This window comes from Amphibalanus amphitrite, unplaced genomic scaffold (genome assembly GCF_019059575.1).
Source record: "Amphibalanus amphitrite isolate SeventyFive unplaced genomic scaffold, NRLGWU_Aamphi_draft 002037F_arrow, whole genome shotgun sequence".
Taxonomy (NCBI): domain Eukaryota; kingdom Metazoa; phylum Arthropoda; class Thecostraca; order Balanomorpha; family Balanidae; genus Amphibalanus; species Amphibalanus amphitrite.
The window spans coordinates 14,147-79,360 of NW_024883530.1; the positions used below are offsets into that span (position 1 = coordinate 14,147).

Genomic DNA, 65,214 nt, shown 5'->3' on the forward strand with positions numbered 1-65,214 from the left:
CACCTACGATACCTATGTGATCAGAGTAAGTATAACTTACTACTTCCTTCGCCTATTTGAAAGCAATCTGACCGCAAAGTTGACAAAATTATTAACCCTCGCCCATGTAGGGGGGGGGGGGGTTGGTGCAACGGTTTTTCTTAGCTACACGCCGAACCGTTTCAGATAGCCTGCTCAAATTTTCAGTACCCGATAAGGCATCCTTTGCGCAACTTTTGGTGTTTTTTTGTCAAGGTCATGTCAGGTCACGGAGTTATGACGTCATAAAGGGAACAGGCCAGATTTACGCTAAATTGGAGATTGCTTCACATTGGTATAAATGCCGACTGACCTGACACACTGATGGATTGTTTTAGAATCATAACTGGCTGATTTGACATTGACACAATGTCCGTTGACCTTTTCAAGGTTACTAAAGGTCAAGGTCAGGTCAGTGACCTCGGTTGACCTGTAATGACTTCTTGCACTTGTATGCCTTTTCGGGGTATTTTGATGCCCTGAATTTGAATTTGCTATCCATTTCAGGCATCGTCGGTTGTTTCTTGTAGTTTATTTTGGGTCAGGGTCAGGTCAGTGACGTCACACGCCTGACGTGACCCAATGTACAAATGACCTTGCAGACTTCCGATGCTCCCAACGCATCATGTTTAGAGTTATGACATCGAAATACACACCAAACGATAGAGAATTGATCAAGGATCACGATAGTGAAGGTTTCAAGTCGATATCTCTTACCGTTTTGCCGCAATCGGCGCGGAAATCTAAAAAAAGTTAGATTTTCCCGAAAATTTGACCTTTGACCGGTCATAAGTAGGTCTAATGTTGACCTAGGACCAAAAAATATACCACCAATCGCGAGGTCTCGTTGAGAGCAATCCGTTGGTCTTTTCCGCTAAGCTCTACGACGCTCCGTTTTCAAACGCCAGGGGGGGTCGCACCAACCCCCCCCCCCATGCATGGGCGAAGGTGGCAAAACACCGTTTACGGGCGAGGGTTAATCCGCGCCCCGCTGGGGGGGGGGGGCAAAATCTCCCCCTCCCGGTTTTCGTCAGTAACTTCTAAACGCGTTACGCCAGCGACGTCAAACTTTCAGTACCTTATCATACATCAATTTGACACGTTCCCTGAAAATTTGAGCGAAGTCCGTCGGATTTTGTTGTTGAGAAAATGACTAAGTGACGTCATGTCAGCCATTTTCGCCTGAAAAACGGCAAAATTTCAAACGCCGCTAACATCTGCATTTTTATGGGAATCAAGACGTAACAAAAAAGGTTATACGTGATTCTACTTTGTCTATCATATAGCCATATCATTTTTTGAAAATTTTGGATTTTCGCCCATTTTTTTTAAACTGACTTTTTTGGAAACATCATTACAAGATTCAAAATTTTAACCCGCGCCCTGGTAGGGTCTGTTTATAACGCGACCTGGTGGGGGGGGCTATTTTTTGCCCCCCCCCCCTCGTATCTCCGAAACTACTGGACGGATCCGAAAAATTCAAACGGCGTTAGAAAGGCCTGTCAAATTTGTTGAGGGAAACCAAATTTTATTGACCTCGGGGTCACCGATGACGTCACAGGTCAGGTCAAAGATGAAATGTTTCACCGTTCACGGTTCTTCTAGGGAATGCGCTATAACACCGAGGAAAACGCATTTTGTCGGGAATCAGCGATAGGGCGTCAGTTGCCTAGTAGATATGTTGCTGTTAGAGGTCACTGGTCATACCAGGTCAGGTCACAGGTCAGGTCACCAAAGGTCACCAAGGGTCACCACATGAACCCAACTTTACTAAGGTTATGCGATGCATGTTTTATGGCCAGTTTTTCATTTCCAACTCAATGGTGTTGGTTATAAGACCATCAGGTACGGTTTAGGTCACTTTCTGGTGGAGGTCAGGTCAAGGTCAGGTCAAAAAAGGTCAAATTTCAAAGTTGATATGTTTGCATAAAATGGGTATTGATTCGATGCAGCTCGTCACGGGGAGTCTAATGGTGGTCTTTGTTTTGCGCTACGAGGTCTAGAATTGCTGAAAATTGAGTTTGAAAATTTGACGTCATCAATTTTGAACAGTTTTTTCGCTATAACTTGGCCAAAAAAAGAGGTATCGATCTCAAATTTGGTATGTAGATAGAAGGCGGTAAGGACTATCACATATATTCCGGTTTTTTTCGAAATTCAAAAAATTTTTTGGATTTTTTGGCTATTATATTCAAAAAATCTATTTTTTGATTTTTGGGGGTCAAAATCCAAAAATTTCAAAAATCCAAGATAACAGTTTTGTAGCCCTGTCCATTCTACAGCTTTTATGTCTTATTCATTTTTCTGTATTTGCAAAGCTATAGGCCTGACAGCTCTTCCCGCGAAACCCTTTTTTGGGTCGAAAACGGCAGAACATGACGTCACTCTGACGTCATTCCCGGCCAACCTATCATAGCCTTTGGAAAAATTTTTGGTCACAATGTGTAAAATTGATGTCCGGGAGGGTACTGAAAGTTTGGTGACGATCGGCGCAGTGGTTCTGGAGATATATCGAAAAGTCTGGAGGGGGGGGGGGCAAAAAATAGCCCCCCCACCAGGTCGCGGGTTAAGTGTATCGAAGAAAACGGAATATATGTCAGAGGAGTGGTCTATGTGCACTAGTGATGTCAGTTACAGAAAATCGAGATACCGATACCAAACCAAATACCAAATATAACCATAGGAAAATACCAAAACCAAACCAACTTCAGAAACTGAGGGAAATACCAACTTTTTAACAAATTCACAACCTCTTTTACATTAGCGACGATTCACAATACCAACAAAATACCAAATGCATTAGCCTTGAAATACCAAATACCAAGTTGGTATCGGTTTGGTATCGGTATACCAAAAAGTTGGTATCCGATTGACATCTCTAATGTGCACCTACATACCAATTTTTAGATAAATCGGTTCAAAAATGTGGGATTTATTCAAACTTTTATGACGTCACGACACACAAAATTTTTGATTTTTTTTTTGAAGTTCTAGAATTCGTTCGGAAACAAAATAGCACCAGTTCATTCGCCGTGAAAACTATCAGGTAGACGCCTTTTAATGTCTTAAAGGAAAAGGGCCACCTTCGTGAAATATGAAGATATCGTTGTTTTTCATTTTGACATTATTATTTTTCATTTTCTTTTTAAAACTGGTGCCAGAAGTGCACAATTCGCGAAAAAGTATTTAAAACTATTTAACATATTGGTACTATGTTGATACTCTCTACGGCACCTACTGTATGATGGCATAGCGATGACGTCACACTCAAGCCAATCAGCGTTCAGAAGACAGACTCGTCGGATTGTGTCAGATAAGCTGATTGGTTAAAGCTGAGCTGGTTGGAGCTGATTGGTAAAAAACCAAAGCCTCGCCGCGGGTGGCTGTATTGTCGGATAAGAACGCATTCCTGGGATAAGAACGCATTCCTGGCGTATTTTCTTTTAAAATTGCCGATAACTACGAATGGAGGCCGAAATCGGCCGTAAGGAGGTAGACAGATAGGTTTTCGGACACGGGCTACAAGATGGCTATCTCAGTTTCAATCCCCATGTTAAAGGTGGCCCTTTTCCTTTAACAACCAACTTCAAAATATGACCTCACTTGACCTGACCTTGAACTGGCAGCCTCGCCCTGAGATTCATCCAGATGGTGTCCATATCACTTATTGATTGTGCCTATGGAATTCTATGAATAAAATGACCCATAAAACATGCGTCGCACATGCCCTTTTCTATATATCGTTTTTGGTGACCTGAACTGACGTTGATCTTGACCTTTGCATGACATTGTATGCAACGATTATTGTCATCGTAGCCTAATAACCAGACTTGTGCCTCGACCAAAAATCAAGATCCAAGATCCGCAAGATCCCACACAATTTCCAAATTTCAGGATCCAAGATCCCCAAGATCCCACACAAAATCAAATTGCAAGATCCAAGATCCCCAGGATCCCACACAAAGTCAAATTTTCAAGGTCCAAGATCCACAAGATCCCACGCAAGATCAGACTACCAGGATCCAAGATTCCCAAGATCCCACACAATATCAAAGTTGTAGGATCCAAGATCCCCAAGATCCAACGCACAATCATAATTTTAGGATGATTTATCTGTTATTTGCAACTGCAGACTGCAACTGACTCAGTTCTAGCCCTAGAGAAGCACTAAATGGACATGTGCTTGCTAGTCATGAAAATTTCAGAAATTTTTTCCTGTACATATTTGTGATGTAAATTTAAGAAATTTTCAAAACCAATGCCAAACTGATACCGACCAAACTTATATCTAGCATTGATATATAACAAGCTCTGCTAGCGCCACCATGCGACGCCAGCTGGCAAATAATCCAGTTAATAGTAAGGCCCACAAAGTCTAGGTTGTGTTTATGCTGATATATACCTACTTTGAAACCTCAAGCACCTTAGTTAGTAGAGTATCCTTTCAGTATAAAGTGAGTTGAACAGTTGAACATGCTAATGTTTTGCACATTGGTTTCCTGGCTAGATATTCATCCTCAGACCTCAGGAGATTTTAATTTGCTAGCAATAGGTGGGTTTGGTAGGTATTTAATCATGGTAGACTGATGTGTAAGATATTCCTGTTAAAAACCAGGATCCAAGATCCCCAGGATCCCTCGGCAAAACCTAAAGTGCTGGATCCAAAAACCCTCAAGATCCCGGATCTTGAATCTTGCAGATCCTGGATCTCGGATCTTTTTGGGATCTTGGCACAAGTCTGCTATTAACACGTTTTGGGCAATCAGTCTCAGTACTTTCTTTGGCAACTACGGTGCAAGGCCGATACTTTAGAAACTTGCATTTTGTACCCTTGACCTGACCTTGACCTGACCTCTGATCCGCCTCGTTGAGAGCTCTCGATTGCCGTTTTCCCCGTCTTTCTATGACCATCGGTTCGGAAGTTAGACAGGGGGAGGAATCTTGCCCCCCCCCCCCCAGCAGGGCGCGTGTGGCTAAATAGCCCAGCGGGGCGCGGGTTATCTCGTCCAGCAGTTCACTGTACGCCTACCAGGACATAAAAATTTCCGAGGTTCGACATATTTTCGCTAGCAATCGTATCGTATCGTCATATCTTATTCGATCTTACCAAACTGTCACAATTTGGCTTGCTACGACCGAATAGGGGTTGTGAGGGACGGCTTGGCGAGGCAGAAATCGGATTGCTATTGAGCGCTTTTGCAACAAGCATTAATTCATATAAATAGAAAATTCAGCATTCATATCAACATTATGCCTACATATCTAAGGTCCGGACAGGCAGTGGAAAATATACGTTGGACGGGTCATTCGCTGAGGCATCCCATGAAGACATTAGTCGCACCGTGCCCGAGAAGTAGCGAGCCCAGGTGGGCAGCTCGGTAAACTCTTAGTTCGAGCTCTTACCACCAGGCAGCAGCACTTTCCGCACTGCTTGTCTACCTATGGTTTGCGATTAACCTGGCCGGGCCAGGGAAGGAATCCCATCCAAGATTCCTTTACTACTCACTCATCCCAAACACCACAGCCCGGGAGGGGGCGTTTTTGCAACCCTCCCTCCTCGTCCAGCTCCGTTGAAATAACAAAAGTGTTAACAAAAGTTTCGTAAACAAAAGTGGTACCAAACGACAGGTCTTTAACCCGCGCCCCGCTGGGCTATTCAGCCATACGCGCCCTGCTGGGGGGGGGGGGGGGCAGATTCTGCCCCCTGTCTAACTTCCGAACCGATGGTCGTAGAAAGACGGGGAAAACGGCAATCGAAAGCTCTCAACAAGGCGGATCTTAAGAGCCCAAATTTTTTTGCTTAACCCATTAACGCCCGTAATTCCCCAGCGAACGCACACGGGTGCCCATTTGCTGAATTGGAGTAAATGGACCCCTAAGAGTACCATGTGAGTTTGGTAAATGTGCGAAATCTAGAAATATCCTTTTTTGATGTGGTACCTTTTGGTACCACTGGGCGTTGGTGACATCATTTTTTCGCAAAAACATGCATTTTAGCAGCATACAAGATATGTTTGCCAAGAAGACTTTGCAACTCATTCGTGAAAATTAGAATATTAGACGACATACTCATCGGCATCATTATGGCAAACACTCGCCTCTGATGTTTTCCAAGTTGTCAGATTATGACGTCATTACTGACATGCTATGCCTAACTGCCATAAAGATCGATGCTATTATTCATGGTGGTGGGTCGGTCTAGTGAACTGTACTGTTTCAAGCAAGGATGCGGAGTCGATGGATTTTCGGTGACTCTGACTCTGACTCCAATTCCGACTTTCACTTATCACCTCCGACTCCGACTCCGACTCCAGGTATGGCTGTCGAGTGTCGACTCTGACCGACTCTAACCCCGACTCCATGTTCGCAGCCCTGGCATTTGCGCGGAGTCGCGGGATTTTCGGTGACTCGAACTCCGGCTCCGGCTTCCACAATCGACTCCGACTTTGACTCCGACCTCGGCTAGAGATATCGACTCCGACTGACTCCGACTCCGACTCCGCAGCCCAGGTTTCAAGGCTTGCAGGGTCGTTTATTTTCCTAAAATGCACAAATATTTCTATACAAATGACAAAACTAACAGTTTTCTGAATGTTCTGAACCAGCAACTACTCTATAATATCTTTCAAAACTATGAAAACAAACTTGAAACCCATAGATCAAGAGCCAGCAGAGTTTGTGGTTACGGTTCATGCACAGCAAGACCCTTCCAAATCTAATTCAGCAACCAAACGAGACAGATCTCCAAAATGGACTTCAACCGGATCGTGCAGTGCTGCTTGCGCCGAGGCACACGCTGCAGCAGTCAACACGCATACCCTGGTCAATATAGGTCTTACTTTTAGCCGTGATGCTTCTCTCCATGTAAGTACGTCTCCGAGCAGAGCGCCACTCGCCACTTGCCACAGATGACTTTAGTGCCAACCACGTACTTTGCAGACGCTTTGCCTTCGTGGTAGGGCCAGCTCTAATCCAGTGTCCGAATCCGTCGCGGTGTAGGTATGCATCCCATTCTCAGGTGTACGTACCACTGACCAAGCAGCAGGTCTGCAGGAACTCGTCTGTCAATACCATCCGCATCAATATTTCCTCCGTAGGTGTATTACCGCACAAACTGCACTGGGATATGACGCCGTTACCCATTTCTTCCTGAACAACAGCAACAGCCTTCCTAAACAACAGGACGATCTCAAAACCGTGCCCCTTCCCCTCCCCCAAGCAAAATTCATTTGGGGCCTTAACCACATGGTTGCTCCACAGGGGTACCCGCAATAATACCAGCGATTATAGGGCAAAGCATCCTATCCAACATCCATGCGTCACGTTAGCAGTGAATGACCAATCAGCAATGAATGTTCCAGCTTCTTTGGTGGCGACGAAGGCGCTCCCCTCTCCGACCTCTTGCCGCAAAGGGCGCATCACCCCTGAGAAACGTTACACAAACGACCTTCAACCTACATAGGCACCCCTTTTTCGCATGAAGACGCCCCATAACTTTCATAGGCGCCCCTCTTTCGCATGTAGGCGCCCCTATGGGCATCAAAAGCGACTCTGTAGACCTTACAGGCGCCCCTCGTTCCCAGTGAGGCGCCCACAGGCGCCTATGGGCTTCACAGGCGCTCCTTCCTCTTTCCATAGGCCTCAGAGGCGTGGCCATCTTTGGGATGCAGGGACCGATCTTTCGTATGGAAGCTCCATTATGGCGTTCAAGGGCGCCCCTTTTGCATGTGGGCGCCTCTACTATGGGCGTCATGGGCCTCAGAGGCATTCCTATAGGCTTCACAGGTGCCCCTCTTTCGCATGCAGGTGCCCTTATGGGCATCCGCATTTGCATTGAGGCGCCCCTAAAAACTTCATAGGTGCCCTTCTTTCGCATATAGGCGCCCTTATGGCCTCAAAGGCGCCCCTCTTACGCACCCAATTCCCTCGGGCGATGGCGTCCCCTTGAGGGATGGCGCCCCAAATAACAATTTGTCCGCATCACTCCGTTGAGCGTTGTTTCCCCTCTGCAAAGACCACACACGCATGTAATTGCGAAAAAAACGCTTAGCCTACCGCCCAGTGGTACCAAAAGGTACCAACAAAAATTCTGCCCCTAGGAACGCCAGGATTCATGACGAAACATCTGATTTTCTGCTTAACTGCAGCTGCGAGTTCTTCATCTTTATTGTAAACACACTTTGGTTAAAAAAATATTTACAGACAAGCAACCACAAACGTTTTTATCTCCCAACGTCAGCCCATGACTGCGGCGCCTCGAAACACTCCGAGCTTTTCTGCACCTCACACGAAGCTCTTCGTATCAGCACGTTATTTATACCCAACAGCATATCCGGAAAGGAGGTCATTATCCGATGACAAAATCTATCCGGCGAAAGAACGTGTGGTCTCAACGCAGCAAACCAAAATGTGCGTTGGTACCTTTTGGTACCGCTGGGCGTTAATGGGTTAAGTAGGACAGAGGTCAGGTCAAGGTCAGGTCAAGGGTACCTACAAAATGCAAGTTTCTACAGTATCGGCCTTGCACCGTAGTTGCCGAAGAATGGACTGAGACTGATTGCCCAAAACGTGTTCTTAGGCTACCAAGACAATATTCGTTGCATACAATGTCATTCAAAGGTCAAGGTCAAGGTCAGGTCAGGTCAGGTCAGTTCACCAAAAACAAAATATAGAAAAGGGCATGTGGGACACATGTTTTATGGGTCATTTTAACCGAAGGTTTGTTGTCAATAGTTAAAACACTATTCTTTAGACTTGTGTTTTTCTGTTGAAAAACAAATCTGAGTTCCCTGACAATTTGGCAAAAGCTGCCTGAGATCATATTCATAGAATTCAATCGGCACACTCCATAAGCAATAAGTGATATGGACCACCTCTGGATGAATTTCAGGTCGAGGTCAGGTCAAGGTCAGGTCAAGTGAGGTCAATTTTTTAAGTTGGTTTTTAAGGCCTAAAAAGGTGTCTATCTGGTGCATTTTTACACGGCGAATCGAATAGTGCTATTTTTGTTTCCGTACGAGGTCTACAACTTTCAACAAATTCATTTGTTTCAAAATTTTTGCGTGTCAAGACGTTATGAAATTTTTAATAACTCCCACATTTTTGAACCGATTCTTCTAAAAATTGGTATGTAGGTGCACATAAACCACATCTCTGACATATATTCCGTTTTTTTTTTTCGAAACACTCAAAATTTTGGATTTTATAATTGTTTTCCCAAAAAAGTCAGTTTTTTGAAGAAAAAAATGGCCAAAATCCAACATTTTCAAAAAACTGAGATAGCCATTTGATAGACAAAGTAGAATTACGTATAGCCTTTTTATTACGTCTTGATTCCTTTAAAATTGAAGATGTTATCGGCGTTTGAAATTTTGCCGTTTTTGAGGCGAAAATGGTGAACATGACGTCGCTAAAACGTCAATTTCTCAAAAATTTCCCAACGGATCTCGCTCAAATTTTCAGGGTACGTGTCAAATTGATGTAAAAAAAGGTACTGAAAGTTTGGCGGCGCTGGGCGCCACCGTTTTTTAGTAATTGCAAAAATTCGCGAGGGTGGGTAAAATTTACCCCCCAGCCACGCGCGGGTTAACCCTCGCCCGCATATGCCATTTTCCCATCCTAGAACGCACATGGGGGGGGGGTTGCCACCCCCGCGCCATTTTGTTCCTGTTGGAGATAGAGCTTAGCGGTAAAGACCAAAAAGATTCTTTGGGAAGAGACGAATCCAATGATACCCAGTTTTACCTTCTCAGGTCAGTCATTGACCTTCCAGGTCAGGTCAAACTAAAAAATGTTGCTGCTTTTGGTCACCGTTGGATATCAAGTGCGATGCTTTTCATATACCGATGACGATGCCGTTTTCTGGTGCCAAGCCAGCTAGAACCTCTTAGTCACACTACCCAACCAGGTTTTTGCTGCTGAGGTCATTTCAGGTCAAGTTAGGTCAAGGTCAATTATATGTGTTTGTATGTCTGTGTGTGTCTGTGTGTATACTGATGTGTGCACCGATTGTTTATGTGTCCATATTACATGAAATCATGATCTGAGAAGCTTTTACCAAAAATGCAGTAAAAAAAAAAATCACGAAAAGTAAATTCCGCTTGCCTAAAACGCAATCATCTTAGATGACCTAGGTTGACCTTGACCCTGACCTTGACCTCTGTACATCTCCGAACAACATGTTCCAAGATAGGTGGGAGGTAAGACTGGCAAAAAAGGCCGAAATCAAGGTGTCAAAAGCTCACAAGGCCCATAGCCAAAGCAAAATGTTGAGAATTGGCCATTTGGGTCATGACATGACCTGAAAAACAAGGCCATATCTCCGAAACCAAAACCACAGAAACTTGAAATTTTTAGTGGACATCAAGAAAGGATAGAGGAGCAGCTATACGAAAAATCAGCCTTCTAGCTCTAAAAATGTTGAGTGCAGAGCAGAAAGACTAGGTACCTGTGGGGGGGGGGGGGGATGGCAACCACCCCCATGTGCGGGCGAGGGTTAATGGGTTTTGCTGTCCTAATCACAGGAAATATGGCCATATAGTCTCGTGCCTGTCAAAATAATAAGGCCCTAAATTATCCTAGGTAGCAGGTATTTAGTCACACTTTTAATGTATAAATTTTCACCCCATCCCCAGGAGATCTGGCTCCAGCCTCCACTCCAACTGTGGAAATTACTAACCCATCCACGGGGGCCTGACCCCACTCCAACTGTGCAAATAACAGTCCAAACAGTTGCTTCGGCTGCCATCCTGCACATCAGTGACCAGCTGATCACCTGGGCCCTGTTTCACCGCCCGACGCTGCGCGCGCGCTGCAGCGCGCTGGGAACTGAGGCACACCCCTGATGTCACTCGAATGACGTTGCGTGCGATCCGTTAGCTTATGATGAATCGCGTTTGGAACAGAGGTCCTTGGGAACCAAGCACAGAGAGAACAGAGGTTTGAGTGCGAATGCTGCTAGCGTGCTGATGGTGCTGGCGCCGGGGTGCTAGCGTTTTACGTTGACGTCATAGCGTAGCGTCAGAGTGGAGTTTGTTGATATTGCCATGTAAACCCAACGCACCGACGCGCGCAGCGCTCTGCCGTGAACACCGCCCTGGTGACTATCACTACGGTCAGTGGGGGGGGGGGGAGGTCGATAGCAACACGGCTCTGAACAGGGAGCCCTGAACATCGCCGGCCCGGGAAGAGTGCTACTGTCCGATAGATAGCGTTAGCTATACCACTCTCAACTCTGAACTATCGTCGCCGGGCCACTGCCGACAGACGGCTAAACCACTCTGTCTGAACTGAGAGCTAGCTCCGTCGCCGGGCCGGGAAGGGTGCCGCGGCCGTGTGATGCTGCGACCGCGGCCGTATGGTGCTGCGATTGCCGGCGCGGTGGCCGCTGATAGCGTCCCGCTGATATCAGCGGCGATAGCACCCTCGCAGCCCTCTCTGATAGACGCTCTGAATCCGTTCGTCAGCGGAGTATCTTATCAGCGGCGCCGTCCCGGCCACAGTCTCCCCTCAGTAGCGCCGTCCCGGCCACAGTCTCCCCTCAGCGGCGGTGTGCGCGGGCTCCTTGTCGCGTGCCGAAGGGGGCAGCGCTGGAAATCCTGACAGTTTAGAGTGGCGGGTTTCTGCGTGTGATAGAGCTGCTGACATTGAACTCGGTGACCGGCCGGCTGGCAGTCCAGGCGCCGTGAGGCTGCCGACTTGTGAAACAGCCCGTACCGATTTTCTCCTGTTTTGAATGTTAGGGCTGAGAAACTGAAGGTGGTCTTTTCGAGTCAGCGGGGGCTGCTCGTGCACCAGAAGAATCACCAGCACCAATTAGGCACACCACAGTGAGGGCGATCAGTGTTAACTAGGAGCAGTTGGTGCGACAGGTCACCAGTCCGGAGGCCCGTCGAAACCAGCGGCAGCGCAGCAGTGCAGCGAATCTGAACACCAGATCACCACCAGGGCGTCTCCGGAGCTCTGAATTCACCGACCCGTGACGTCACTGGGGACGGCTCGCCGGGAGGGAGATGACGTCACTGGGGACGGCTCGTCTTCTGCTGGCGCTGTTGGCGCTGGTCGGCGGCCGATCAGACACAGGTACATATCCACCAACCCATGCAGCCGCGGACTCGGCGGGGTGACGGTGACGCTTTTTACGACGGCTGAAACGGTACCGCTCAATAACTACCACTCAACTTTGCATCAACAACCCACGCCCCGCTGACGGTCCTGGGCCCAATCTTACCAATCTGGGGTATTTTCCATAACGCGAGTGACTGGGGGGGGGGGGGGCTCTGTAGAGCCTCCCACTCCGAAACTGCCCCCCCCCCCCCAGTCCGGAGAAAGGAGGGGGAGCCCCCACCCTCCTTTCTCCGAAACTGCTGGGCTGATCGTTAAAATTCAAACGGTGTCTGATAGCCCTAGAAAAACTGCCACAGGAAACCTATTTTCATTGACCTCGAAGTCACCACTGACGTCACAGGTCAGGTCAAAGTAAAAATTATCAGCATGATTGCTCGCTCACAATTTAGGCTCTAACCGCCGGCTGACAAGTCCCATCAGGCTCATTTTTGGTTTACGCTTTCCTTGATTTATGCCTTAGATACTATGATGGTACATAACTTTTATTTCGATTTTTTTTCAGGTCAAGGCCAGGTCATCCTAGGTCACGAAAATTGTATATTATTTATCTGTCACGTGACTCATGTTTTGTGGCCAATTTTACTAATAGATTTCGGGGGAAACATGTCGTCTGTGCCATTTGAGGTCATTTTCAGCTGAGTTTACCGGAGGTCAGGTCACTTTCAGGTCAGAAAAGGTCAAATTTTGAAAATGAAATTTTCAAGAAAAAGATGCCTGTCAGATGCCGTTTGAGCTGAGGAACACGATGGTGTCACTTATATTGCTGTGCGATTTCAAAAACGCACCGAAGAAATAATTTTGAAGAATATTTAATTAAAAGTTTTGACGACCTCTGACCTGGAGGGCAAGGGATGAAGCAGTGTGCATACCAGGCCAGCGCCAAACAGTGCAACACCAAGAGGTGCAAGTGCCGTAAGGCTGGAATGATGTGTACGAGTCGGTGCCACGCGGCGCTCCCATGTGTCAACAAATAATAAAACAGTTCTGGAACCTTTTGTTTGAAAATGCGGTCTCTATAGGAGAGTTTCCAGACGATATTTTGTTTTTTACTGCCTATGGACCAACACAGCAGACCCCACACTTCAGAGAAACCCGATAACTGCAGTGTAATATTTGTGTACTAGCCAACAATAAAGTAGGTACGCTGCAGACCAGACGATCCGTGAAATATCTCGTAGTGTTAGCCCATTTTATACATATATATATATATATATATATATATATATATATATATATATATATATATATATATATATATATATATATATATATATATATATATATATATATATATATATATTATATATCTCATATATCCATGAGAATCCATGAGAAACGTTATCCATGAGAAACGTTGGGTGGTTTTGGTGTTTTTATCTTACATCATACGAGTATACGAATTAATATGTGACTCTGACCTGACTCCCGACTGCCTGACTCTGACTCCCGACTGCCTGACTCTGACTCCCCGGCGTCTCTCAGCACATGTGGTGTGTCTCTGAGTCACCGCTCGTGTTTTCCAGCGGCGATATGTGACTCTGACCTGACTCGCCGTCTGTGTGACTCTGACTCCCGACTGCCTGACTCTGACTCCCCGGCGTCTCTCAGCACATGTGGTGTGTCTCTGAGTCACCGCTCGTGTTTTCCATCGGCGATATGTGACTCTGACCTGACTCCCCGTCTGTGTGACTCTGACTCCCGACTGCCTGACTCTGACTCCCCGGCGTCTCTCAGCACATGTGGTGTGTCTCTGAGTCGCCGCTCGTGTTTTCCAGCGGCGATATGTGACTCTGACTCTGACTCCCGACTGCCTGACTCTGACTCCCCGGCGTCTCTCAGCACATGTGGTGAGTCTCTGAGTCGCCGCTCGTGTTTTTCAGCGGCGTCGGCGTGCGTGGACGACTGGGATGGACGGTGGAACAACCTCTTCGAAAACACCAACGACTCGCATAACATCGGCTCAGCGTCGTCCGCCACCAGTCAGTACCAGTCAGTACCCGTCAGTACCCGTCAGTACCAGTCAGTCAGTACCAGTCAGTACCAGTCAGTACCCGTCAGTACCAGTCAGTCAGTACCAGTCAGTCAGTACCAGTCAGTACCAGTCAGTACCAGTCAGTACCAGTCAGTCAGTACCAGCCAGTCAGTACCAGTCAGTCAGTACCCGTCAGTACCAGTCAGTCAGTACCAGTCAGTCAGTACCAGTCAGTCAGTACCAGTCAGTCAGTACCAGTACCAGTCAGTACCAGTCAGTCAGTACCAGTCAGTACCAGTCAGTACCAGTCAGTACCAGTCAGTCAGTACCAGACTACCAGTCAGTCAGTACCTACCAGTCAGTCAGTACCAGTCAGTCAGAACCAGTCAGTCAGTATCAGTCAGTCAGTACCAGTACCAGTCAGTACCAGTCAGTCAGTACCAGTCAGTACCAGTCAGTACCAGTCAGTCAGTACCAGTCAGTCAGTACCAGTACCAGTCAGTACCAGTCAGTCAGTACCAGTCAGTACCAGTCAGTCAGTACCAGTCAGTACCAGTCAGTACCCGTCAGTACCAGTCAGTCAGTACCAGTCAGTACCAGTCAGTCAGTACCCGTCAGTACCAGTCAGTCAGTACCAGTCAGTCAGTACCAGTCAGTCAGTACCAGTCAGTCAGTACCAGTCAGTACCAGTCAGTCAGTACCAGTCAGTCAGTATCAGTCAGTCAGTACCAGTACCAGTCAGTACCAGTCAGTCAGTACCAGTCAGTACCAGTCAGTACCAGTCAGTACCAGTCAGTCAGTACCAGACTACCAGTCAGTCAGTACCTACCAGTCAGTCAGTACCAGTCAGTCAGAACCAGTCAGTCAGTATCAGTCAGTCAGTACCAGTACCAGTCAGTACCAGTCAGTCAGTACCAGTCAGTACCAGTCAGTACCAGTCAGTCAGTACCAGTCAGTCAGTACCAGTACCAGTCAGTACCAGTCAGTCAGTACCAGTCAGTACCAGTCAGTCAGTACCAGTCAGTCAGTACCAGTCAGTCAGTACCAGTCAGTCAGTACCAGTCAGTCAGTACCAGTCAGTCAGTACCAGTCAGTCAGTCAGTACCGGTCAGTACCAGTCAGTCAGTCAGTCAGTACCAGTCAGTACCAGTCAGTACCAGTCAGTCAGTACCAGTCAGTACCAGTCAGTCAGTACCAGTCAGTCAGTCAGTACCAGTCAGTCAGTACCAGTCAGTCAGTCAGTACCAGTCAGTCAGTACCAGTCAGTCAGTATACCAGTCAGTCAGTATACCAGTCAGTACTGAGGTTTTTTGCAAATAGTGAGAAAACCGCGGCGCGTAGCGCCGCAAAATTGTGTACCTACCACTATTCTCTCATCAATTTTTCACATGGTGTGCAAGTTTGAACCTCCTAACTTTTAAGGTCAGGTCACCAGGTTACTTTGAATAACCCAACCTCAAGTCCCTTTTTTGCAACTTTGTCACCGTGCCAGAGCTACAGTACTTAGATGTCGGAGGCCTATGAAAGTCGCAGGATGTTATTGGGTCATTAGTAGGTACAACTTTTTTGTCTCGGAATTTTGATATCGGTGACCTAAGGTCAGGTCAATTTCTCGACCACCCCATTATAAGTCAATGGGGGAAAAATCAACTCCCTGTTTTTACCACTAAAACGGGTCGGAATGGCCCCATATACCATACATGACTTCATATACGATCAACCTTCACTACCTTGAGGTCTGTTTTGCTGTTGGGCAGCTGTAAGGTCATGTGGCGTCATCAAAGGTCACCAGCGGTTTTTTGCCAATAACTCCGTACAGGAACAAGTTACAGCCGCGCGGATGGTCTCATTGTATTCAGCTCGTCAAGACGCATCGAATGATATACATGATGACCTCGAGGTCACGTGACCTGAGGTCAACCTTTGACCTTGAGCTTTCGAGGTCAAACTGAGGTCATGTTCGAGTAAAAATGAGCAAAAAACATGACATCTTGAAACGCTCACCAATTCTACAGATAACAAGCAATTTTAACCCTAGAACGCCTGGGGGGGGGGTTGTATCAACCCCCCCCTGAGGTTTTTTCGAAGTGCACGCTAAACGGCTTGTCGTAGCGGGCTGATATTTCCAATACCCTCTGGGGCAGCCTTTGCGCATCTTTTGCCGAAAAAAATTGATCGGGTCATGTCAGGTCACGGAGTTATGACGTCATAAGAGGTACAGCCTCCGGCCGACAGTTACCAAACGTGTGCGCCGAATCCCTAGGTTTTCTGCCGATGATACCCACATTGTTTGATGGATCATGATGAAACTTCCCATGCATGTTGGGGCAAGCATTGGCTATCGTGTGGTGCAAGAAAATTGACCGGGTCAGGTCAGGTCACGGAGTTATGACGTCACGTCATAAGAGGAACAGCGTCCGGTACTATTTTTGAAAAGCGCCCGAACCACTATTTTGCTAATTCTTGTTACCTCAATGGGAATATGCAGCAATATTAGCTTCTATAAGGAGCAAATGGACCTTCCAAAACCAAAAATACAATCTGAGGCCTGTTTCACTAAAAACTTGTATTTACAAGTGTTTGTAGTTTACAATTCATAAGTATTTTTACCAACTACGTAAAAACCGATTTCACTAAGCTTCATCGCCAGTGGCACCTCCGATAAGAAAATGTTTGCAAATAAACTTGTAAACAGTAAAAATGTTTTTAATCAAGAACTATAGCATGCTAAAGATATTGCTTCTTTTTATCAAATTTTGTCTAGTATTCATGTCAAAAGCTGTCTAATTAAATTATAAATAATGATGCTGTTGGAAAAAGATATAAATGATAGTTCACATTGTCCTATTATTGAAAGAAAATAACACGCAAAACATTTGACAGCAGAAGACTGTTGAATGCAATTATGGCGCGCGAATGACAAAACATGACGATATTTTAATACCGATTATTTTGCTTCTTAGGGTGTGTGCTAAGTAAAAATTGAGCATGAAACGACTCAACAAAGCATAGTTGTTCTAAATATATGACTGTTTTGCATTATTGCACAAAAAGTATCAAAATTCCGAACGTCAGGACCACTGGAATTTCAGGTTTGTAATTTCGATGTTTTCTTTCAAGTTTCTGGTCTTCGTGAAACAGAAAGTTTGCGATTCCCATGTTTTCTAGCAAACTTTTTCTTGTAAAAAAGTTTGCAAATTTTAATCTCAAAATTCATGTTCAAAGGTTTCGTGAAATCCAAATCTCAAATGTTGGTAATTATTTCTTGTAAACTCCAGCTTTTTCTTTGTAAATACAAGTTTTATTTGTTAGTGAAACAGGCCTCAGATTTCAAAAATTTAAATTCTGATTTTTCGAATTTCTGCCGCCGACTGTGACCTTGCCGACTTCCGGCGCTCCCAGCGCGCCATTTTTAGAGCTAGGGAAACGAAATACATACCAAACGATAGAGAATTGATCAAGGAAAACGATAGTGAAGGTTTCAAGTCGATATCTCCCACCGTTTTGCCGCAATCGCCGCGGAAAGTTGAAAAAGTCTATTTTTCCGAAAATTTGACCTTTGACCGGTCAAAAGTAGGTCAAATGTTGACCTAGGACCAAAAAATATACCACCAATCGCGAGATCTCATTGAGAGCAATCCGTTGGTTTTTTCCGCTAAGCTCTACGACCTTCCGTTTCGAAACGCCAGGGGGGGTCGTAACAACCCCCCCCCCCCCTGGTCGTTCGTGTTATGAGAAATGGCCTGGTCGTGCGAGGGTTAAAGTTCTTTATTTGGTTGTATAGAGAAAAGACGGCGCTACAAAACTGCTATCTCGGATTTTCGAAATTTTGGGATTTTGACCCCCAAAAATAAAAAAAATCATTTTTTATAAAAACTCAAAACATTTCCAAAATTTTCGAATTTGGAAAAAAATCGGAATATATGTGATAATCCCTGCGCTCTTCGATATACATACCAAATTTTAGATCGATACCTCGTTTTTTGGCCAAGTTATAGCGAAAAAACTGTTAAAAAATGATGACGTCAAATGTTTGAACTCAATTTTAAGCAATTCTAGACATTGTAGCGCAAAACGGAGACCACCATTGAACTCCTCGTAACGAGTTGCATCGAATCAATACCCATTTTATGGAAAAATATCAACTTTGAAATTTGACCTAATTTGACCTGACCTTGACCTGACCTTGACCAAAACGTGACCTAAGCTGGCCCTAAAGTCTGTCTGACCCACATAATCGCATTTGTCATGTAAAATGGACCAAGGTCAAATTTAGTCCATTTAAACAATTTTGGGAACTGCCAACGGATAAATCGGGAACCAATAGAGCTACACCTGAGCTACACTGGTGATCTGACCTTGAACGACCCGGGTCTGAAATTTTCTCAAATTGTGTGGAAAAGATGTATAAACATGTGTACCAAAAACGATGGCGCTTGGCGACGCCGTTTTTTGAGATATTCGCGAAAACCCTAAGGAGAAGGGCGTAAAAACGCACCCCCCCCAGCACGGCGCAGTTTAATGGGAGAAAATTGAAATGCTCTCCTTCTGAACGAAAACACCCTCAGACATCGGGATACAGGTACATATGACACATTTCATCGGGAAGAAAATTTCACTCGTGATGTGACCACTTTATGTTACTGAGGTCATCTCAGGTCATGAAAGGTCTCCAGTAGGTTTTGGACGGTAACTTTTGATAGAGATAATGTTAGAGCAATGAAACGCCTTATATAATTATTTTCCTTCTCGACAATACGGATCGACTAATATGTAATATGACCTTTCCCGGCTAGGTGATGACCTTCACCTTCGGTCAAATTCTCAAAATGCCCTTTAATGTCAAATTCAAGTTCATTTGACTAGTCTCGAAAAATGAAACACGATGCCGGTTAAAGGTACTGTGCCACCTTTGAATGATTTCCCATTTTATTTTTCCTAGGATAAGAAGCTTCTGTTTTTACCTAATATCGCCAAAAAAAATCGAAAATGGGCCTAAAATAGTGCTTTTTTCGCCTAAAAGTTTATCGGTTTTTCGATATGTACCAGTATAACGCCTTATGGGGCGACTAACGGAGCGAGCGAGAGGGTGGGCCTTGCACGTGCGAAATTTCGAGGGGGTACCTCCAACTGACTTGTGCACGGCACCCTACTAACCGGTCTCTAGCGATGTGCCAAATTTGAGCACAATCGGCCCAGCCGTTCTTGAGATCTGGAAGCGGCACCCTGCACGTGCGCACGTGCAAAATGGGTCCCAACTGACTTGTGCACGGCACCCTACTAACTGGTCCCTAACCGTGTACCAAATTTGAGCGCCATCGGTCCAGCCGTTCTCGAGATCTGGAAACGACCCCTGCACGTGCGCACGTGCAGCAGCACCCCAACCTTAACACATGCAGATGAATTATCTGATGGAGACCTAACTGTGTACCAAGTTTCAATTCAATCGGCCCAGCCGTTGTGCCGTTATTGAGGTTGCAATTTTGGGGGTTCTTAAAAAATGTCCAACTTTACCACGCGCCACGTGCGGTGGTTGGCAAGAACGCATGGTGGCCATCACACCACAGAACTTTTACGTCCAAGTGACGTTCAGTAAAGAAGACCGCTTGTCAATCGGATGTCCCGTTCCTAAGATATTAGCTTTTGAAGAGCGTCCCCACGGCCGGCCGGCCGCTCATACTCAGACATTTCCGTTAATCTAAGGAAAGACTCCGCTCGCTTCGCTCGCTCCGTAATAACAACTGGAGTGGGCTGACCTGCAAACAGGCGTCGGCAACAATCACGAATGCGGCGCACATGTGACAATAAGCAAAGGTCATTATAGAGTTACGACGTGGGGGAATGAGTTATCAGCTGTCTAATAGTAGACAATACAATGTCGAATTTAAACTGTAAGCCTGTATTGGTATTGTTTCTTTAATTTGGCTGTCGAACATTAATTTATGGTTTGAAATATTATTTTATGTAAAATAATTGATATGAAACAGCCGTCTCTAAAGTTATGACCCCATCTCACGACATGAAAGTGGCAGAAATGACAATGATCAGCTGACGCATTTTTTCTTGGCCGAAGTCAGAGTGCGCGGCCCGACGCACCACCACCGCGCCCAAAGCCAGGGCCCCGGTAACGTGAGGTAGCCGAGTCAGCGCACGCCGCCCCGACTCGGCTACCTCACGTTACCGGGGCCCTGGCTTTGGGCGCGGTCTACCGCACCACCTAACCGGGCTAACAGGCGTGTTCGAAACCGCAGGAGATGATGATGAACGGGTTTATCGAAACTTGATTGGATGAGCCTATCGGTAATAGCGATTTCAGTGTGTGCATTTATTGTTCATAGTGGTGTGAAATGTGGTTGGGGTACGACCGACAACCCGTCGGGGCGAATTTCGCACTGGGGTACTCAAAATTTGAAGAATTTAAGACGTTTCCATGAGTTTTGAAGGTATGGATAAGTTCTAAAAATCCGGTTCTCCTTATCTGGGCCATTAACTCCATACGGTCCAGGAAAGCTGGCACACTACCTTTAAAGGTAGTGTGCCACCTTTGAAAGATTTCCCATTTTATTTTTCCTAGGATAAGAAGCTTCTGTTTTTACCTAATATCGCAAAAAAAATCAAAAATGGGCCTGGAATAGTGCCTTTTTCGCCTAAAAGTTTTTCGGTTTTTAGATATGTATAACAACTGTAGTGGGCTCACCTGCAAACAGGCGTCGGGCAACAATCGCGAATGCGGCGCACTTGTGACAATAAGCAAAGGTCATTATAGTGTTACGACCATACGACGTACGGGAATGAGTTATCAGCTGTCTAATCGTAGACAACACAATGTCGAGCCTTAAACTGTAAGCCCGTATTGGTGTTGTTTCTTTTATTTGGCTGTCGAACATTATTTATGGTTTGAAATATGATTTTATGTAAAATAATTGATATGAAAAAGCCGTCTTATAAGTTATGACCCCATTTCACCACACGCAAGTGGCAGAAATGACAATGATCAGCTGACGCATTTTTCTTGGCCGAAGTCAGAGCGCGCGGCCCGACGCACCACGCGTATTTGGAAATTCCGACCTCGACGAGCATCAGAAGCCACCTAACAGGCGTGTTCGAAACCGCAGGAGATGATGATGAACGGGTTTATCGAAACTTGATTGGATGAGCATATCGGTAATAGCGATTTCAGTGTGTGCATTTATTGTTCATAGTGGTGTGAAATGTGGTTGGGGTACGACCGACAACCCGTCGGGGCGAATTTCGCACTGGGGTACTCAAAATTTGAAGAATTTAAGACGTTTCCATGAGTTTTGAAGGTATGGATAAGTTCTAAAAATCCGGTTCTCCTTATCTGGGCCATTAACTCCATACGGTCCAAGAAAGCTGGCACACTACCTTTAAACTAATCTCGTGCAGGTCTGAGTCAAAAGGTATTACAGATAAACGTCTTTCGCGAAAACGTATATTTTGAGGCTAAAACGTTTACCTTAGGTCAAATCTGAGATAATTAATAAGAAAGATCTATCGAATGCGCTTTGCTGCGGGGCTGTAGCTCAATCTCTTTCTGAATCCTGACTTATGCGCCGCGTTGTCGAAAAAATGCCAAGATCGGTGAAATTTGATTTTTGGTTTTCTCTGGTGACCTGACCTTCGACCAGTTCGACCTAACCTTAACAATGACCTAAGTAGTTTTATAATAGTTTTTGACGCTCTTTCGAACGCCGCCTACTGCGTGTCTCGACGTGGCCCACAAGCTGAGTTAGAAGTGGGTGTTCAAACACCCCCAGCAGGTTCAATTAAAAAACGCATACGCTGGGGGCGGTACCGCACTGCTAGGTGGGGGTGGCATCGCAATAATGGGCGGCACTGCGCCTGAGGGGTACCACTTGCATTGAGGAGTGGCATTGTACGGTGAAGGGGCGGCGTCGCAAATTGAGGGGCGGTATCGCAACGAGGGGTGGCACCAACGAGGCTGCCTTATAAAAAACGCTTGGCACATCCTAGCCCAGCTCGGCGCCGCCTGCCTGCTGCATTTTGAAAAAAGGCCCTTGGTGTCGATGAGAAAGCCCCATTGTCAAACAATTACCTAGCGTCAGTGGTTTCAGGAGAGAGGGGGGAGGCGCTATCGATCTTGAATGGGACGGGGCGCCATTGATCTCGGATGGTCCGACTGGGATTTTCAAAGAGGCGCTAGTGGTTTCATAGGGTCGCCATTGATCTATGATGGGCTGACTGAAGTCCCGGTTCAGGTGGGCGCCAGTGGCTCTTGAGGGGCGCCAGCGATCTCTGATTGATGGGGCGACTGTGATCTTTAGACTGTGTTGAATGCAACATTGGGCATAGATGGGGTCACTGTTGCCTTCAGCAGGGCGCCGCACGCTCTGGAGGGGCGCTTTGAGCTTGGGTGGGGCGACTGTAGTGTCAAGGGGCGTTGTCTCGGATGGGGCAAATGTGATTGTCAGAGGGGCGCCGGGTACTCTAAGAAGGGTGCCATTGGTTTCAGAGGGTTGCCATCGATCGATGAGGCAGCTGTAATCTCCGTTTAGATGGACGCCAGTGACTTTTGAGGGGCGCCAGCGACCTCGGATGAGGACGACTGTGATCTTCAGAAGCGCGCCGGACGCTCTGGAGAGGCGTCATTGGGCTTGAATGGCGACTTTAGTCTCAATCGGAACAACTTCAGCCTCAAGGGGGGAGGGGGCGCTAGTGGCTCTTGAGGGCGCTATTGATCTCGGATAGGGCGACTGTGATCTTGAGAAGAATGCGGGTGCCTTAGAGGGGCGCCAGTGGTTTCAGGGGGCGCCATCGATCTTGAATGGGGCCGATTGGGGCAGCTGTGAACTTCAGAGGGGCGCCGGGTGCTCTAAAGGGGCGCCATCAACCTTTAAAGGGGCGACTGTTCCGTTCAGCTGGGTGCCAGCGGCTCTTCAGGGGCGCCATCGACCCTGGGGGTTCGGAGTATTCTGGTTTCCGGAGGGGCGCCCTTCATTATTGGGGGCTCAGGTCCTAGTTGGGGGCGTCCTGGAGAACATTCGTGTGTCCAGGCACACCCAAAGAGATATTGAGTTCGATCCCTGCCTTTACATCACTCTTTAATTCATGTTCCCTCTGTAAAACGGCATCAGCCTAGTCGGCGCTAATTGGGGCGCCATCTGGGCGGCTGGGCGGAAAGGGGGGGGGCGTGGCCCCATGCCCCCCCCCCTAAATACGCCACTGAACAAAGACCACCATTAGACTCCCCGTGACGAGCTTCATCGAATCGATACCCATTTTATGCAAAACTATCAACATTAAAATTTGACCTTTTTTGGCCTGACCTTGACCTGACCTTGACCTGAACTTCACCAGAAAGTGACCTAAGCCGTACCTGATAGTCTTATAACCAACACCATTGAGTTGGAAATGAAAAATTGGCCATAAAACATGGATCACACAACCTTAGTAAAGTTGGGCTCATGTGACCTGACCTGTGACCCTTGGTGACCTGACCTGTGACCTGATCTGGTATTGTCAGTGACCTCTAATAGCAACATATCTACTAGGCAACTGACGCCCTACCGCTGATTCTCGAGAAAATGCGTTTTCCTCGGTGTTATAGCGCATTCCCTAGAAGACCCGTGAACGGTGAAACATTTCATCTTTGACCTGACCTGTGACGTCATCGGTGACCCCGAGGTCAATGAAATTTGGTTTCCTTCGACATTTTTGACAGGCCCTTCGAACGCCGTTTGAATTTTGCGGATCCGACCAGTAGTTTCGGAGATACGAGGGGGGGTGCAAAAAATAGCCCCCCCCCCACTAGGTTGCGTTATAAACAGACCCCACCAGGGCGCGGGTTAAAAGAAGAGTGCAAGAGCTATCGATTGCTTCCTCGTGCGTTTTTCTAGCTACCATAGTTCCTGAGATAACGGCATGTTTTCTGAAAAATATAATGTCAATTGGCAAATTTTGACCTTTGATGACCTCTGGTGACCCCAATATTGCCTCTAAGATGAAAATGACCGAAAGGCTTTCAAACGTACGCATCTAGAGCTATCGACTGCTTTTTACCGCGTCTTTCTAGCCCTTTTAGTTTTTGTGTTAGAGGTGGGTGGTAACATATGCCCCCCCCCCCCCACACACGCACACTAGGCCGAAGTTGGCGGAGACCGCCACTGGGGCGCGGTTCATTATATAAAGCTATTTGTTATCAAAGGGACTAGGTGCAGATTTGGTGAGAATTAGGTGCATTCTTTGGATAGACCGTCGTGAAAACGGCTGTTTCCACAGTCCGAGTACCGCGAGCAGTGCGCGATATGAATACAGTGCACTATTTTCAGGTGTTTCCCTGTCTGGTGAGGAGTGTTTCCCTGTCCGCGAGCAGTGCGCGATATGAATACAGTGCACTATTTTCAGGTGTTTCCCTGTCTGGTGAGGAGTGTTTCCCTGTCCGCGAGCAGTGCGCGATATGAATACAGTGCACTATTTTCAGGTGTTTCCCTGTCTGGTGAGGAGTGTTTCCCTGTCCGCGAGCAGTGCGCGATATGAATACAGTGCACTATTTTCAGGTGTTTCCCTGTCGGGTGAGGAGTGTTTCCCTGTCCGCGAGCAGTGCGCGATATGAATACAGTGCTGTTTTCAGGTGTTTCCCTGTCGGGTGAGGAGTGTTTCCCTGTCCGCGAGCAGTGCGCGATATGAATACAGTGCACTATTTTCAGGTGTTTCCCTGTCTGGTGAGGAGTGTTTCCCTGTCCGCGAGCAGTGCGCGATATGAATACAGTGCACTATTTTCAGGTGTTTCCCTGTCTGGTGAGGAGTGTTTCCCTGTCCGCGAGCAGTGCGCGATATGAATACAGTGCACTATTTTCAGGTGTTTCCCTGTCTGGTGAGGAGTGTTTCCCTGTCCGCGAGCAGTGCGCGATATGAATACAGTGCACTATTTTCAGGTGTTTCCCTGTCTGGTGAGGAGTGTTTCCCTGTCCGCGAGCAGTGCGCGATATGAATACAGTGCACTATTTTCAGGTGTTTCCCTGTCGGGTGAGGAGTGTTTCCCTGTCCGCGAGCAGTGCGCGATATGAATACAGTGCTGTTTTCAGGTGTTTCCCTGTCGGGTGAGGAGTGTTTCCCTGTCCGCGAGCAGTGCGCGATATGAATACAGTGCACTATTTTCAGGTGTTTCCCTGTCTGGTGAGGAGTGTTTCCCTGTCCGCGAGCAGTGCGCGATATGAATACAGTGCACTATTTTCAGGTGTTTCCCTGTCTGGTGAGGAGTGTTTCCCTGTCCGCGAGCAGTGCGCGATATGAATACAGTGCACTATTTTCAGGTGTTTCCCTGTCGGGTGAGGAGTGTTTCCCTGTCCGCGAGCAGTGCGCGATATGAATACAGTGCACTATTTTCAGGTGTTTCCCTGTCTGGTGAGGAGTGTTTCCCTGTCCGCGAGCAGTGCGCGATATGAATACAGTGCTGTTTTCAGGTGTTTCCCTGTCTGGTGAGGAGTGTTTCCCTGTCCGCGAGCAGTGCACGATATGAATACAGTGCATATTTTCAGGTGTTTCCCTGTCGGGTGAGGAGTGTTTCCCTGTCCGCGAGCAGTGCACGATATGAATACAGTGCACTATTTTCAGGTGTTTCCCTGTCGGGTGAGGAGTGTTTCCCTGTCCGCGAGCAGTGCGCGATATGAATACAGTGCACTATTTTCAGGTGTTTCCCTGTCTGGTGAGGAGTGTTTCCCTGTCCGCGAGCAGTGCGCGATATGAATACAGTGCACTATTTTCAGGTGTTTCCCTGTCTGGTGAGGAGTGTTTCCCTGTCCGCGAGCAGTGCGCGATATGAATACAGTGCACTATTTTCAGGTGTTTCCCTGTCGGGTGAGGAGACGACCGATCTGCTCGACATATCCGAGTACTTTACCGTGTCCCTGAACAGCAGCGGCGGCATCAACCTCACCCCGAAACCGAGCCTGGTCGGCGTCAAGGACTACCCGGTAAGGTGGTAAGGACTAAGGTCTTAGGACTACCCGGTGTGATGGGACCGACTACCCGGTAGGGTGGGAATGGCTACCCGGTATATGGTAATAAGGACTACCCGATAAGGAGGGAGCGACTACCCGGCGAGGTGGCCGATGGCGCGGGTGGTTTTCATCACCGCGATTTAACCGAGGCAGTGCTCATCACAGTTTTGGGTCACATTTTTTATGCGAGTGACGAAGGTATCTATCTAATGTGTGCTCAATTTAGCCAAGGGCTTCGACGGTTATAGATCATCCCGACACACGCTCTAACGATATTGGCTCAGAAGGCATTTCACAATATGAAAACGCATCGCATGTGTGAACTTGTGACAAGCGCATCACAACGTGTTGAGACGTGTCTGGTTTTGTTTTTGCGACAGACAAACATGAGGGAGATTGGCCCAGGAACGGTGACGGTCAACTGCACCGGAACAGTGAGTATGTAGTCACCAGCAGTTGCTACCCATCACCCCCGGACGGCGGGGGAGCAGGCTACCACCGCCCCTGCGAGACTAGCGCCGCCATGCGCCAAGAAGTGGAAACACCACGTGACTGAGGCCACGTGAGGGAAGGGTCACGTGATGGAGGGGCGGAGGCGGAGCATAGTAGCTTTTGCGCCCGACACTAACTGAAATGCGGCGCTGTGATTGGGCGCCTTAGCATGAATGAAGCCCCGGCGCCAGAATCAGCCGTTCGCCTTACATGGAAAGTGAGCCTTTGCGTTCACTGTTCTGTATTGGTTTGAGAGCCACGGCACCATACGAATTGTGAACCCTTTTGAACGGGTCACCGCCCGATGCACTGAGGCGACGGCTGTGCCGGGCAAATTCTAGCCTGGTGGGAGAGGTGGGCCAGGGAAAGTGCGATCGAGCAGCCACTGGGACGTGGGTTGGTATTATCCAACCGCGACAAACGATGTCAGCAGCCTCTTCTCGTGTCATAGACAGTGTCTATGACATGAAAAGCTAGACAAACAACGTGGGCAGTGCCCAATCAAAAGCTACTAAACGATCCAGTTAAGAAGTTGGCGAGGTAGCCAGACCAAATAACAAGTTTTTTTATTCGATTTTGGTTGACAAATGACATACAAGCCCGCTGTGATGGACCAAAAAAGAAGCTGAACAGTTCATACATTTTCTAAAAAGCTCAACGGTTAAAAAATTCAAAAGTTAAATGTTAAAATTCAGCCTGCATGTTTAAACTCTGGTCCGGCACTGGCAGGAAGCTTATATTGCCACTTGCAATTCCACTACGTTGTAGGTAATATAATCAAGAGTTCTGTGAGAGCAGCAACTGAAAGCCCCGTTGAGGGGGGGAGGGGTGCGCAAAACGGCCCCATCTCTCCCTTTCAGTCGATATCTCCTAAAGTATAGCAAATGTCGCCACCAAACTTTCAAGACCCCTCCGAGCATCATTTTTACACCTTTTGACCACATTTTTCCGAGCTCTTAGTGTCCCAAATTTTTTAGATGTGGGTGGGAAACGACATCCAAATGAAAATCGTTTTCCACTCTCGCCTCCAGTTTTCAAGCCCAATTTTGCACTGCCAATTCCACCGAGAAGGAGTAATGGCGTGAATGGTTGTTTTGCATCTGTCACAATTGTAGATAGATTAATGTTTTTGATCATTTTTCCACTCTTTTTGGGCCTTACCTGACCGACAACTTTTCACTCTCATCCTTTTTTTGGTCAGCAATTTTCCCCTCTGACACCCAAGCAAAAATGCAATTTTAGGACACTGAGCTCTTATGAAAGGTTAGTCACAAATGACGTCAGAGGGATGTCATGTTCTGTCATTTTCGACCCAATAAAAGGTTTAGCGGGAAGAGCTGTCATGCTCACAGTTTTGAACATAACGAAAAATATTCAAGATTAAAAAGATGTAAAATAAACGGCGCTACCAAACTGCTACCTTTTATTTCCAAACAAAAATTGATTTTCTTCATAAAAACTATAAAAGTATAACACCCCGAAAATACCAACAACATTCAAAATTAAAACTGAAATATATGTTATAGAACTATCTGCACTAGATATGCCAAATTTAACCCTCGCCCGCACACGGCACATGCCATTTTCCCATCCTAGAACGCACATGGGGGGGGGGGGGGGTTGCCACCCCCGCGCCATTTCGTTCCTGTTGGAGATAGAGCTTCGCGGTAAAGACCAAAAAGATTCTTTGGGAAGAGACGAATCCAATGACACCCAGTTTTACCTTCTCAGGTCAGTCATTGACCTTCCAAGTTCCAGGTCAGGTCAAACTAAAAAATGTTGCTGTTTTGGGTCACCGTTGGATATCAAGTGCGCTGCTTTGCATATACCGATGACGATGCCGTTTTCTGGTGCCAAGCCAGCTAGAAGCTCTTTGTCACACTACCCGACCAGATTTTTCCTGATGAGGTCATTTCAGGTCAAGTTAGGTCAAGGTCAATGATATGTGTTTGTATGTCTGTGTGTCTGTGTGTATACTGACGTGTGCACCGAGTGTTTATGTGTCCATATAGCTTTTACCAAAAATGCAGTCAAAAAACTTCACGAAAAGTAAAATACGTTTGCCTAAAACGCAATTATTTTAGAAGACCTAGGTTTACCTTGACCCTGACCTTGACATCTGTACATCATCAAACAACATGTTCCATGATAGGCGGGAGGTAAGACTGGCAAAAAAGGCCGAAATCAAGGTGTCAAAAGCTCACAAGGCCCATAGCCAACGTAAGATGTTGAGAATTGGTCATATGGGTCATGACATGGCCTGAAAAATAAGGTCGTATCTCCGAAACCAAAAATCACAGAAACTTGAAAATTGAAATTTTCAGTGGACATCAAGAAAGGATAGGGGAGCAGCTATACGAAAAAACAGCCCTCTAGCTCTAAAAATGTTGAGTGCAGAGCAGAAAGACTACCTGGGGGGGGGGGCAACCACCCCCCCCATGTGCGGGTGAGGGTTAAACTCGATAGCTCCATTTTTAGCAAAGTTATGGCAAGACAAACTACTCAAAATTTATTACGTAAAATTTTCCAATTCAATTTTTAGCCGTCACAGAACACACAGAGCAAGCCAAAGACCACCATTGGATTTCCTGTGATGAGCTGCATCGAAAAGATACCCCGTTTATACAAAATATCAACTTTGAAATTTGACCTTCTTTGACCTAAGAATGTAAACTTAACCCTCGCCCGTAAACGGCGATCTGCCACCTTCGCCCATGCAGGGGGGGGGGGTTGGTGCGACCCCCCCTTGGCGTTTGAAAACGGAGCGTCGTAGAGCTTAGCGGAAAAGACCAACGGATTGCTCTCGCCGAGATCTCGCGATTGGTGGTATATTTTTTGGTCCTAGGTCAACATTTGACCTACTTTTGACCGGTCAAAGGTCAAATTTTCGGAAAAATAGACTTTTTTCAACTTTCCGCGGCGATTGCGGAAAAACGGTGGAAGATATCGACTTGAAACCTTCACTATCGTGTTCCTTGATCAATTCTCTATCGTTTGGTATGTATTTCGTTTCCCTAGCTCTAAAAATGGCGCGTTGGGAGCGCCGGAAGTCGGCAAGGTCACAGTCGGCGGCAGAAATTCGAAAAATCAAAATTTAAATTTTTGAAATCTGATTGTATTTTTGGATTTGGAAGGTCCATTTGCTCCCTATAGAAGCTAATATTGCTGCATATTCCCATTGAGGTGACAAGAATTAGCAAAATAGTGGTTCGGGCGCTTTTCAAAAATAGTACCGGACGCTGTTCCTCTTGTGACGTCATAGCTCCGTGACCTGACCTGACCCGGTCAAGTTTCTTATACCATATGATAGCCAACACTTGCCCCAACATGCATGGGAAGTTTCATCACGATCCATCAACCGATGTCCGTACCACCGGCAGGAAACCTCGGGCGTTGGCACTCAGTTTGTGAAAATCCGACCGGAGGCTGTTCCCTTTGTGACGTCATAACTCCGTGACCTGACATGACCCGGTCAATTTTTTTTTTTATCAAAAAATGCGCAATGTTTGCCCCATAAGGTACCCAAAATTTGGCGGCGCTGCGCGCCGCCGTTTTTGCACTATTTCCGAAAAACCTCAGGGGGGGGGGGGGGGTTGCACCAACCCCCCCCCTACATGGGCGAGGGTTAACTGGCCCCAATGGTCGTCTAGCCGACACCATTGAATTTTAAATGTAAAATTGGCCATAAAACATGTATCACACGTCCCTAGCATAGTTGGTTCATATTGTGACACTTAGTGACCTGTCCTCTGTGAACTGACCTGGCATCCATGACCTCTTTAGGCAACATATGTGTTAGACAACCAACGCTCCATCGATGTTTTTCGATAACATGCCTTTTATTTGATGTGTTAACTGACTGCAACGCATTCCTTAGACTAAACCGGTGAAAAAATGTCACCTTTGACCTGACTTGTGACGTCATGGGTTGCATCTAGGTCAACGAAACCTGGTAACAAGGTCGTTCCCTGGTGGGGCTATCGAACGCTCTTTGCATGTTCAAAATCGGTCGGTAGCTTTCCGAGATCTCAGGTGGAAGGCGAAACACGGTTGCACCACCGAATCAGGTGGTAAGGTCCGCCAATAGCCCAGGGGGGCGCGGATTATTTATTCACTCATACAGTGTCATTTATTTTGAAAACATCTTTCTCACGCCATGACATGGTCCTCTCGTAATAGAACGAGATGAGGAGTGTTTTCACGCCCCTTTATGCACGGCTCGAAGTGTCATTGAGCTATCAACTGTCAGCGGTTTTCGGACAATGAAGTTCTTAGTTCTTACTGAATCCAATTTTGTTTCAAACATTTGTCACTGTGCTAGTTTTCTTCTTATACGTTTTTGAAAAAGCGCTGAAGTCTTTGATAGACGAAACCGGTCCACTTATTCTTTTTCTAATTGATTTTTGAATATATTCGTAGACTACTGGCCAGGAATGCGGAGCCGGAGCCGGCATATTTTGCCCGAAGCCGGAGCCGGAGCCGGAGTCGTAAAATAACCCGCGCCCGGCTGGGGGTCCTGGATTTCCACGCCCTGCTGGGGGGGGGTGTTTGAACACCCCCCCCCCCCTTCTAACTCGGCTCCTGGGCCACGTAGCGATCCGCGGAAGGCGGCGTTCGAAAGAGCGTAAAAAATAATGACGAAATCACTTCGTTCAATTTTTTGGTCAGGTCAAAGGTCAGGTCACCAGAGGTCATTGAAGGCAAAATTTCGCCGATTTCCAGGTCGAATGTCGAAAATTTCCAAGAAGCTAACGCATAACTCGGGAACCAATAGAGCTACAGCGCCGCGGAAAAGCGCTTTCGATAGCCCTATTAACGCCCTTTCTGAGTAATACTCTCAGATTTGACCTAACGTCAACGGTTTTGCCTGCAGGGGGCAAAAACTGCAAAAATAGCTGATTTTTTCGGAAACAGTTTTTCTGCAATAACTTTAGACCCAAGCCTTGTACATACGAGCTTACTTTTACCGTCATCGTGTTCCTCTCGTCAAGACGCATCGAATGAACTATAACTTGACCTGGAAAGGTCAACTTGAAAATTTGACCTCAGGTCAAGGCCATGACCTGACTGGAAGGGGTCATGTTGCATATCAGTGGATCCGTATTGTCGAGCTGAACACATCTAAGGCGTTTTCATCGCGTTAGCATACCTCTATCAAAAGTTATTTGCGAAAAACTGTTAGATGCCATTCGTGACCTAAGATGACCTCAGGGCATAAACAAGGGTCACGGACACCATTTTTATGTTCTCTGTGTCTAGACCACTTGTAATTCGGTGTTTGGGAGTGTTTATAATGTCTTTCGTCCAAAAGAGGCGCATTTCAATTTTCTCTCATTGACTTATAATGGGGAGGCCGCAAAATTGACCTGACCTTAGGTCATCGGTATCAAAATTCTGAGATATACATTTTGTACATGCTATTTCTCTTAGCAATCGCTGAAAGTTTCAAAGCGATCGGTCACTCGGTGTAGATATGACAGACATTGAAACTTTTTATGAGGTGAGGTCACTTCAAGTGACCTGGTGACCTGACCTTGAATGACCTTGGTCTGAAATTTTAACAACATGTGTAGAATTGATGTATGATAAGGTGTAGCAAAAACGGCGGCGCGGAGCGCCGCCGTTTTTGAGATATTGGCGAAAAACCACAAGGGGGTGTTCAAACACCCCCCAGCAGGGCGCGGGATAATATAGCCCGGAGCCGGAGCCGGAGCCAGAGCCGTCAAGAAAGGGGGCGACTCCGGTTCGTTTTCTTAATGGGTCGAATTCGAATGCTGTAAGGGTGTCATAATTAACCTTCGCCCCAGTGGGGGGGGGGGGGGGGACATATGTTACCACCCTGTCGCGTTTTTTGCGTGTGAATAAAAAACCGCGGCGAGTACCGCCGCGCCGCTTGGAGAGACTTTTTGTACATCAATTTTGGACAATGTGTGAAATGTTTGACACCAGGTCATGTCAGGTCAGGTCACCAGGTCAAATTAACTGACCAAGCCTAAAAAAGTTTGCAATCATGTCCAGCCTGAAGTGTTTGTCACTCAGAAAGATTTTAACACGCGCACCGACGGGGGGGCGGATATCCGCCTCCCCCCTGAGGTTTTTCGCGGATGGCGGGAAAACCGCGGCGCGTAGCGCTAAATTTCGTACCAAATTTCGCGGCGCGTAGCGCCGCGAAATTTGGTACGACTATTTTCTCATCAATATTACTCATGGTGTGTAAGTTTGAAACTCCTAACTTCGAGGGTCAGGTCACCAGGTCACTTTGAATGACCCAACCTCAAGTCACTTTTTTGCAACTTTGTCTCCGTGCCAGAGCTACAGTAGATGTCGGAGGCTTTTAAAGTCCCAGGATGTTATTAGGTCATTAGTAGCTACAATTTGTATATCTCGGAATTTTGATATCGGTGACCTAAGGTCAGGTCAATTTCTCGACCTTCCTAATTATAAGTCAATGGGGAAAAAATCAACTCCCTGTTTTTACCACTAAAACGGGTCGGAATGGCCCCATATGCCATGCATGTCTTCATTTACGATCAACCTTCACTACATTGAGGTCTGTTTTGCTATCGGGCAGCTGTAAGGTCATGTGACGTCATTAAAGGTCACCAAAGGTTTTTTTGCCAATAACTCCGTACAGGAACAAGGTACAGCCGCGCGGATGGTCTCATTGTGTTCAGCTCGTCAAGGGCACATCGAATAATATACATGATGACCTCGAGGTCACGTGACCTGAGGTCAACCTTTGACCTTGACCTTTCGAGGTCAACAAATATATCATTCGATGCGGATTGACGAGAGGATCACGATGATGCCCTTAGTTTGTTCCTATCTTGACTAATTCGAAAGTTATTCGAGAAAAACTCTCTCCATATCTAGCGCCGCCATTTTGACTTTTTCGACACCTGTGACGTCATCTTTGACGTGACCTGAAAATGACCTTAGTAAAAATTGTAGACCTTGTCCGTGCGTATCCGATGCCGTTTACCGCTTGTCGCTATCTTGCTTCATTCTCGAGATCTCAGGGGGGGGCGGTCATCCGCCCCCCCCCCCCCGTCGGTACGAAGTTGGCGCAGACCCCCGTCGGTGCGAGTGTTAAACTTGGTGGATTGCATGATGTTATGGGCGCCTACAATTTTTATATCTCGGATTTTTATATCCGTGACCTAAGGTCAGGTCAGTGGCGTGACCTTACCATTATACGTCAATGGAGAAAAATGAAAATGCCTCTAGATCCGTGTGTACGCATAGGAGCAGTCCAAATATTTCAGAATCACAATGATTTGGACCACCCGTGATGACCAAGGTGTCTTTTTTGCTGATAGCCTCTAGGAAGGTCATCCGAGGTCATTTGAGGCTACAAACATATTTTTGCCAATAACTCTCGGTTGGAAAGAGATACGACGCTGGGGATGGTCTCATTGTGTATAATGTCTTGTTTTGTTGGGACGCATCGAATGATATGCAACATGACCTTTTCCGGTCAGGTCATGACCTTGACCTGAGGTCAAATTTTCAAGTTGACCTTTCAAGGTCGAATTATAGTTCATTCGACGCGTCTCGGCGAGAGGAACACGATTCTGGCAATAGAAATTTGTTTTTTTTTAGTCAAAAGTTATTGTCGAAAAACACATTTCGTAAAAACAGCTATTTTTGGAAATTTTGCCTTCTGGAAGCTAAACTGTTGACCCAAGGTCAATTTTGATAATGACCTGATCAAAAGAAGAGTTCAAAAGCTATCGATTGCTTTTCCCAGCTTTTTTCTAGTTATCATAGTTCCTGAGACCTCTTAGTTTTTGAGTTAGAGGTGGGCGGTATCATATGCCCCCGCCCCCCCCCCCCCCCCACTAGGGCGAAGTTGGCTGAGACCGCCACTGGGGCGCGGGTTAACCCGGCACCGCCTGGGCTATTACCGTACCCACGACAGCCTGGGGGGGTCAGATCCGACCCCCCTGTTATCTCAAGAACCAATGGTCGTATCGAGCCCCGCGAAGCGGCGTTCGAAAGGTCTCTACGAGACCTTCCCAAAGCACTCTTAAAATTGGGTATCAACGGCTTCCTCTCATCACGGGCAAAACGCTCGTTTTTCCACGAAGCGCTAGCTCGATCAGGGGCCAAAAGGCAAGGGGGGTGTCCAACGGACCCCCCCCCCCTACACATTAAAAGCTGGCAAACACCGCAAACATGCGAGGGCTAAATTAGTAATTTTTTAATTGGTTTATTAACTCGCGACCGCCGAGGGGGGGGGGGGGTCGGATCCGACCCCCCCCCCCCTCCGTTTTTCTTGGATAACTCATGATCCGCTTACGCTATCAACTTGAAACTTGGCATACCTTCTCCCCTATCAATTTGACGTCTTCTGTGTAATTTTTAAGAAAATGTTTCAATTTTTTTAGATATATCGAATTTAGTGATGTAACTATAGGTGTTTTCAGTCAAAAAGTTTCAGTACATGCTGAAAAAAATTGCCAAAAATCAAGGTTAAAAGTAAATTGTAAATTAAAAACATGATTAGACGCTGCTCAACGAGTTCTTTAGAATGGCTATCTCGGATTTTCCATAAAATGCGTTTTTCATCCCAAAAACTCAAAAAACTACATTTTTTGGGAAAACAGCTAATAAAATCCAAAATTTTGAGAATTTCCAAAAAACCGGAATAAATGTTATAGAGCTCTATTAGCCCGGCACCGCCTGGGCTATTTCCGTACCCACGACAGCCTGGGGGGGGGGGGGGGGTTGGATCCGACCCCCCCTGTTATCTCGAGAACCAATGGTCGCATCGAGCCCCGCGAGGCGGCGTTCGAAAGGTCTCTACGAGACCTTCCCAAAGCACTCTTAAGATTTTAAGATTGAGGTCAACTTTCGGGTCAAGGTCAGGTCAAAGGTCAAATTCAGGGGTTTTGCATGAATCGGCTTACGGACAGCGGAATCGATAGCTGCTGCTCGAAGCTCACCAAAAATGACCTCAAAGGCCTAGTGAAGGTACCATGTGCGTATAGGGCTCATACTAGGTACAGGTTAAGGTCAGGCCAGGTCACGAAAGGTCACGGTTTTCACTTTCTGCTACATGGGCGTGCGACACATGTTTTATGGCTTATTTTTCACGCCGAATCCGATGGTAATGCTTATATGTAACCCCAAGTCACTGTGCTGGTGATAAGTGCATTGAAAGCATAAAAAATCGTTTATACTATACATAACTAAACGAGGGCTAAGAAAAAGGTCAATTTTTCAACTTTTTATTTTTGACGTAAAAATGCACTTTTCTAGACGAGCTTTGTCCCAGGAATCTAGTGGTGCCATTTGTTTTCACATGCGATGTTCAAAAGTGCCTCTAATTCACGAAAATGCTTATGACGTCACCATGCCCTATGCATGTTGGAGCTATTTTTTACAATTTGGGGGTCAAAAATCAAGATAGAAAGTTGAAATTTGGGGAATCTAATGTTCTAATAGAGTTCTACAACATATATTCCGGTTTTTTGGAAATTCCCAAAATTTTGAATTTTATTAGTTTTTTTTCTCCAAAAAATATAGTTTTTTGAATTTTTTTGGGGTGAAAAACGCATTTTATGGAAAATCCGAGAAAGCCATTTTAAAGAACTCGTTGAGCTGCGTTTTTTGATGTCCTTAACCCTATTAGTGGCAGGCTCCTGGCTACCTCATATTAGTGGCAGGGGGGGCTGTTTACGACCCCCCCTTGATATCTCGAGATCTAACAGGCCGATTTTCAAAATTCAAACGGCATTCGATTTGGCTCAACGAGATCTACATTTCTAAAAAAAAAACAAAAATTAAAAAATTAAAATAGGGGGGTAGAGGGGGGTAAAAAAGGGCAAATTGCAGATACATTTTAGACTGTTTATCACGGCCAGGTTTCTGAACCAATCTTAACGCAACTTTTGCCGATCGATAGAGAATGAACCAGGAATTCACATGGATCCTAAAAATATGCATTTTCAAAAATCATAGGCGGATACAGATCATTGAGATTGGGGGTACACAAAAAGTATAGTAAATAAGGTTTTTGTTGGTACTGTTTCTAAAAAGGGTGGCAATGGTCTTGTTATGTTACAATTTTCTTATGAGAGAACGACTAAAATTGTATTGGTCATGCATAGGCGGTGTCAGGGCACCTATGTTGGGAGGTAAAAAATAACCCCCCTTTTTGGACGCCTGGATCCGCCTATTATAGCAAAAACGTGTCAAAAGAGGATGCACAATAACTTTGTATATGTTATCACATGATACCTTTCATTCACTGTTCGTAAAACTGGTGCAGCATCGTGATCTTCGCCCAAATGACTCGCTTCACGAATAGGACCCCCAATTCCCAGTGCTCTGGAGCCGCCCCTGGTAAAGTTATGAACTTGAAATTTTCAGGGAATGTGCCCAATTTAGTTTTAGGAAAAGTCAGAAAATTTCAGCATCGTAGCTTCAGCAGTTTCGGAGATATTCCCAAAAAACCTGAGGGGTGGATAAAAACAACCCCCCTGCCACTAATAGGGTTAATTTGCAATTTGCTTCAAACCCTGATTTTTGGCGATTTTTTAAACATATACCACTTTTTGACTAAAAACGCCATGTAGTTACATCACTAAAATCGATATATCTCAATTTATTTTGGAAATTTTTTCTTAAAAATTGCACAGAAGACGTCAAATTGATAGGGGAGAAGGTATGCCAAGTTTCAAGTAGATAGCGAAAGTGGTTCATGAGTTATTCAAGAAAAACGGAGGGGGGGGGGGGTCGGATCCGACCCCCAGGCGGTCGCGGGTTAGAACATAAGATGTCCCAAACTTCAACTTTTTATCTTGATTTTTAAGCTCCCAAAATTGCAAAAAATAGCTCCAACATGCATAGGGCATGTTGACGGCATAAGCATTTTGGTGAATTAGAGACACTTCTGAACATCGCATGTGAAAACAAATGGCACCTCTAGATTCCTGGGACAAAGTTCGTCTAGAAAACTGCATTTTTATGTCAAAAATAAAAAGTTGAAAAATTGACATTTTTTTTTGCTCTCGTTTAGTTATGTACGGTATAAACGATTTTTTATGCTTTCAATGCGCACTTATCACCAGCAGAGTGACTTAGGGTCACAGATAACCATTACCATCGGATTCGGCGTGAAAAATAAACCATACAACATGTGTCGCACGCCCATGTAGCAGAAAGTGAAAACCGTGACCATTCGTGACCTGACCTGACCCAGACCCGAACTTAGTGTGACCCCTATACGCACATGGTACCTTCACTAGGTCTTTGAGATCATTTTTGGTGTGTTTCGAGCAGCAGCTATCGATTCCGCTGTCCGTAAGCCTAATCATGCAAAACCCCAGAATTTGACCTTTGACCTGACCTTGACCTGAAAGTTGACCTCAATCTTAAAATCTTAAGGTCCTAGGTCATTGGTTGACCTTCCAGGTCAGGTCAATGACCCAAAGTCGGGAAAATCGGAACCTGTTAGAAAGTCGTAAAGTGTGGCTGCTAAAGGGTTTTCGGGGTGATGATCACGAATATCGTGTTAGTTTTGATCACAGATGATGTCTTTAAAGGGACCCTCCCACCTTCAAAAAAGTTTATGAATTGGCATGAAAGTGATGTCGCTCGGTTCAGAAAGAGCGAAAACGAATATCTACCAAATTTCACCGAAAAATATTCACCGGTTTTCAAGATATTAGACTTTTACTTTTGTCTACTTTTTTGGGATCTCCGCGGTTTCTAGCGACTTTATTTTAGAAGTGCGGCGTTTGCGGCAGATGTTGCGCGCAAATAGCATATTACCACCGCGTGCTACAAAACGTTTTAGTCAAACATTTAAAAATCGTTAGATATCTGCGCTGACGTCACACATTCAGAGGGGTATTCCTAAGCATTAGCCCCTCTGAATCAAAATGCTGCAATTTTGAAATTCAATATTTCCGATTTAAGGCATTTCTCGATGTTATGAGTGCCGAAACCGGTAATTGTGAGCCAGGGACCCCATTTTGGCTATCTCAACTCAAATCTAATGTTAAGGTGGGAGGGTCCCTTTAAACCCGCGCCCCGTAGGGCTACCGGCGGACCCTACCAGCCGTAGGGGTGGGGGGCCGTTTCGGCCCCCCCCTAAGATCTCGGAAAGTTACCGGCCGATTTTCAAAATTCAAACGGCGTTCGATAGCCCCACCCGGGAACTACCTTGTGACGAAATTCCATTGACCTAGGTCAAACCGATGACGTCACAGGTCAGGTCAAAGGTCAGATTTTCACCGTTCACAGGCATTTCAAGAAATGTGTTGTGAAATCGAGTAAATTGGTAATTTATTGAAAACCATCGATGGTACATTGTTCGTCAAGCACATACTTTGCTATCTGAGGTCACTGATACCAGGTCAGGTCACAGCGAGGTCAGGTCACCGGGGGTTACAATATGAAAGTGTCGTGTGATACATGTTTTATGGTCCATTTTACATGACAAATGCGATTATGTGGGTTTGGTAGCCTTTGGGGCCAGCCAAGGTCACGTTTTGGTGAAGGTCAGGTCAAGGTCAGGTCAAATTAGGTCAAATTTTTAAAGTTGATATTTTTGCATAAAATGGGTATCTATTCGATGCAGCTCGTCACGGGGAGTCTAATGGTGGTCTTTGTTTTGCTCTACAAGGTCTAGAATTGCCAAAAATTGAGTTTGAAAATTTGACGTCATCATTTTTGAACCGTTTTTTTCGCTATAACTTGGCCAAAAAACGAGGTATCGATCTGAAATTTGGTATGTAGATAGTAGATGGTAGGTACTATCACATATATTCCGGCTTTTTTCGAAACATAAAAAACGTTTTGGATTTTTTGGCTAATATATCAAAAAAAGGCCACTCGGGGGCAGACTGATGTTCCACCACTCCCTACCCATCGGGCTCCCATGGTTCAGCACTGACTGCTGCCAGTGGCAGCACTGGCAGCACTGGCACTGGCAGGCAGTGCTGAGCAGTGCTGAGGGCAGGCAACACTGGCAGCAGCCAGTGCTGAGCCATGGGATCGCCCGATGGGTACGGAGTGGTGGAACACCAATCTGCCCCCGAGTGTACCAAAACTACTTCGTAAATATTCAAATGGTTGCTAAATTCGAATTCAGCTAAAAAACTAGCCTAGAAACATGTACAGCTCGAAGAAGTGAACCGAGGTCACCAAAGGTCAATGACCTGACCTGACCTTCAGGTGACCTTGACATCCACCCAAATGCATGGGAGCAACATCAAATCTCATGGTTGAGCGTTTGAAACCACGAGAAGCTTGCAAACGCGCGGCTAATGCGAGCCGACATATGCCGAATCGCGATTTCGGATAAACATAGCCTCGAGAAATAGGTCACAAGTCAAAGGTCACTTGGGTCAGGGTCATGAAATTTTCAGAGGAGGTGGAAAATTGATCAACTCGAGGGTACTGAACGTTTTGTCGCGATCAGCCGCTTTTGGCGCGAGTAATTCTTGAAAAACCATGGGGGGTCCATCCGACCCCCCCCCTCCTACACATGCGAGGGTTAACCTTCCAGGCGGTGGGGGGGGGGCAATTTTTTGCCCCCCCCCTTTAGTTTTTTCGATATATCTCGAGAACCGCTGCGCCGATCGTCACCAAACTTTCAGTACCCTCCCGGGAGCAGCTAGCGCACATATTGACCAAATATTGTTCCAAAGGCTATGATAGGTTGGCCGCTAATGACGTCAGAGTGACGTCATTTTTGCCATTTTCGACCCAAAAAAAAGGTTTCGCGGGAAGATCTGTCACACCTACAGCTTTAGAGATACAGAAAAATGTTTTAACATAAAAGGTGTAAAATTAAAAGGGCTACAAAACTGCCATGTCGGTTTTTCGAATTTTTTGGATTTTGACCCCCAAAAATCAAAAAATAATTTTTTTTAATATAGTAGCCAAAAAATCAAAAAAAAAAAAATTCGAAAAAAACCGGAATATATGTGATAGCCCTTACCGCCTTCTATCTACATACCAAATTTGAGATCGATACCTCTTTTTTTGGCCAAGTTATAGCGAAAAAAACTGTTCAAAATTGATGACGTTAAATTTTCAAACTCAATTTTTAGCAATTCTAGACCTCGTAGCGCAAAACAAAGACCACCATTAGACTCCCCGTGACGAGCTGCATCGAATCGATACCCATTTTATGCATAAATATCAACTTTGAAATTTGACCTTTTTTGACCTGACCTTGACCTGACCTCCACCAGAAAGTGACCTAAACCGTACCTGATGGTCTTATAACCAACACCATTGAATTGGAAATGAAAAACTGGCCATAAAACATGCATCGCATAACCTTACTAAAGTTGGGCTCATGTGGTGACCCTTGGTGACCTTTGGTGACCTGACCTGTGACCTGACCTGGTATGACCAGTGACCTCTAATAGCAACATATGTACTAGACAACTGACGCTTTATCGCTGATTTTCGACAAAATGCGTTTTACTCGGTGTTATAGCGCTTTCCCTAGCCCTCGCACGACCAGGCCATTTCTCATAACACGAACGACCAGGGGGGGGGGGGTTGTTACGACCCCCCCCCCTGGCGTTTCGAAACGGAAGGTCGTAGAGCTTAGCGGAAAAAACCAACGGATTGCTCTCAACGAGATCTCGCGATTGGTGGTATATTTTTTGGTCCTAGGTCAACATTTGACCTACTTTTGACCGGTCAAAGGTCAAATTTTCGGAAAAATAGAATTTTTTCAACTTTCGGCGGCGATTGCGGCAAAACGGTAGGAGATATCGACTTGAAACCTTCACTATCGTGTTCCTTGATCAATTCTCTATCGTTTGGTATGTATTTCGTTTCCCTAGCTCTAAAAATGGCGCGTTGGGAGCGCCGGAAGTCGGCAAGGTCACAGTCGGCGGCAGAAATTCGAAAAATCAAAATTTAAATTTTTGAAATCTGATTGTATTTTTGGATTTGGGAGGTCCATTTGCTCCCTATAGAAGCTAATATTGCTGCATATTCCCATTGAGGTGACAAGAATTAGCAAAATAGTGGTTCGGGCGCTTTTCAAAAATAGTACCGGACGCTGTTCCTCTTGTGACGTCATAGCTCCGTGACCTGACCTGACCCGGTCAAATTTCTTATACCATATGATAGCCAATACTTGCCCCAACATGCATGGGAAGTTTCATCACGATCCATCAACCGATGTCCGTACCACCGGCAGGAAACCTCGGGCGTTGGCACTCAGTTTGTGAAAATCCGGCCGGAGGCTGTACCTCTTATGACGTCATAACTCCGTGACCTGACATGACCCGATCAATTTTTTTTTTCGGCAAAAGATGCGCAAAGGTTGCCCCAGAGGGTATTGAAAATTTCAGCCCGCTACGACAAGCCGTTTAGCGTGCACTTCGAAAAAACCTCAGGGGGGGGGGTTGATACAACCCCCCCCCCCCTAGGCGTTCTAGGGCTAGAAGCCCCGTGAACGGTGAAACATTTTATCTTTGACCTGACCTGTGACGTCATCGGTGACCCCGAGGTCAATGAAATTTGGTTTCCCTCGACAAATTTGACAGGGCTATCGAATGCCGTTTGAATTTTCCGGATCCGTCTAGTAGTTTCGGAGATACGGGGGGGGGCAAAAAAGTGCCCCCCCCCCCCCACCGCGCGGAAGGTGGCTGGTAGGCCCACCGCCTGCCGGGTTAACCCTCCTCCGTATACACAGAAAATGAAGATCGTGAGTGGCCACCCGCGCGGGGCTGGGGGGGAAATTTAACCCCCCCTCGCGAATTTTTGCAATATCTCAAAAACGGCGGCGCGCAGCGCCGCCAAACTTTCAGTACCTTTTCTTACATCAATGTGATACATTCCCTGAAAATTTGAGCGAAATCCGTCGGAAAATTTTTGAGAAATTGACGTTTTAGTGACGTCATGTTCGCCATTTTCGCCTCAAAAACGGCAAAAGTTCAAACGCCGCTAACATCTTCATTTTTAAAGGAATCAAGACGTAACAAAAAGGATATACGTAATTCTACTTTGTCTATCAAATGGCTATCTCGGTTTTTTGAAAATTTTGGATTTTGGCCCAATTTTTTTTCAAAAAACTGACTTTTTTGGGAAAATAGCTATTAAATCCAAAGTTTTGAGTGTATCGAAAAAACCGTAATATATGTCAGAGAAGTGGTCTATGTGTACCTACATACCAGGTTTTAGAAGAATCGGTTCAAAAATGTGGGAGTTATTCAAAATTGTATGACGTCACGACACACAATTTTTTGAAAAATGACTTTTTTGGAAGTTCTAGACCTCGTACGGAAACAAAAATAGCACCATTCGATTTGCCGTGAAAAACTGCATCAGATAGACACCTTTTTAGGCCTTAACAACCAACTTCAAAATTTGACCTCACTTGACCTGACCTTGACCTGACCTCGACCTGAACTTCATCCAGAGGTGGCCCATATCACTTATTGAGTGTGCCTATTGAATTCTATGAGTAAAATGACCCATAAAACATGTGTCGCACATGCCCTTTTCTATATTTTGTTTTTGGTGACCTGACCTGACCTGACCTGACCTTGACCTTGACCTCTGAATGATATTGTATGCAACGAATATTATCTTGGTAGCCTAAGAACACGTTTTGGGCGATCAGTCTCAGTCCATGACTCCATTCTTCGGCAACTACGGTGCAAGGCCGATACTGTAGGAACTTGCAATTTGTATCCTTGACCTGACCTTGACCTTGACCTCAAACTTAAAATTAAGTACATGTTTTTAGTTGTTCGTGATGAGATCTTTCGATTGGCGTTTGAATTTTCCAAATCAGACCATTAGTTCGGGAGATAACAGGGGGGGGTAAAATTTACCCCCCCCCCCAGCCCCGCGCGCTCGGCTGGAGACCCCAGCCCCGCGCGGGATAATGCCCAAAGGACCCATGATTCAACTGAACTTAATGGAATAAATTGTAACATGGCAAGTTAGGGAAATGTTTGGCGTAGCTGAAAAAATATCATTTTCGTGTTTCTGTCAAAATTGGCCCGTATAAAATTGTCCAATGTCGTGACATTTTCCATGTCGTAAAATGACTGTCGGGTACTTGCAAGTTCAAACGCCGCTAGCTTACTTCATTTTATACAAATTGCAAAAGAAAAAAAAACTATTCATGAACATGGTCCCCAAAACGCGCTGCTTCTAATGCCAGGCCACAAAAAGACTTTTGTCTTTTTGACCAGAGGCCTCTTGCACCAGAATCCTCTTGCACCAATGCTTGGATTATTTTGCAACGTATACCCAGTTCAAGCCTCAATTGTAACAATTTGCGTGCAAAATTTAGCAAGCACATGTAGGAGTATGTATTGGGCTATTGCAAACAAATATACCACCGTTAGATTAGCTTATTCTGAAACAGGTTTTTCGATTTTACTTAGCTAGGTAGTTTGGTGCAAGAGGCCTAGGTCTCTTTTGGTTTAGCGGTAATCTATTTATCTTCATGTTGCCATCACAGTTTTTGTAAGAAATACTTGTTTTCGTTCGACCTACAGCAGTTTACACAGTGGGTGGCCTGCGACTCTCCCTGTTGCCCCGTCCCACTCCCCGTTGCCCCGTTCCACTCACAGTTGCCCCGTTCCTGTCACAGCGGCCCCGTTCCGTTTCAGTCGGAGGAGCAGACTGTGACGGTGACGGTGAGGGACGCCAACACGGCCCCTCCTCAGTTCTCCAGCAGCTCCTACTTGGTGGCAGTGTCGGAGAACTACCCCACCCAACTGGCCATCTTCGCACTCAACATCAGCGCTACAGGTGAGAACAGTTCGGCGACACCTGAGAGCGGGCGCCGTACGGCACCTGAGAGCGGGCGCCGTCTGAGCCAACGGCACCTGAGAGCGGGCGCCGTACGGCACCTGAGAGCGGGCGCCGTACCGCACCTGAGAGCGGGCGCCGTCTGAGCCAACGGCACCTGAGGGCGGGCGCCGTCTGAGCCAACGGCACCTGAGAGCGGACGCCGTACGGCACCTGAGGGCGGGCGCCGTACGGCACCTGAGAGCGGGCGCCGTCTGAGCCAACGACACTGGAGGGAAACCTTTCAGCGATGACCAATTTAAGCTATTGACTTTGTTTGTTTGTTTGTTTATTTAATAATGAACAACGGGCTTGCACCCAATGACAGGTGAAGTCGGACAGTGAAATTATAAAAACATACACTAACACACGACACTGATACACCGGACACCCCGACACTCACATGCACGTAAATCCTACCATTCGGAGGAGCTATGTACATAGCGCACCACCCTATTTTTGAAACCAGCTGTACCCTCCGTCCATACATCAACATCTGCGTTGCTCCGCAGGAATGCGTTGCATCGGCTGGAAGCACGACTAAAAATGCCATTTTTGACAGTGTTTGTCCTGCCAAAAGGAACTAAAAAGACATTGGTGTTCCGAAACGATCTAGCGGGCACTAAAATAGGCATATACTCTGAAAGAAAGGGCGAGTTGATGACATGCTGATGGACATTCCGAATAAATAAAATGTCATGCTGTGCACGACGAGCCGCTAGAGTCCCTACTTTGAAAGCACGTAGGAGATCATTATATTCCAGTGAGGCGTCCGCCACGCGACAACGACTACTCAGCCACATCAAGAACTTGTGCTGAACGCGTTCGATCCTTTTCAGATGGGTATCAGCCGCTCCATTCCAAACAATGCTACAATACACTCTCGGAACGATTGTCAATTCAGCGAGTTCAATTACAGCGATTATCAATTAGAGCGAGGGCCAGAATCAGCGAAGCCAGTCTGAACGAATATATTGCGGTTATTTGGGAGACCAATTGAACTGATACAGTTACAGCGAAACTGATCTCAACGTGAACTGAGTAGGGGAGAGTGGGGCAGAGAGTGACCTGTGACGTCATTGGTGACCCCGAGGTCAATAAAATTGGAGTTTCCTTGACAAATTTGATAGGGCTTTGGAACACCAATTGAATTTTGCGGATCCGTCCAGTATTTTCCGAGATACGGGGGGGGGGGGGGTAAAAAATAGCTCCCCCACCACCAGGTCGCGTTATAAACGGGCCCCACCAGGCCGCGGGCGCCTGAAGGCCGTGCCTCATTCCCACCACTCGCTGCCTCCTCCCCACCACTCGCTGCTTTCAGATTACGACGGTGACCCCACCAACAATGCGGTGACGTTTTCTCTGGAGGACGGGACCGGCACGTTCAGCCTCACACAAGCTGAGCAGACGTCCACACAGCCGGCCACCTACCTCACCCGGCTGGTGTTGAACAGGACACTGGACTGGAGCCGGCAGAACGAGTACCATCTCACCGTAACGGCACAGGTGGGTAATATCCGCACCCGGCGGGGCTCGAACCCGAGACCCCTGGATCTGCCACCCAGTGCAACGGCAGGCGCTGGTGGACGCAGGCACATGAGGCCATAATTCTTCCTTGAGCACTAAGCAGCCTCAGATAAGCTGGCCCGGTCACTGATAAGCCAGCAGCGAACCAGTGGACGAAGACACGCCCGTCAACCACGGCAGCCCAAAACATGACCTTCCGTGCGTTTTGTTCCTTGCACTTAGCCGTGACATTCTGGAATCTGTTCACAAGCCTGTGATCATTTTAGAGCGGACATTGTGCTTGTTTTAAAAGTGTCCCCGAATCATACGGTGGACAAGCGCGTAACCACCACTGGGGACACTGGAGACCGGTCCTTAGTAACTTTTGGGTTACTGGGGACCGTCCCCAGTAAAACTGACGACCTCAATTTGCTCATTAACCCTCGCCCGCACATGCCATTTTCCCATCCTAGAACGCGCATGGGGGGGGGGGGGGGTTGCCACCCCCGCGCCATTTCATTCTTGTTGGAGATAGAGCTTCGCGGTAAGACCAAAAAGATTTTTTAGGAAGAGACAAATCCAATGACACCCAGTTTTACCTTCTCAGGTCAGTCATTGACCTTCCAAGTCAGGTCAAACTAAAAAATGTTGCTGTGTTGGGTCACTGTTGAATATCAAGTGCGCTGCTTATCATATACCGATGACGATGCCATTTTCTGGTGCCAAGCCAGCTAGAACCGCTTCGTCACACTACCCGACCAGGTTTTTGCTGCTGAGGTCATTTCAGGTCAAGTTAGGTCAAGGTCAATAATATGTGTTTATATGTCTGTGTGTGTCTGTGTGTATACAGATGTGTGCACCGATTGTTTATGTGTCCATATTATATGAAATCATGATCTGAGAAGCTTTTATTAAAAATGCAGCCAAAAAAATCACGAAAAGTAAATTCAGCTTGCCTAAAACACAATTATTTTAGATGACCTAGGTTGACCTTGACCCTGACCTTGACATCTGTACATCGTCGAACAACATGTTCCATGATAGGTGGGAGGTAAGATTGGCAAAAAAGGCCGAAATCAAGGTGTCAGCAGCTCACAAGGCCCATAGCCAACGCAATATGTTGAGAATTGGTCATTTGGGTCATGACATGAGCTGAAAAACAAGGTCATATCTCCGAAAGTAAAAACTACAGAAACTTGAAATTTTCAGTGAACATTAAGAAAGGATAGGGGAGCAGCTATTCGAAAAATCAGGCTTCTAGCTTAAAAAATGTTGAGTGCAGAGCAGAAAAACTACCTGGGGGTGGTACCCCCCCCCCCATGTCAGCCAGCTTCGCCATGGTGGGGGGGGGGGGGGGGCTTTTTGGCCACACCAGGTTATCTCGGAAAGTAACAAAGTAACCAAGCTAGAAAGACGAGGTAAAAAGCAACAGATAACTCTCTACAGTATCTTTCAGAATTACCCACATCATTTTTTGACCAGGTCACTGCTGAGGTCACTGCAGGTCACCAAAAGCAACATTTTCACGAAATTGTGTTCCCAATTTTGACAACTTTTCACAAATCGGCGCATAAGACAGGAACCAATAGAGCTGCAATGCTGCGGGAAAGCGCATTCGATAGCGCTTTCAAAGGCCTTTCTGATTAATGCTCTCAGATTTGACCTAAGGTCAACGCTTTAGCTTCCAGGCTGGCGTTTTTTGCGGAAAAGGTTTTTGCATCATAGCTTTGGACTTGTATGACGCTGATTTTACCGGCATTGCGTTTGTCTCATCGAGACGCGTCGAATGAACTATAAGTTGACCTGAAAAAAGGTCAACTTTAAAATTTGACACCTGGTCCAGATCACGGAAAAGGTCATGTTGCATGTCATTTGATTGGTATTGTTGAGCTGAACACATTCATGATGTTTTCAGAGCTCTAGCGTGTTTCTACCAAAAGTTGTGAAATGTGATAACACACTGTTGGAGATGTTTATGACCTGAGATGAGCTGAGGGGCATAGAGGGGTCACAGATGCAATTTTCCGGTTCAATGTGCCATGTTTACCTGTGTCACGGTGTTTGAATGTCTTTTCGGCCAAAAGAAGAGCATTTCAATTTTCTCCCAATGATCTATAATGGAGAGGTCGTAAAATTGACCTGACACTAGGTTACCGATGTGAAAACTTTGAGATAGGTTAACGAATTTTTCATACTGATTTCCTCAAGTAAAGGCTCGAGTTTCAAACTTCTGGGGTGTAAACTATAGGAATGACAGAGTCACAAAGTTTTAGAGACATGGTTACTTTATTTGCCATGGTGACCTGACCTTAGGTGACCTGGGGCCAAACTTTTTACACACGATGCGAAATTGAAGCATCATAAGCTATACCAAGTTTCACGGCGGTGCGCGCCGAAGTTTACCTTACACGCGCAAAAAAAGCTGGCAGGTGTGCCCCAAAACGCCCCCCCTCCCCCCCCCACACACACATACACACACTCCAGCGAAGGCTGATCCTGAAATATCATATTTGGTCTTCGCGGCCCTCCATGTGGTCCCCAGTAACTTCAGACTCGTGGTTACGCGCCTGACGGTGGACAGCCGTGCGCTTAGTGAGCCGTTTCCCACGACCACCCAAAACGCCTGCGTGAAAAAAGGAGCTTACCCGTGTTGTAGGGGGAGGCATTTCATGTCCGACCAGTGTGCGGCGCCCCTCAACAGTTACTGGCGACCTATACATATAGCAGCCGTCCCAGGCAAGCCCAAGGACGACCCTCAACAACAAGTGTCCGAAGAATTGTCTGTCCTGGAGTCCACCAGTGACGTCAATATAACTATGACCGTCCAGCTACAAGGGCTGCTCTCTGCCTGTCCTAAATCCACCAGTGACGTCACTATAACTGCGACCGTCCAGCTACAAGGGCTGCTCTCTGCCTGTCCTAAATCCACCAGTGACGTCACTATAACTGAAGCCTTCCTGTTACATGGGCTGCTCGCTCGGTGTGTGCCGCAGGACCGGGGTGGTCTGAAATCCACCAGTGACGTCATTATAAACGTAACTGACGTGGACAACATGCCTCCGGAGTTCGGCTACACCGGTTACACTGCAGAGGCGCTCGATCGCAAGGTAAGAAATAAGCATACGTGTATGCCATACCTGTGTGCCATGCCATTTGAGTGTACGCGTGGAATCGTGGAACTCCCCCGCTGATGGTAGCTGAATGGGTTCGTCCCTCGGCCGGTGGTAGCTGACTAGGGACGTCCCCCGGCCGGTGGTAGCTGACTAGGGACGTCCCCCGGCCGGTGGTAGCTGACTAGGGTCGTCCCCGCTGATGGTAGCTGAATGGGTTCGTCCCCCGGCCGGTGGCAGCTGAATGGGTTCGTCCCCCGGCCGGTGGTAGCTGGATAGGGTCGTCCCCCGGCTGATGGTAGCTGGATGGGTCGTCCCCCGGCAGGTGGTAGCTGACTATGGACGTCCCCGGCTGGTGGTATATAGCTGACTATGGACGTCCCCGGCTGATGGTATATAGCTGACTAGGGTCGTCCCGGCCGGAGATAGATGCATAGCGTCGTCGCCTGGCTGATCCCCGTGTCCCGGCAGGCGCTGGGTCCGCTGGCGGTGAAGCCGGAGGCCATTTCGGCCACGGATCCGGACAACGGCGGGCCGCTGAAGTACACGCTCCTCGACCTACCGTCAGGTCAGCTCGCGCGTGGCGTCACCGGCGGCCGGTGATCTGAACGGCGCAGGGGGGGGGAGGAGGGAGGGAGGAAGGGAGAGGGCAGGCAGGCAGGAAGCTGCACTTGTAGCGTTGGCCGGGGCGCGTATTCGCCAACTGTATTACACGAATCGGCCGACCAACTGGCGTCATCTCTTGTGTGACGTCATTACCATCCAGGACAAGAATATATCCTTCGAGGCTAGCTTTGACATCAATCTTAACCCTCGCCGGACCTATTTATTGTCTTTGTCTACATACGCGCTGGCCGAAGGGGGGTACGGCCCCCCTCGCCGTTTCGCCCCTGGTGGAGCTAGCGCGTCGCGGAAAAACGAGCGTGTGCGCCGTTACGAGACGCAGAGGTTGGAACCCGATTTTAAGGTCCTGGGTCAACCGGTGACCTCTGAGGTCAGGTCAAGTGCCCCAAGGTACGGTTCAGTTTTTGGCGAATAACTGCGCAAAAAACGGCCGCAGAGCCGCGATTTTGGCAGCATCGTGTTCGCCCCGCTCAGGAGTGACCTGGTCGTGGTGCCGAGCTGGCTGGGTTTATAGCCGTTGGCAGTAGCATTGCGGCACAGTCTGCCTCCAAGGGGCTCATTAAGACACTGCGCAAAGCAACACGACGAAGTTGCTAGGGACCTGCTCAAACCAAACTGATAGTCACATCTCCAGCTGGTAAACACTATCAACAACTCGCTCGCAGACATCAGTGATCGGACAGCTATGAGATGTGAGGAGTTGAGACTGAGCTGAGTAATTTCTTTGATTGCTAAGAATTTTAATTGAAATTAGTCGAATATTTCCTTACTGGAATAAAAAGTTAACTTTTTCACGACAAATAAGATACAAATATTTGATTTAGCAAAGTATGCTAAGGAAGCGCATTTTCAGTTGTGCAGGAAAATGTTGAAATACGACCTGAATCAAAATCATTCGAATAGTCCGACATCGAGTCAGCCTAAAAATGCGTAAAGGACACATGTCATTGCTGACGCTGAAGCTGACTTGCCCGGAACAAAAAATCCAAGCCTTAAATTAACACCGGCCAAATTGCCCCACCCCACCGGCCAAATAACCCTGCTAGCGGGGCAATTTAGCCGCTTTGCAGGCCTTTGTGAAACGTCAAAATCCAGGCAAAAGTAGTTGCTCTACATTTCCAGCTTACTGTAAAAGAAAGTAGCATGAATGCTACACCTTCCAGCCTTGAAAGAGTGCAGAAGTATGTCACCAATTTCGAGCAGCCGAGCTACAGCGCTTCCTAAAAAACGGCCAAATTACCCCATCCTCCCCTACCAAAACCGAACCCGCTCCTTTGGCCACTTGACCTGCCTCAGAGTTCACCGGTTGTCTTGGGACCTTGAAATCGGGTACCAGTCGCTGCGTCTCGTAACGGCGCACTCGCTCGTTTCAGCAAAGATACTCTTGCTTTAACCTTCGCCCCAGTGGGGGGGGGGGCATATGTTACCACCCTGTCGCGCTTTTTGCGTGTGAATAAAAAACCGCGGCGCGTAGCGCCGCGCCGCTTAGGGTAGCCTTTGGTATATCAATTTTGGACAATATGTGAAATTTTTGACCCCAGGTCATGTCAGGTCAGGTCACCAGGTCAAGTTAACTGACCAAGCCTAAAAAAGTTTGCAATCATGTCCAGCCTGCAGTGTTTGTCAGAAAGGTTTTAAACTTGGCGGATTGCATGATGTTATGGGCGCCTACAATTTGTATACCTCGGATTTTTTATATCCGTGACCTAAGGTCAGGTCAGTGTCGTGACCTTTCCATTACAAGTCAATGGATAAAAATGAAAATGCCTCTAGATCCGTGTGTACGCATTAGAACAGTCCAAATATTTCAGAATCACAATGATTTGGACCACCCGTGATGACCAAGGTGTCATTTTTGCTGATAGCCTCTAGAAAGGTCATCCGAGGTCATTTGAGGCTACAAACAGATTTTTGCCAATAACTCGCGATTGGAAAGAGATAGAACGCTGGGGATGATCTCATTGTGTTTGTCTTGCCGAGACGCATCGACTGATATGCAACATGACCTTTTCCGGTCAGGTCATGACCTTGACCTGAGGTCAAATTTTCAAGTTGACCTTTCAAGGTCAATTTATAGTTCATTCGACGCGTCTCGGCGAGACGAACACGATTCTGGCAATAGAAATGTCGTGGCTTTTTGTTGTCGAAAGTTATTGTCGAAAAACACTTTTGTTAAAAACAGCTATTTTTGGAGTTTTTGCCCTCTGGAGGCTAAACCCGTGACCTGAGGTCAATTTTGTTTATAACCTTTTCAAAAGAAGAGTTTAAGAGCTATCGATTGCTTTTCAATGCGTTTTTCTAGCTACCATAGTTCCTGAGATAACGGCATGTTTTCTGAAAAATATAATGACCATTGGCAAATCAGGATTTTCATATCAGAGTTTCTCTTGCCGACTTTGCGATGTGCCGGTCTATCAGCAGTATATTTTGTTTTCTTCCCAGTCAGTGCTTGCACGCCGTTTGTACTGTTTTTGTTTGTGTTTGTGTTTGTGTTTGTTTCAGCCAACTGGGCCCGGTACTTTGCTCTGGACGCAGACAGTGCAGCCCTCTCCTTGGTGAAGGAAATTCCCGATGACGTCACCACGCCGTCTGAAATATCCCTAATTGTAGAGGTCAGTGTGAAATATCCCTAATTGTAGAGGTCATTGGGCTGCTGAGATTTCTGTGGGCTATTAGAAGGATGAAGACTATCCTGTTGCTTATTTCTATCAGAAATAGGCAAATAGACCGATATGTATTCGGGCGTGGCCCTTTCTCACTGGGCCACGCCCGAATATATATTCGGGCGTGCCCGAATATACCATAACCCTCGCACGACCAGGCCATTTCTCACAACACGAACGACCAGGGGGGGGGGTTGTTACGACCCCCCCTGGCGTTTCGAAACGGAAGGTCGTAGAGCTAAGAGGAAAAAACCAACGGATTGCTCTCAACGAGATCTCGCGATTGGTGGTATATTTTTTGGTCCTAGGTCAACATTTGAACTACTTATGACCGGTCAAAGGTCAAATTTTCCGAAAAAAAATCAAACTTTTTCAACTTTCCGCGGCGATTGCGGCAAAACGGTGGGAGATATCGACTTGAAACCTTCACTATCGTGTTCCTTGATCAATTCTCTATCGTTTGGTATGTATTTCGTTTCCCTAGCTCTAAAAATGGCGCGTTGGGAGCGCCGGAAGTCGGCAAGGTCACAGTCGGCGGCAGAAATTCGAAAAATCAAAATTTAAATTTTTGAAATTTGATTGTATTTTTGGATTTGAGAGGTCCATTTGCTCCCTATAGAAGCTAATATTGCTGCATATTCCCATTGAGGTGACAAGAATTAGCAAAATAGTGGTTCGGGCGCTTTTCAAAAATAGTACCGGACGCTGTTCCTCTTGTGACGTCATAGCTCCGTGACCTGACCTGACCCGGTCAATTTTCTTGCACCACACGATAGCCAATGCTTGCCCCAACATGCATGGGAAGTTTCATCGGGATCCATCAAACAATGTGGGTATCAGCGGCAGAAAACCTAGGGATTCGGCGCACACGTTTGGTAACTGTCGGCCGGAGGCTGTACCTCTTATGACGTCATAACTCTGTGACCTGACATGACCCGATCAATTTTTTTCGGCAAAAGATGCGCAAAGGTTGCCCCAGAGGGTATTAAAAATTTCAGCCCGCTACGACAAGCCGTTTAGCGTGCACTTCGAAAAAACCTCAGGGGGGGTTGATACAACCCCCCCCCCCTAGGCGTTCTATTTTTTGATATTTTTTAATTGATATTTTTTGGTATGAGTCTAGACTGTGGTAAATGTTATGCGAGGATGTAGGACGATGAATCGTTGAACCTTTGACCTATTTAGGTATATAAATGTTGACAATAGCCGTTTCCACGACGGCCATCACACGAATGGTGCACATCTGGTACAGATAAAGTGCAGATTTGGTCAAATCAGGTTCAGTGTGTCTCTTAGCAGCTATAAGCTAGGGTTGCACTAATTGCTTATATGCCTGCTTTGTCATATTATCGGAGAGCATCACCGATTAACCCTCGCCGGACCTATTGGTTTTCTACATACGCACCTGCCAAGGGGGGCGGGTAAGAACCCCCCTCGCCGTTTCGCCCCTGGTGGAGCTAGCGCGTCGCGGAAAAACGAGCGTGTGCGCCGTTACAAGACGCAGAGATTTGTACTCGATTTTAAGGTCCTAGGTCAACTGGTGACCTGAGGTCAGGTCAAGTGCCCCAAGGTACGGTTCAGTTTTTGTTGAATAACTTCGCAAAAACGGCCGCAGAACCACGATTTTGGCAGCATTGTATTTGTCTCGCTCAGGAGCGTCGAATGACATACTTTTTGTTCGGGTCAGGTCAACTTAGGGTGTTGACCTCAGGTCAAGACCAGGTCAGCACCCCCAGGTCACGAAGTAGGTCGAAAGAGGTCATGTCGCATATCGTTCGATTCGGCAGGTCTTCCTGAGTCCATTGGTGGCTTTCCCGACTCGCTAGCTCAGTTTGATCGGGAGTTATTGACGAAAAACTAATATGACCTTGATGACGTCATAAATGACGTCATGCAAGTTCAACATTGCAAAAGTGACGCATCTAGCCTTGCAAGGAATGCATGAAATCACGATTCTGTGGGCTTGAGATAGTTGGAGATCGTTCCCGGCGCCAGAATAGCAGTTTTCATTTTCCCCATTGACTTATAATGGTGAGGTCACGAAAATGACCTGACCTCATATGACCTTTAGGGAAAAAATCCGAGAAATACAAGCTGTGAGACTCATAATGGATACTAGATCTTGCAAGTTTCATTTTCCTGTGACATCTCCTCTGGCAGTGAGGGCGTTGCGAAGTTGCGACATCTGAAGACCGTGCAGAGGTTCACTTATGACGTCATAGGTCAGTGACCTGACCTGACCCGAAAATACGGTTGGTGTCAAAAGATCCGGCTTGAATCAAAGGTCAGGTATGCCAAGTGTCAGCTCTCTATCGCCAGCGTGTTCGGAGCTATCGTGAAAAAAACCTTTAGGGGGGGGGGGGGGGTCGGGTGCCGCCCCCCCTCCGCCGGCGAGGGTTAAAACCCTGAAATAAATTCACAAAAGGAAGATATTTGTTGTAAAAGAAATTAGGTGCAGATTTGGTCAAATCAGGTGCATTCGCCGGATAGCCCGTCGTGAAAACGGCTAATATGTAATGCAAGATTAAAACCGAGCGTACGTACTGTATCATATTGAACTGTACCTATATTGTGCAACCATTTACATATCATATTGCTATTTGTCATTACCGAAATCTAGACCGACGCCTATTTTGGAAGTGCATGCAAAATATCTGTGAGTGATTTAATTCAAAATATTGGATATTGCCTCACGTGTGTCACATACGTCTCTTTTGTTTTATGGTGATCTTTACCACTGAGGAAGGGCCACACCCAAATATATACTGGTTTACTTTATATTTCTGATAGAAATGAGCAGCAGCTTATTCTCCATCCTTCTAATGATCTTATTAACAATGCTCAACACCACGTTCAACTGCCTGAACTTCTGTGGGCCAGTGAGAGGTGACGGCGGTCTGCTGTCAGAGTTCAGTGACCTGGTGTGAGAAAACACTGGTCTGGTGACAGAGTTCAGTGACCTGGTGTGAGAAAACACTGGCTGGTCTGGTTAAAGAGGCCATTCACCTGGTTATACGTTATGCCAATTGCTATGCCAATTTTTATATTACTTGACTACGGGTCATAATTCAACTGAACAGGCTATAATTCAGTTTTTTTTTGCTTACATACACGGTATTTGTTTTGCGTCTATACACAGGTTCTTTTAATTGAGTTCAATGTAACCGACCATAGGCTATTAACTACACAGGCGTGACCGCGTCGGCTGGCTGCGGGCGGCCAGTCACTAGGTTATGGTGTGTGTGTGCTCGCTGTTTGCTGGTTCGACAGTTCCAGATCGCTGACCGTGCTCTGTGTTGGTTGGTTGTTTGTTGGGCAGAGCCAGGAGACGGCCGGTGAGCTGTTTGTGTCGCGCGCAGTGCTGGCACTGACCGTGCTCTGTTGGTTGTTTGTTTGTTGGACAGAGCCAGGAGACGGCCGGTGAGCTGTTTGTGTCGCGCGCAGTGCTGGCACTGACCGTGCTCTGTTGGTTGTTTGTTTGTTGGGCAGAGCCAGGAGACGGCCGGTGAGCTGTTTGTGTCGCGCGCAGTGCTGGCACTGACCGTGCTCTGTTGGTTGTTTGTTTGTTGGGCAGAGCCAGGAGACAGCCGGTGAGCTGTTTGTGTCGCGCGCAGTGCTGGCACTGACCGTGCTCTGTTGGTTGTTTGTTTGTTGGGCAGAGCCAGGAGACGGCCGGTGAGCTGTTTGTGTCGCGCGCAGTGCTGGCACTGACCGTGCTCTGTTGGTTGTTTGTTTGTTGGGCAGAGCCAGGAGACAGACGGTGAGCTGTTTGTGTCGCGCGCAGTGCTGGCACTGACCGTGCTCTGTTGGTTGTCTGTTTGTTGGGCAGAGCCAGGAGACGGACGGTGAGCTGTTTGTGTCGCGCGCAGTGCTGGCACTGACCGTGCTCTGTTGGTTGTTTGTTTGTTGGGCAGAGCCAGGAGACGGCCGGTGAGCTGTTTGTGTCGCGCGCAGTGCTGGCACTGACCGTGCTCTGTTGGTTGTCTGTTTGTTGGGCAGAGCCAGGAGACGGACGGTGGGCTGTTTGTGTCGCGCGCAGTGCTGGCACTGACCGTGCTCTGTTGGTTGTTTGTTTGTTGGGCAGAGCCAGGAGACGGACGGTGAGCTGTTTGTGTCGCGCGCTGTGCTGGCACTGAGCGTGCTCTGTTGGTTGTTTGTTTGTTGGGCAGAGCCAGGAGACGGCCGGTGAGCTGTTTGTGTCGCGCGCAGTGCTGGCACTGACCGTGCTCTGTTGGTTGTTTGTTTGTTGGGCAGAGCCAGGAGACGGCCGGTGAGCTGTTTGTGTCGCGCGCAGTGATGGCACTGACCGTGCTCTGTTGGTTGTTTGTTTGTTGGGCAGAGCCAGGAGACGGCCGGTGGGCTGTTTGTGTCGCGCGCAGTGCTGGCACTGACCGTGCTCTGTTGGTTGTTTGTTTGTTGCGCAGAGCCAGGAGACGGACGGTGGGCTGTTTGTGTCGCGCGCAGTGCTGGCACTGACCGTGCTCTGTTGGTTGTTTGTTTGTTGGACAGAGCCAGGAGACGGACGGTGAGCTGTTTGTGTCGCGCGCAGTGCTGGCACTGAGCGTGATCTGTTGGTTGTTTGTTTGTTGGGCAGAGCCAGGAGACGGACGGTGAGCTGTTTGTGTCGCGCGCAGTGCTGGCACTGAGCGTGCTCTGTTGGTTGTTTGTTTGTTGGGCAGAGCCAGGAGACGGACGGTGAGCTGTTTGTGTCGCGCGCAGTGCTGGCACTGAGCGTGCTTTGTTGGTTGTTTGTTTGTTGGGCAGAGCCAGGAGACGGACGGTGAGCTGTTTGTGTCGCGCGCAGTGCTGGCACTGAGCGTGCTCTGTTGGTTGTTTGTTTGTTGGGCAGAGCCAGGAGACGGACGGTGAGCTGTTTGTGTCGCGCGCAGTGCTGGCACTGACCGTACTCTGTTGGTTGTTTGTTTGTTGGGCAGAGCCAGGAGACGGCCGGTGAGCTGTTTGTGTCGCGCGCAGTGCTGGCACTGACCGTGCTCTGTTGGTTGTTTGTTTGTTGGGCAGAGCCAGGAGACGGCCGGTGAGCTGTTTGTGTCGCGCGCAGTGCTGGCACTGACCGTGCTCTGTTGGTTGTTTGTTTGTTGGGCAGAGCCAGGAGACGGCCGGTGAGCTGTTTGTGTCGCGCGCAGTGATGGCACTGACCGTGCTCTGTTGGTTGTTTGTTTGTTGGGCAGAGCCAGGAGATGGCCGGTGAGCTGTTTGTGTCGCGCGCAGTGCTGGCACTGACCGTGCTCTGTTGGTTGTCTGTTTGTTGGGCAGAGCCAGGAGACGGCCGGTGAGCTGTTTGTGTCGCGCGCAGTGCTGGCACTGACCGTGCTCTGTTGGTTGTTTGTTTGTTGGACAGAGCCAGGAGACGGACGGTGGGCTGTTTGTGTCGCACGCAGTGATGGCACTGACCGTGCTCTGTTGGTTGTTTGTTTGTTGGGCAGAGCCAGGAGACGGACGGTGGGCTGTTTGTGTCGCGCGCAGTGCTGGCACTGACCGTGCTCTGTTGGTTGTTTGTTTGTTGGGCAGAGCCAGGAGACGGCCGGTGAGCTGTTTGTGTCGCGCGCAGTGCTGGCACTGACCGTGCTCTGTTGGTTGTTTGTTTGTTGGGCAGAGCCAGGAGACGGACGGTGAGCTGTTTGTGTCGCGCGCAGTGCTGGCACTGACCGTGCTCTGTTGGTTGTTTGTTTGTTGGGCAGAGCCAGGAGACGGACGGTGAGCTGTTTGTGTCGCGCGCAGTGCTGGCACTGACCGTGCTCTGTTGGTTGTTTGCTTGTTGGGCAGAGCCAGGAGACGGACGGTGGGCTGTTTGTGTCGCACGCAGTGATGGCACTGACCGTGCTCTGTTGGTTGTTTGTTTGTTGGGCAGAGCCAGGAGACGGACGGTGGGCTGTTTGTGTCGCGCGCAGTGCTGGCACTGACCGTGCTCTGTTGGTTGTTTGTTTGTTGGGCAGAGCCAGGAGACGGCCGGTGAGCTGTTTGTGTCGCGCGCAGTGCTGGCACTGACCGTGCTCTGTTGGTTGTTTGTTTGTTGGACAGAGCCAGGAGACGGACGGTGGGCTGTTTGTGTCGCACGCAGTGATGGCACTGACCGTGCTCTGTTGGTTGTTTGTTTGTTGGGCAGAGCCAGGAGACGGACGGTGGGCTGTTTGTGTCGCGCGCAGTGCTGGCACTGACCGTGCTCTGTTGGTTGTTTGTTTGTTGGGCAGAGCCAGGAGACGGCCGGTGAGCTGTTTGTGTCGCGCGCAGTGATGGCACTGACCGTGCTCTGTTGGTTGTTTGTTTGTTGGGCGGAGCCAGGAGACGGCCGGTGAGCTGTTTGTGTCGCGCGCAGTGCTGGCACTGACCGTGCTCTGTTGGTTGTTTGTTTGTTGGACAGAGCCAGGAGACGGACGGTGGGCTGTTTGTGTCGCACGCAGTGATGGCACTGACCGTGCTCTGTTGGTTGTTTGTTTGTTGGACAGAGCCAGGAGACGGACGGTGAGCTGTTTGTGTCGCGCGCAGTGCTGGCACTGACCGTGCTCTGTTGGTTGTTTGTTTGTTGGGCAGAGCCAGGAGACGGCCGGTGAGCTGTTTGTGTCGCGCGCAGTGCTGGCACTGACCGTGCTCTGTTGGTTGTTTGTTTGTTGGACAGAGCCAGGAGACGGCCGGTGAGCTGTTTGTGTCGCGCGCAGTGCTGGCACTGACCGTGCTCTGTTGGTTGTTTGTTTGTTGGGCAGAGCCAGGAGACGGCCGGTGGGCTGTTTGTGTCGCGCGCAGTGCTGGCACTGACCGTGCTCTGTTGGTTGTTTGTTTGTTGGGCAGAGCCAGGAGACGGCCGGTGAGCTGTTTGTGTCGCGCGCAGTGCTGGCACTGACCGTGCTCTGTTGGTTGTTTGTTTGTTGGGCAGAGCCAGGAGACGGCCGGTGGGCTGTTTGTGTCGCGCGCAGTGCTGGCACTGACCGTGCTCTGTTGGTTGTTTGTTTGTTGGGCAGAGCCAGGAGACGGACGGTGGGCTGTTTGTGTCGCGCGCAGTGATGGCACTGACCGTGCTCTGTTGGTTGTTTGTTTGTTGGGCAGAGCCAGGAGACGGACGGTGAGCTGTTTGTGTCGCGCGCAGTGCTGGTGGTGCACCTCACCCCGCAGGAAGGTAACGTAGCCCAGACTGCTGCAGCCGGAGCCGCCAGCTGGCGCCCCGCGGACACGGGGAAGGGGCACCTCACCCCGCAGGAAGGTAACGTAGCCCCGACTACTGCAGCCGGAGCCGCCAGCTGGCGCCCCGCGGACACGGGGAAGGGGCACCTCACACCGCAGGAAGGTAACGTAGCCCAGACTGCTGCAGCCGGAGCCGTCAGCTGGCGCCCCGCGGACACGGGGAAGGGGCACCTCACCCCGCAGGAAGGTAACGTAGCCCCGACTGCTGCAGCCGGAGCCGCCAGCTGGCGCCCCGCGGACACCGGAAAGGGGCACCTCACCCCGCAGGAAGGTAACGTAGCCCCGACTGCTGCAGCCGGAGCCGCCAGCTGGCGCACCGCTGACACGGGGAAGGGGCACCGAACACCGGCTGACTGATCAGCGCTCGTCTACAGGCGCTGGGGACGAACCTCGTATACTTAGTACTTAGTGCCTAGTACTTAGTACATAGTACTTAGTACTTAGTACCTTTAACGACACGCAGTGAATGAGTGAGCGAGTGAGTGAGTGAGTGTGTGAGAGAGAGAGAGAGAGAGAGAGAGAGAGAGAGAGAGAGAGAGAGGGAGAAAGAAAGAAAGAAAGAAAGAAAGAAAGAAAGAAAGAAAGAAAGAAAGAAAGAAAGAAAGAAAGAAAGAAAGAAAGAAAGAAAGAAAGAAAGAAAGAAAGAAAGAAAGAAAGAAAGAAAGAAAGAAAGAAAGAAAGAAAGAAAGAAAGAAAGAAAGAAAGAAAGAAAGAAAGAAAGAAAGAAAGAAAGAAAGAAAGAAAGAAAGAAAGAAAGAAAGAAAGAAAGAAAGAAAGAAAGAAAGAAAGAAAGAAAGAAAGAAAGAAAGAAAGAAAGAAAGAAAGAAAGAAAGAAAGAAAGAAAGAAAGAAAGAAAGAAAGAAAGAAAGAAAGAAAGAAAGAAAGAAAGAAAGAAAGAAAGAAAGAAAGAAAGAAAGAAAGAAAGAAAGAAAGAAAGAAAGAAAGAAAAGAAAGAAAGAAAGAAAGAAAGAAAAAAAGAGAGAGAGGGAAACAGAGGGAGAGAGAGAAGGAGACAAAGAGAGGGAGAGAGAGGGAGAGAGAGAGAGAGGGGGAGAGAGACCGTGGGATAACAGACGATTCACTGATGCCCTGTGCAGCTCTCACACCTTTAACCCTCGCCCGCACATGCCATTTTCCCATCCTAGCACGCACACGGGGGGGGGGGGGGGCTGCCTAATAGGGATGACCAAGATTTTCGAATTTGAAATTTCAGTTCGGCTCACCTTTTTTCCGATGTAAAATTGAATTTTAAGGTGGGATGTCCTCTTGTAATTTTTGATAGAAACACTCCTTTCGTAGTAAATTTACACATTTGTATTTAACCCTCGCCGGACCCATTGGTTTTCTATACGCACTCCGGCCGAGAATGAGAGGTTGGTACGACCCCCCTCGCCGTTTCCCCCCTAATTGAGCTAGAACCTTGGGGAAAGAACGAGCGTGTGCGCCGTTACGAGAAGCAGCGATTGGTACCCGATTTTAAGACCTGAGATTATCTGGTGACCTCTGAGGTCAGGTCAAGTGGCGCAAGACCGGTTTGGTTTTTGGTGAATAACTTCGCTCAAAATGGTCGCAGAGCCGCGATTTTGTCAGCATCGTGTTTTGCTTTATCAGGCGCGTCGAATGGTATACGTTTTGTTCGGGTGAGAGTAAGTTAGGGTGTTGACCTCGGGTTAAGGTCAGGTCAGGTTCCCTCAGGTCACGACCTTGATCAAAAGAGGTTATGTTGCATATCATTCGATTCGGCAGGTCTTCCTGAGTCCATTCGTGACTTTTGCGACTCGCTAACTCAATTTGATCGGGAGTTATTGACGAAAAGCTCATCACCTCAGGTATTTGTTTTACTTGTAAATTATCCACGACAGTTAGGATAAATGATAACAATAACAAGTCAAATGTATATTTTGTGTGTCTAAATATACATTTGACTTGTTATTGTTATCATTTATCCTATTTGTTACACTCTTTATTTGGCTCATCACAAAACAGGATGGAACGAGGGCAGGTGGTGATATTACGCAGTTTGCTCAGCATTTGCATAACCTTTTCCTCTCAGTTTGTTTCACCCTTCCCTTCCCTTCCTACAGCAAATTCTTCGACTCTTCTCCAAAGCTGCACCACTTTCACCGTGAGACTCTTCTCCTAGATGATCACTGGACTGGAGGGCTGAATCTTGCATTGGATTTCAGTTACTGCGCCAGGATAAGCGGAACCAGCTCCTTCACGATGTCTCTCACACCGATCTTCTTTCTCGCTCTTTCTTTTACGATCATCAGCTGTTCCTGAATCAAAACTCCTCTTTGCAACACAGCCCTTACGGCTGGTACCTACTTCATTCTGGATGCCGCCAGATGCCTTCCTGATGGTTCGTTTGGCCTAAGCATCTATCTACGTTTAGCTTTGGGCTATCTGCTTGAATTATGGCCCTGATGGAATATAAAAAGGCATCAGAAATCGCGGAACTCTATCACTGGACTCGGATGAATGGAAACCGCCAAATCGCTAAACCTACTGATCCCATTGACATGTTTAACCCGGCAGGCGGTGGGCCTACCAGCCACCTTCCGCGCGGTGGGGGGGGGGGGCACTTTTTTGCCCCCCCCGTATCTCCGAAACTACTGGACGGATCCGGAAAATTCAAACGGCGTTCGATAGCCCTGTCAAATTTGTCGGGGGAAACCAAATTTCATTGACCTCGGGGTCACCGATGACGTCACAGGTCAGGTCAAAGATAAAATGTTTCACCGTTCACGGGGCTTCTAGGGAAAGCGCTATAACACCGAGTAAAACGCATTTTGTCGAAAATCAGCGATAAGGCGTCAGTTGTCTAGTACATATGTTGCTATTAGAGGTCACTGGTCATACCAGGTCAGGTCACAGGTCAGGTCACCAAAGGTCACCAAGGGTCACCACATGAGCCCAACTTTACTAAGGTTATGCGATGCATGTTTTATGGCCAGTTTTTCATTTCCAACTCAATGGTGTTGGTTATAAGACCATCAGGTACGGTTTAGGTCACTTTCTGGTGGAGGTCAGGTCAAGGTCAGGTCAAAAAAGGTCAAATTTCAAAGTTGATATTTTTGCACAAAATGGGTATCGATTCGATGCAGCTCGTCACGGGGAGTCTAATGGTGGTCTTTGTTTTGCGCTACGAGGTCTAGAATTGCTAAAAATTGAGTTTGAAAATTTGACGTCATCAATTTTGAACAGTTTTTTCGCTATAACTTGGCCAAAAAAAGAGGTATCTATCTCAAATTTGGTATGTAGGTAGAAGGCGATAGGGGCTATCACATATATTCCGGTTTTTTCGAAATTCAAAAAACTTTTTGGATTTTTGGCTATTATATTCAAAAAATCTATTTTTTGATTTTTGGGGGTCAAAATAAAAAAAAATCGAAAAACCGAAATAGCAGTTTTGTAGCCCTTTCAATTCTACACCTTTATGTCTAAACATTTTTCTATATCTCTAAAGCTGTAGGCCTGACAGCTCTTCCCGCGAAACCTTTTTTTGGGTCGAAAATGGCAAAAATGACGTCACTCTGACGTCATTAGCGGCCAACCTATCATAGCCTTTGGAAAATTTTTGGTCACCATGTGCGCTAGCTGCTCCCGGGAGGGTACCGAAAGTTTGGTGACGATCGGCGCAGCGGTTCTCGAGATATATCGAAAAAACTAAAGGGGGGGGGGCAAAAAAATGCCCCCCCCACCGCCTGGAAGGTTAACGTTGAATTGTTCAGCTATATTCCTTCAGTGAACTTCGATGGCGATTGTTGGTAGACAATTGCAAACAAATTTGAATAAATTGATTTAAATGATTTGCATCAGCTCAGAAGTCGATTGCATATTTTGATAGAGTTCTTTCAACAGATTTGGGTCCTAACCTTAACACCAGCATTGACATGTGCCTTTTCACTTTATGTTACTAGTAGGAAAATCATTCAAGGGCATAGTTATTAACATGCATCCAACAAATTGATATCGTTTATGTGTAGGTATCTGTAGCGATATGTGTGAACAACTAATCAGTGCCGTTGTATTGTTTCTGCCGAGGGAGAGGCTTTAGTCGCCAATGCCTCTGGCAAGATTCAGCAATTCTGGAAGAGTTTAAATTGCTCTGAAGAGCAGCTTCACCTGTTTCGTAGGTTTTTGCAGCCACCGGTATTCCATCCAACCTGATTCTTTGGGACGACGGTGAAAACAGGGCGCCTGGGGCGATTTGATCAAGGTTCGTGAAATTTATACGTGACGTTTGGCATGTAAAAGGCCCACAAAGGGGGAGAAGCTTCAAATGTCACGTGATTAATATGCCCTCCAGCGCCCTGTTTTCACCGGCGTCCATTCTTACGGACTCGTACTCCGTAAGATGAGGTTTCGAAGCAAAAGATCATTCATCGATAAGAAAGAGGAGGTACGGAACTGATGTTGCAAATACCACCGACATCTGGAAACAGTTCCCATAAAACTGCATTTTTACTACGGAAGATGTATCCTGATCAATTTTTGTCTCATGTAAGACCCTATCTAAAATTAAATTTACATAGGAAAAATAGTGAGCCGAAGCCGAACTATGAAATTCGTCCGATTCGAAGTAATCTCGGTCAGCCCTACTGCCTAACCCCCTCGCCATTTCGTTTCTGCTGGAGATAGTGCTTCGCGGTAAAGAGCAACAGATTCTTTTGGAAGAGACGAATCCAATGATACTCGATTGTACCCCATCAGGTCATTGATCTTCCAGGTCAGGTCAAACTAAAAAATGTTGCTGTTTGGGGTCACCGTTGGAACATCACGTGCGCTGCTCAATGCTCATCATATACCGAGAGCGCTGCCGTTTGTGGTGCCAATCCAGCTAGAACAGCTCTTTGTCACCACTATCCGACTAGGTTTTTTGCTGACTGTGGTCATTTCGGGTCAAGTTAGGTCAAGGCCAATTATATGTGTTTGTATGTCGTGGTGTCTGTGTTTATACTGAATACTGATTGTGCACCGATTGGTTTGTGTGTCCCTATTACATGATATCATGATCTGAGAAGTGAGAAGCTCTTACCAAAATGCAGTCAAAAAACTTAACGAAAAGTAAATTCAGCAAGCCCCTTAAATCCATGATTCTAGATGACCTAGGCTGACCTTGACCCTGACCCTGACATCTGCACATCGTCGAATAACATGTCCCATGATATAGGTGAGAGGTAAGACTAGCAAGAACATACCGAAATCAAGGTGTCAAAAAATCACAAGACCCAAAGCCATCGCAAGATATTGGGTATTTGTCATTTGGTCGTAACTTGACCTGAAGAACAGGGTCATATCTCCAAAACCAGAAACCACAGAAACTTGAAACTCTCCGTGAACGCTAAGAGAGGATAGAGAGCAGCTATACGAAAAAATCAGGCTTCTAGCTTTAACCCGCGCCCGCTGGGCTATTCAGCCATACGCGCCCTGCTGGGGGGGGGGGCAGATTCTGCCCCCCCTGTCTAACTTCCGAACCGATGGTCGTAGAAAGACGGGAAAACGGCAATCGAAAGCTCTCACAAGGCGGATCTAAAGAGCACCAATTTTTTTTCTTAAGTAGGTCAGAGGTCGGTCAAGGTCAGGTCAAGGGTACAAAATGCAAGTTTCTACAGTATCGGGCCTTGCACCGTAGTTGCCGAAGAATGGACTGAGACTGATTGCCCAAAACGTGTTCTTAGACTACCAAGACAACATTCGTTGCATGCAATGTCTTCAAAGGTCAAGGTCAG

General features: G+C 47.3%; 1 protein-coding gene across 2 annotated transcripts; it reads left to right on the top strand.

Annotated features, from left to right (window-relative positions):
* The first annotated feature begins 11,299 nt into the window (after positions 1 to 11,299).
* Positions 11,300 to 60,011, top strand: LOC122376165 (protocadherin Fat 2-like). 2 transcript variants are annotated; one of them, XM_043355890.1, is made up of 10 exons: positions 11,300 to 12,099; positions 14,025 to 14,123; positions 25,940 to 26,070; positions 26,478 to 26,531; positions 44,202 to 44,343; positions 45,704 to 45,888; positions 48,882 to 48,995; positions 49,470 to 49,566; positions 52,125 to 52,234; positions 59,345 to 60,011. In XM_043355890.1, the coding sequence occupies exons 1-10, from the start codon at positions 12,030 to 12,032 to the stop codon at positions 59,834 to 59,836; spliced, it is 1,494 nt and encodes a 497-aa protein (XP_043211825.1). In that variant the 5' UTR covers positions 11,300 to 12,029; the 3' UTR covers positions 59,837 to 60,011. The 2 variants fall into 2 exon arrangements, with proteins under 2 accessions (XP_043211825.1, XP_043211826.1); XM_043355891.1 differs by lacking the exon at positions 59,345 to 60,011 and adding an exon at positions 56,115 to 56,628 and having other exon boundaries at positions 11,516 to 12,099.
* The last annotated feature ends 5,203 nt before the right edge of the window (positions 60,012 to 65,214 follow it).

Coding starts and splice junctions, on each gene's coding strand:
- LOC122376165 (XM_043355890.1), top strand. CDS start 12,030: ATGACGTCACTGGGGACGGCTCGTCTTCTGCTGGCGCTGTTGGCGCTG. Junction 14,124..25,939: donor CTCAGCGTCGTCCGCCACCA/GTCAGTACCAGT, acceptor CACTATTTTCAG/GTGTTTCCCTGTCGGGTGAG. Junction 26,071..26,477: donor TCGGCGTCAAGGACTACCCG/GTAAGGTGGTAA, acceptor TTTTTGCGACAG/ACAAACATGAGGGAGATTGG.